This window comes from Sceloporus occidentalis, unplaced genomic scaffold (assembly GCF_023333645.1).
Source record: "Sceloporus occidentalis isolate IW3139 unplaced genomic scaffold, rSceOcc1.0.p SCAF_2, whole genome shotgun sequence".
NCBI lineage: Eukaryota > Metazoa > Chordata > Lepidosauria > Squamata > Phrynosomatidae > Sceloporus > Sceloporus occidentalis.
The window spans coordinates 92,302,690-92,371,039 of record NW_028316982.1 but is presented as its reverse complement, the minus strand read 5'-3'; the positions used below and the strand labels follow the sequence as shown (position 1 = coordinate 92,371,039).

The window sequence follows — 68,350 nt, the reverse complement described above, 5'->3', positions numbered from 1 at the left end:
CATATATATATATATATATATATATATATATTCAATCCATGGATGGTTGAATCCATGGGTAAGGAATCCATGGATACAGAGAGCTGAGTGTGTTTCATTTATTACAATTTATGGTGAAATAGATAGTCACTTCCCTGCAATCCTCCAGCTCTTTAACAATTTACAGTTCTCTTCTACCATCAGTTTTATATTACAGACCTAGATTGTAGCTGCATAAACATAATTTTTCCTTACACAACAAACAACCTCTCACCAGAGCCACAGTTTCCATCTGTTCCCCTCAAACAGCAGTCCCTGTATGACTCCCTTATCCTCACACCACCTCACTCCAAAAAGCTCCTCCCCGTCTCATTCTCTCAACCAAAGATTGTCCATATGCAAATCTGCACTGTCTGCCAGGCATCCCACACCTGTCAGTCACTGTCAGTCATTCATATCCCTGGCCTTATCTGCCATATGACATCACTGCACTGAGACATGAACTACATTGAAATGGGTGTATCATCACAGCAGGTGCTACAATTGGACAGAGAGCATCAGTTTGCCTCAGGTGGCAGAGCTGAGAGGTGGCAACTTTGGAAGAAAATGTTGCTGCTACATCCCCTGCCTTGCCCTCACTAACCAAGCCTGTTGGTTCCTTGGATACAATAAAGAATTTTGTGGTATCCCTCCACTAATGCTGAACAAAACTCTTAATGTTAGTGCAGTCGGCTTTCATACATGGGAATGTACAATGGGAAGGGGTAAAATCTTATTTAAGGTAGCCAAATGGCTTGTGCTGGCCCTGTTTTTCTTGTGTGCTTCTAGATCAAGGTGGAGAAAGTGTGTTCCATGGGCCACATGCAACCCATGGATCCCCACTTCATGCCCCTCCCAAATCCCAAGAACAACTCTTAAAAATGGGTTTTTGTTTCACCTCTAAAAAATCAAAAATGGTGGGAAACCTCCACAAACATGGTCATTCCCCCACCTTACAACCCCTCTGAGATCCTCATATACCATAATATCCCCAGTGAGGAAAAAATTGGCTAACAGTGGGTAAAAATGGAACCAGATGTGATTCGATTTCACTTCCAGTCACATAGCTTATGCTGCTTCCACCCCTAGGAACTGTGGGGATGAAAATGCCCCTATCCCTGCTTAGACCTGTTCTAAGTCCTGCTTTCTGGCTTGTCCTTTTTCTTGCAGGTCAGATGAATACCCATGTCTCGGCTCTGAGAATAGAAGAGCTCTCAAGCCTTTTGCTCATGCCACTGTAAACTAGAATATAGATGTGGGCACTGCCACTGACTACACTCACTCCAGCAGGAGAAAGAACAAGTTCTGTAGGATAAATATCCACAGACAAGTCCCTGGTAGGTGTATGTAATGTGTGATCTTATCCTGGTTTGCTAATAGCTTAGGTGACTCACCATCTTTAAAATAAACAAGCTGTGGTCTTCCATTGTTGGGTAGGAGGGTATGAGGAACCAATTAAGGTTAATTTTTGAGGCATGGAAAGTAGGAGTCCTGGTTGCTAACATAATGGAGGAAGCAGAGGAGTGTTGCCTGATGTCTGTCATCATTAACAAAAGAGCTGAGAGGCATCCATCTTTCCCCAGACCAGTTGATTTTAGAGAAAGCAAGTAGCTTCTTGCACAGCTCCATATATGGGCAGTTTTGTCATCAGAGGACCCACTTCCTGATAACCTTAGCAATGCCTACCTCCTGTGCCCTCCCAAAATATGGGGAACTGAAAACACAACTAAATGCGTCTTCCCTCTATTGACCCAAATAGAAAGAGACTTTCCAGATTACCAAGTCATAAAACCTTTCCCTTGGGGAACTGAAAGGAGAAGTAAATAGTGGTATTCATTAATACAAGCAAGGAACAATTATGCGCTAGCTAGACTGTGCCTTTCCTGCATTACTATAAGGATGAAATGAAAACAAGTCCTCTATAACTTAAATAGCAAAAATGATAGCTATACTATACTTTGTCTTGCAGTGGGAAGAGAAGAATCTGCAGTAGCCAGTAGCTTCACTAGTAATCAGTGAGGTTGCCATGTGCATCTTGTAACTAGCCCCACTCACCAGTCTTGACTGTTGGATTAGCTGAACCCTATTTCTTTCAACTGACTCCAGACGTTCTCTCTTCTTCTTCTTTCTGGGTGGATCTGAACCTCACAGTTATATTAGTTTCATACCAGTGTAATTGCCATGGTTTTGTCTTACAAAGTCTTAAGACTTAATTGGTTTTGGTTGCTTCAGGGCTGTTCAAACAGCCCTGAAGGGGTGGCTTTCAGCTGCCCCTTCTTCAGCCAGATAGGGGGTGTGGCAACTGCACGCCGCAGCCCCGATCCGGTCTTTCCAGGGCATGAAAAGGAGCCTCAAAAAGTGGGGCTCCTCAGACTGGCCATTAAGACTGGCCTGGGGGTGGAGTCAGGGTGAGTGCCATCATCGTGCTCTTCCGGCACTGCGTTCCATATGACGCAGCACTGAAAAGCACCATATAGCTGTGGTGCTGCAGATATTACGCCCATTCCAGGGTGCAAAAAGGAACTGCTTTTTTAGGTTCCTTTTCATGCCCTGGAAAGGCTGGATCAGGGCTGCGGCGTGGAGTTGCCGCGATCTGGCTGAAGAAGCTCTGGAGGCTGCCCCTTTGTGGCTGTTTGAACAGTCTCAGTGGCTCCTTTTTGTGCTCTGGAAAGGGCATGATAGCCGCAGCAGCACGACTTGAAGGTACTCCTTTGGTACTGTGTTCTACAAATGCAGCACTGGAGGAGCACCATGATGTGCACCGTGTGGAGTGGTGCATGGCATCACGGTGCCCTGGGGCGATGTTTTTGAAGGCGCTCCTTTGGTGCTGTGTTCTGCAAACGCAGCGCCGGAGGAGCACTGTAACGCACACTGTGTGGAGTGGTGCATGGCATCACAGTGCCCTGGGGTGGTGTTGGGGTGTGCATCATGTGGACGTGATGCCCCAAGTCTGCCCCCAGGCCAGCCTTAATGGTCAGTCTGAAGAGCCCCTTCATTGACTACTAGTGAAGCTACTGACTCGTCCTCCTTCTAACTACTGACTATTCCACCTTCCTCTCCTCCCAATTCAACACAAAGGTGCATCGGCCCTTTTAGCTAGTTACATTACAGACACGTTATTTTCAACTCACTGTTGTTGTGATGTGCCTTCAAGTCATTTCCAATTTATGGTGGCCCTAACAGGAATCTGTCACAGGGTTTTCTGAGGTTGAGAGTTTGTTACTTGCCCAAGATCACCCAGTGGGTTTCCATGGCTGAGCAAGAAATTGAATCCTGATCTTTAGAGTCATAGTACAATGCTCAAACCACTACACCATGCTGTCTCTCATATTTTCACCTCATCATTATGGAAATGAAGGAAAGAAACAGTTCACGCCTAGCTGAAAAGTGCTTGTTTGTGTTTACCTATCCTTTTCCTAGCTGTATTCTACAGGAAAGGTTTGGTGACTTGTGGAAGTCTGGGGAGTCTAAATTCCAGTTGTAAGGGGTTGTTTGGAACAACAGAGGAAAGATAAATTCAGCTGTGTTTTCAGTTTCTCATTGGTTGCTAGGGCAGGGGATGTAGACATTGCTAAGGTCAACAGGAAGGTTGTAATTTGGCAAGAGTCTTAAAATTCTCTGCTGAAAGGCACTAGAACTATCTAGTGGAAAATCCTAAATAACAACCTATAAATCCTAGAATTCCATTTGATTGAACCATGACAGTTTAAGTGGCACAAAACTGATATTACTCTGAAGCACACCTATACTCTTTAAAGTCTACCACCATTAATAGAGTACAAGGTCTGCTGCTTATGATAAGGTCATATCTGGGACAGCAAGAGAGATGAAAAAGCAGGAGGGAATAGGGTCAAGTATGGAAAACAGAAAAGGGACAGAAGCACAGAATGGAACTGTGCTCTTGGATTGTCCTGAGCAGCTGGTCATCCACCCAGGCTGTATCTTCTTGTGTCACATGAAACTGGATTCCAGATTCATATCTGATAACACAGAAATACAAAACCAGTGTTCTTTCAGTATCAAAAGCCTAGACAGAAGAGAGGGAAAAACCAAGAACAAGCTATTTCCCCATGGCTATTACTAATCTCTAGGCTACATTCCCCAAGGAAATCAAGATGAATCCTGTCCTCACTATTTTCAGCTTCTGCTTTTAAAATGTACAATATCTGCCAAGCAATTAATACATAGCTGTCTGATTGGCAATTTCCACAGTGCTAGCTATATGACTAAGGCAGAATCAGAACGAGAAACTGGCTGCTCAGCTACCTTGAAATTGGAAAACTGGCCAGAGCCTATTTATGCTCTTTTAATCTGCACAGAGTACCCAGATATACAAACATGTCAGAGGCAGTGTAGCTTGGGCAAAGAAACAAAAAAAAATTTCATGTTGATGATGACACTGATGATTCTGTATTCTAACCATTATCTGCAGTGAAGACTGGTGGCTTCTGCATCCATGAGACAGTCGATTTGCTTCAGGTTTTAATTCATACGAGGTGCTATCCAGGATGCTGAACTGTACCTTTACAATAGACTGCAATGTGAAGTAGATTCAGTAGTGGAAACAACAGTCGTCCCTCCACATTCACAGGGATTAGGGGTGAAGGACCTCCATGAATGTGGAAAATCCACAAATTAAAAATATTATTCTTTTTACCTGAGAGAACACCTCCCTAGGAATCTACAGGTCCTCTAGTGCAACTCTGTGGTCACCATCTGCCAGAAATTGATCACAGAATCATTCTGGAGGACCTACAAATAACTAGAGAAGTGTTTTCTCTAGGAACCTCTGGGTCAGTGATGGCGAACCTTTTACAAACTGGGTGCCCAAACCCAAAGATGTTCCCACACTAGATGTCATCCAGTGCCGGGGAGGGAGGGACTTATGGGGGAGGGACTTTCCCAGAGACAGCTGAAGGCTGAGGGGGGGGGAGGAAGAACAGGTGAGTGCCTGTTCCTCCTCTTCCCCTGCCCTCCCTAGCCTTCAATTGTCTCTCTGGAAACAGTCAGATGTGCACCAGTTTCTCCTCTTTCCCACCCTCCGTATGCCCTCAAAAATGGCTTTGAATGCCATCTCTGACACACATGCCATAGGTTCACCACCACAGTTCTAGGTTGTCCAGCACAACTCTATCGTCAACTTCCAGCAGAATTGCATTGGAGAACCTAGAGATTCCTAGAGAGAACATAGTCATCAAAACTGCAAATAATCAAATCCGCAAAAAGTCAAAGCAAATGTGGAGGCCAACTATACATGGAAACTACCAGCCACCACTCATTTTCTCACTAGCAGAAAGTATTGTTCTAAACTATGTTTAGAATGTGGCAGTCATGCAGACATTTAAAATACTTTGGGTCAAACCTGTGGAGTATGGCTCTACCCATCATAAACAACTTGATTTTACCAGCACTGAATTTGGGTTTAGTAACACCCCTTACCAAGCCCATCACTGACTTCAGGGATTCTTCTTCCTCAGTGAAATTTGAGGGGAAGATATAACTGAGTGTCCAGTGACCCTGTGTTCTACTCATTAGAAAGTAGTTATCTATTTGAAAGATTGGCTAAAGAGGGCCCTCCATTTGACCCTGTTTGAAGGTGACCTCTGTTTGAAAGACTATCCAGTCTTTGTCCATTTTAAAATTATAGATATTTTGTTATATCAAGATATGTATCTCTATGTATATGTATATCTGTATCGATGGTTTCAAAGAAAGGGAAAGAGGTTCATCACACCCTCTTTATGCACCTTCTTTCTTATGCCTTCTCTAAATTGAACAGTGTCATGGATAGTAGATTTTAGGGATAAATTGTATTTATCCCTTTGTCATATCCATATTATCATAATTTATCTCACGCTGTTATACCTGCTACAAGGTGCAGTAATAAGAATTTCAGTGACTCCAAAGAAGCTGAGCAATTTGAATTAAGATCCTGGATTAGGATTAGAAATCAGGTCTCCCACACCCATATTGGATTATCCCATGAAGATGGGTAGCAGAGAAAAAAGACATGAATGAGTATGTTTGTACTGAAGAAAAAGGAACAATTTTATACCATGCTTCTGAAGTGTCATAAGAAAAGTTTTCTTTGCTGAAAATCATTCTCAATCATGATCAAGTTGTCTGCTCTTCCCAAAGGCAAAGACACCATCTGGGTTGATTTGTGGTTTGTTTTGCTTTGTTTGCAAGACAAGTATTGCAGCAAGTCAGAAATGAAGAAAGATCTTGCTGCTTCTTTCCCCTAGGGATACAGACAGTGTGGCTACAGGTCATAAGAAATGTTTAGCAAGATTCTTATAAACTAGGATCAGGTTTAGAAGGGGAAAAGGTCGCCTGATGACAGATAATTCCAGTAAAGTAGGCACAACATCACAGTCTTAATTTTGACAAGGAAGCAATGAAGCAGTCATTGTTTTATTGTGGCATTTGGTGACTGCCAGGAGACAAAAGACTGAAGCATAACATGGGCTTTGGTTCTTGTGCTTGTGTCAGATCCAATATTCCTGCACAAGAGAACGGATTCCTCTGCTTTTAAAGTGCCTTATCCCTGACAAAACAAACAGCTTCATTTATATACTACTTCATACTGAACTAACAGTGTCTAAGTGGTTTACAACTGTAACCTAATTCCCCCAACAATCTGGGCACTCATTTTAGCAACCTCAGAGGGATGCAAGCCTGAGTCAAGTTTGAGCCCTTTTGCTGGTATTGAACTCGCAACCTTGTGGTTTTGAATGAGTGGCTGCAATACAGGCATTTAACCACTGTGCCACAGGAAAAAAGCACATTTAATTAGAAAACTGGGTGTTATCGCACTTGCTGGTTGTCTGGCGAATGCAACCCATGTGTAGCCCAGATCCCAGACACATGTATTTTTTGAAAAACTGTTGGATAAGCGTGGCTGGGATACAGGCTGCATATAGGTTGCATTTTTCCGGCCTTCGGCGCGTGTGGTAACACCTGGTTTTAAAATTAAATGCGCCTTTATACCTTTGAGGATAAGGTGCTTTAAAAGCAATGCGATAATCTCCTAATTGGAATTCTTGGTCTACAGGTTTCCTTTTGTTTCTTTCATGGCAATGAGATTTTTAATGTATGCTTTGTGGTTGACACTTTAAGCAAGCTTGTCATTAATTAACTTCAGGTAGAGCACAAAGTGCTGGGCATCCAGAAGGATTGGGAATCACTTGCTTTTTATACTGGCTGCCACAATGACATGTTAGACAGCTATACCACACTGTGAAGATGTATATATATAAAACACACAAACACATATAAGTATACATACACACACACACACACACACACACACACATATGATGGGTGAGTATACACACACACGTGTGTATATATATACACACATACATATAAAGGATGGATGTCCATACATATAAAGGGCAATGAGTGGGTGTGTATGTGTGGGTGTATATGGACAATATGTGAGTGTGTGTGTATGCACACATATATATGTATACACAAGCACACACATATATAAAAGGTTGTTTGTGTGCGGTGTGTGTGTGTGCGTGTGCATATATATACAGTATGTATGTATATGTGTATATATAGAGAGAGCGTGTGTGTATGTATGCATATATATATAGTGTATGTATATATCTATATCTATTTATATATATAGTGTGTGCGTATATACAGTATGTGTGTGTGTGTGTGTGTGTGTGTGTGTGTATATATATATATATATATATATATACACACATACATACAGTATACACAGAGTGTGTGTGTTATATACATATCCACTGCCACTGGCCCCCCTTCCTTCCCTCCCTCCCTCCCAGCCAGGATGGCAGCAGAGAGAGAGATGCCGGCGGCGCTGGGCCTCAGGTAGAACAAAGCCACTGGCGGCGCAGGAGGGGGCGGGGCTGGCGGAAGGAAAACCACAGTTCCCAGCATGCACCGGTGGCGGGGACGTTGTCCTCCTTCTGGTCCGGCTTCCCACGTGGTTCCAACATGGCTGCCTTCGTAGATCTGAACATCCCTCACTTACCGGAGAAGGAGTCGCTGCAGAAGTTGGTGGAGACCGCAGCCCACCGTGAGTCCAGAGGGGGAAGGAGGGCGGGTGGGGCTGGGTTTCTGCCCCCCTTTTGGCCCCGCCATCTTAACCTAAGGAGCCCGAGGACCCGCGTGGTGGAAGGGTTTGAGCGTTGTATGAGGCAACTGGAGACCAGGGAGCAAGGCACACTCTCTCAGCCTCAGAGGAGGGCCATGGCATCTGAAGAAACTTGCCGAGAAAACCCCATCATAATAGGGTCGCCATAAGTCGGAAATGACTGGGAGGCACACTGTTATAGATTATTGATGATCTTAAACCCTAGGATATATCAGGGACACCAAGGAGTCGACTGGAAGGGAAACATAGTTTATTTAGCTTCAGCGTTGTTCCCAGAGGAAATTCATATTCCAAATTCTGGGACCTCGGGTTCAAAGTGAACAAAGATTTTTTTTAGCATTCTGAACAAAGTGAACTACAAATCTCATTTTCATTGGTTACACTGAATTGAACATTCACATCCCTGTATATTCATTGGATATCCTAGCCTACGTCTCCATCCCCCGTCAATCAATTTTTTATCTGTACGTTTTGTTTCACTGTTCTTAAACAGTCCATACAGTACTTCCTTATATTTGGGTTAAAATTTTAAGCTAGGAGCCATTTCCAAATTGTTTACATTCCAAAACAGAACATTTGACATGACCTGAATAACAATTTTTGTTCTCATTTTAGCACTATAACTTTAACTTCTCAGCAAGTAAAATTCTGAATTTTAACCATTCTACCACAACACAACGACAACAACAAACTTTCACTAAAGGACCCTTGGCTCCTTAATATAGATAACAATAAATAGCCTTCCCCCAGAACTTCTCCCTTCTTTTTCCTGTGTGCTTTTCAGATAAGCGCCTTAAGGGACAGAGCTGAATTTTTGCTGTGCTGCTGTAATGCAAGAAGCCGCCTTTTAGGCTGCATCTGTATTGCAGAGTTAACGCAGTTTGAGCCCATTTTAACTGCCATCACCAAGGTGACCATTCAAGGGCAGCTGTGTTGGCCATTTAACAAATACAAAACAAAAATCCATCAGTGATACCTTTATTGGCCAACCGATATGTGCAATATACTTGTTGCAAGCTTTCAGATGTCCTCACCACAAAGGAGGACAAGGCACCGCAGAATGTAGGGAATTCAAGAAAAACGTAGGATGTGACCAAATAAAAAGCTCACGCATATAAATATTCAGTTCATGTTGCTTAGTCAGGCTCAAAGTGGAGAGCGTTTTGGAGTTCCTCCTGGATACAAGGATGAAATGGAGGACATGTCCTGGAAAAGGAAGGTGCATGGTCATTGTGCTGCCATGGCTCCATCCCATGGAATCCTGGGATTAGTAGTTTGTTATGGTGCCATAGCTCTTTGACAGAGAAGGCTAAAAGTGGATTGTTTTAATATATCTATATCTTAATTGTCCTTTTGAATGGATGTGTATTTTAAATGATATATTTTAACTTTTGTTGTTTGTTAATTGTTGTTGTTCCCCACCTCGATCCAGGGGAGAGGTGGGTAATTAATAATAATAATAATAATAATAATAATAATAATATATCACAAAAGGACAAATCCTTGGATCCTGTAGGATGGAGCCATGACAGTTAAAGCAGTGTCAAACTTTGTTATTTGTACAGTGCAGATGCAGCCTAAGAGTGCCTCTGCACTGTAGAAATAATGCAGTTTGACATGGCTTTAACAGCCATGGCTCCATCCTACAAGATCCTGTACCTGTAGTTTGTTTTTTAGAGGCACCAGTATTCCTTGGCAGAGAAGGCTAAAGACATTGTAAAACTACAAATCCCAGGATTCAATAGGATGGTGCTATAGCACTTAAAGTGGTGTCAAACAGCAATATTTCTACAGTACAGATGCATCTTTATACTGAGTCAGACCTTTGGCCCATCTCATCCATACCCTTTAACATTTCACAGATGAAAAGCATGGCCAATGCTTTGGCATATGTGAACCTTTTAGAGGCCGAGTGCCCAAACTACAACCCAAAACCTACTTATTTATTGCAAAGTGCCGTGTCTCTGACTTTCTAGTAACAAACTCTGGCAAACTCTGTGCTGGGGCGATGGCACATGTGTCCACAGAGAGGGCTCTGAGTGCCACCTCTGGCACGCGTACCATATGTTCGCAATCACTGGCATGTTATTGAAGGGGAAGAACACACAGGAAAAGATGCAGCAGTTTACTTCAGTCTGAGCCTCCCGGGAAGGGCAGAACTCTGCCTTCTCTTCTCCTCTCTCCTCCCACTGAGCGAATTGCGTGGAAACTACTTTTGTACTTTGCACTCAGTTTACTGCAAAGAAGGTAAGCTGAGGACAAATGGGAAAATGGGAGTAGAGAAAGAAACTGGGATATTGTAAAAGTATCACACACACAGTCATCCCTCCATGTTTGCGGCTTTTACATTTGTGGATTTGCTCATTCATGGATTTGAGTAATATGTTTTCTCTAGGAATCTCTTAAGTCCTCCAGTGCAACTCTGCTGGAAGTTGACCATAGAGTTGTGATGGATGGCCTAGAGATTGTAGGTCCTCCCATACAGTTCTGTAGTCAATCTCTAAAATGTTGACCACGGGGTTGTACTGGAGGACCTAGCGATTCCTAGATAGGTGTTCTCTTGGGTAAAAAAAAATACACTTGTCCCTCCATATTTGCTGGGGTTAGGGGCACAGGACCCCCGTGAATGTGGAAGAACCAGTAACAAACACTATGCTTTAACCTGAGAGAACACCTCTCTAGGAATCTCTAGGTCCTCCAGTGCAACTCTGTGGTCAACAACTGCCAGACACTGTCCATAGAATTGCATTGGAGGAGCTACAGATACCTAGTAGAGTGTCTCCTGGAATCTCTACATCCTTAAGTGTGACTTATGGTTAAAGTTGACCATAGAGTTGTGTTGGAGGACCTAGAAGTTCCTAGAGAAAACATATTAATAAAATCCACAAGTAATCAGATCCACAAAAGTCAAAACCGCAAATGTGGAGAGATGGGTGTAGTATTTTTTTAATTTATTTTCCCCCCACTTTCATGTGGGTCCGGATCCCCATACCCCACAAATGTGGAAGGACCACTGTATGTATGTATGTATGTATGGGAGGACAGAGGATTAATTGGTACCATCCCTGCCAAATTGGGACACTTGGAGGATATGTTTGCCCAGGACTGAACTCTGGCAGTAATGAGTTAACAGGGTTTCAGGCAGGATTATTTCCTGGCCCTTTCTGAAGATCTTTAGAATTCTGTGGTTGTGTTTTATCCACATATAAACCAATTTTGCTTAGCCTATGAATACCAGAGATTGGATGTGAATGGTATGGTAGTATTCTGAGAGCCAGTGTGGTGTAGTGGTTAGGATGTTGGACTAGGTCTCTGAAGACCAGGGTTCGAATCACCATTTGGTCATGAAAACACACTGAGTGAGTATGCCAAGTCACATTCTCTCAACTTCAAAGGAAAGTAAATCTTACCAAGAAAACTCTGTGTTTGATTTACCTACAAATTGAAAACAACTTGAAAGCAAACAACAGTAACAACACAGGGGATCAGACAGCTAGGGAGATTTAAATCATTTTGCTATCTGAGGTATAGCAGCAAATGGCTGCTCATTCCTCACTCACCCAAGTCAAAGTTCATAGTATGCAAAGCTACCCACATTATATTGGCATTGTAGGTGGAAAATCCCACAACTGCCCTCTCACAATACCCAAAACATGCTGTCTTATGGCACCCGGTCCAGACTATCTAATGGTACTGCTGGCCTGAGACAGGTTTTATTATTGTGGGGTCCAAGAAACAGATCCCTGGTTTAGAATCACTTCATCTACTATAAACTTACCAACAAGGTCTTAGGTTAGTTGTCTCTCTTTTTGTTTTGGATGCACACATATTCCCATCTGCGATATGGTACTGTAATAATAATTGCAGACTATGTTGTTGTTATGTACCTTCAAGTTGTTTCTGATTTATGGGGACCCTAAGGTGAACCTATCACCAGCAGAATGATATCTTTGTGCGGTCCATAGCTAGGATGATAGACAACCCAGAAATCACATGAGTTACATTTTCTGTAGATTCTGGGAGTTAAGGTTCAAGAAGGTAACTTTTCTTGGCTATCTTTTTTTTTAAAGGTAATAATTGAATTTATGTAATTTCATTTTTAGTTGGCTATTCAACTGTAGCAATCAATTATGTTGTGGACTATGAAGAAAAGAAAAAGGTAAGACTTCCATTGAAACACTGCTATAAGGCAGCCTTCTACAACCTGATGCCGTGCAGAGATGTTGGGTTAATGCTTCCATCATCCCAGCCAGCATGAAATTTTAATAGATCATCTCATTCTGAAGACAGCAGAAGTAATTTCTTGTGTAATGTGCTAGCTCCAGTCCTGCAACCAGTGATGTAGAAGTCTAATGGGTTAGATAATTTTTGCTGGGAGAGTATGGAACCAGTTTACTGCACTTTATTTATAATAAAGGAAATGAGTTCTGTAGCACTAAAGGAAGGGAATACATTGCATATCCTTCAAAGAAAAAGAAATATTGCACCATTAGATTTGTTATAGGGCTGCATCACATATGTTACAAAACTGATAATTGTGCTGAATTAAGAAAACAAATGTTTTGAAACTGTACTGCCATGGAAGGAGAGCCGTGTCTCAGCAGCATTATCCTAAAGTATGTTCCCATTCCCCCATACACATTTTCAAGGCTTGGAAAATTTATTTGGAGCGTGTCCAAAGGAGGGCGACTAAAATGGTGAAGGGTCTGGAAACCATGTCCTATGAGGAACAACTTAGGGAGCTGGGGATGTTTAGCCTGGAGAAAAGAAGGTTAAGAGGTGATATGATAGCCCCGTTTAAATATTTGAAGGGATGTGGTATTGAGGAGGGAGCGAGCTTGTTTTCTGCTGCTATGGAGAACAGGACCTGGAACAATGGATTCAAGCTACAGGAAAAGAGATTCCACCTCAACATTAGGAGAAACTTCCTGACAGTAAGGGCTGTTCGACAGTGGAACACACTCCCTCAGAGTGTGGTGGAGTCTCCTTCTTTGGAGGTCTTTAAGCAGAGGCTGGATGGCCATCTTTTGGGGATGCTTTGATTGAGATTTCCTGCATGGCAGGGGGCTGGATTGGATGGCCCTTGCGGTCTCTTCTAACTCTACAATTCTATGATTCCCTCAGAGTACCACTCCCAGACCTTTCCTGCCACTGGACATGCTGGATGGAGGATTCTGGGACATGTAGTCCAGGAAAGTGATTTCACCAAGCTCGTACAAATGCAGAGGTGGCCACGTTGATAATAAAGCACGTTTCAGTTGACTCAACAGTGATATCTTTGTTAGGCCAAGTTCCTGCATATTTATTTATTTTGTTAGTTCATTTTATGCTCCCTTTCTCCCAGAAAGGGACCCAAGGTAGCTCACAAACAAAAACATCAGAAATTACACTTCAGAGCTTTACAGTCATGGAGTTATGTCACTGACATGATACACAGCTATGTTAGTGAATTGCAGTGATGCTCAATAGAACACTGCATAAGATGTCCCATTGCACAGTGGGGACATGTCATGCACCAGAACCATTGTACAATGGTCATGATTCTGGCCACACTGGTGTGGTGACACTAGTGGTGTAGCTACATCATGTCTCCCCTCTTGACAATATGAACATTGTGAAACAGTGCAATTGAACTTTATGTGATTGTAAGTTGGTTTATGATGACTTAACCTCCCAACAGGATTCTGGCCATGGCTTCTTGATCCGCCAAAGATTTTTTAAAAAAAACATACATGGGGAAATAGGAGTAGGGGAGTGAGATAGGTCAGTCATCCACATTTTGTGTCTACAGTGGTATATGAGGAGAAGTTTGTAAACTATCAGTTTAGGTTGTTCAGTGGCTCTGGGCTGGTGGAAACAAGAAAGAGAATGAAGGTAGAACAATAAAATCTAATTCTTTTTTAAAAAATAGACTTACAGACTTATATATTTATTCAGCTTACTTACTCCTTATATTTATTAAATGTGCTTCATTGATATTTGTTTTGTTTTTGTTTTTAGGAAATTGTCAAGCCAATTTCTCCTGCCGAATTGTTTCCAACCTTGCCTCTTGTGCAGGTATGTCCAGGTGCATTTTGTAACGTCTAACTTAATTTCAAATGCCTTGTTAGAGCTGTGACCCTACATTCACTTACTTACAAATAAATTCCAATGAATTTCTAAGCCCTAAGTCATAGTCTGTGTACACAGCAGATGTGAAATGGGAGAACAGTCAGAAGCATGACAGTAGTCAGAACAAATTTAGACTGCAGGTGGGAGGAGCACTTTCGAAAAATATGCTCCCCTATGTAAAAACAAACAAGCCTCACCAGCCAAAGGCTAGGCTACCTGAGAGCATTGATTCTAGGCCAGTGTGCTTCCTGATATTGTTGTTGCTGTGTGACTTTTTGACTTATGGTGACCCTATAATGAGGTTTTCTGGGGCTGAGAGTGTGTGTCTAACTCAAGGCCATCCAAGGGGTTTCCATGGCCAAGCAAGGAATTGATCCCTGATCGCCACAGTCACAGTCCAGTGCACAAATTACTACACCATGCTGGCTTTCTGATATACTAGCTTTTTATCTGTGTTTTGGGAAGGGCCGTTCTGTTTTAAACATAAATCTGTTCCATCACCTCTGACTGCTGTTGCTTCAATGCTACCTCCTGTGGGGCATTGGTATGTTAGTTAGGTTTTACATTTGGTTTCCCGATAAGCCCTCAGTCCCAGATTAAAGAATATACATAAGTGATGGGGAACCTTTAGCCTCCAGATGTTTGGAGCTACAGATCACTTCAGCTCAGCCCAGAATAGCCTTCCAGCCATAGTTGTTGGCCAAAATATCTCTAATGCTAAAGCCTCTACCCTTGTTCTCATAGCTGCTTGGAATATAGTGAAATACACTTTTCCCTCTCCCTGCTATCCTGCAGTTGTCTACTTAAAAGTCTACCCTATTGAGTCTAAGGGCACTTCAAGGTAAACATAGGCTTGCAATTGCACTAACTCAGCTCCAGAATATCTGTTAAGCCATGGCTGTATTCTTTCAAGCAAAGAGAGAGATAAGGACCTTAAAATGCCCCACTGGCATTGATTAAGTTTTCCCCATGTTAGCTGCACCTTCTCATTCTCATGTACTCCCTAAGACTTGAATTAGCCATACTCTAGGCTGCATAAAAAACTAAAATTCTACTGTTTTCCCTGTATGTTAGAATATATTGTCTATCTGTGTTGGCCAATTTGTGTGTAGTGTTGGCACGTCAGAAGCTTAAACATATTACAAGTCTTGTTGGCATACTGTTTAATTTAAGATGTGGCTTTCAGTCATATTTTTGTTGTGTTCCTCAGAATCCTACCAACAATCTTGTCTCATGCCAGTTCCATACTGAATTATGATATTCTTCTTTCCTTTCTCCACTGTAGTTTATTAGTATATTTTTTTCTGAAGGGGCACATTTTTGGCAAGCATTTGCATTGCATAAATATTTTGGCAGACATTTTTTTAGTGTACACATTTTGTACAACTTTGACTAAAACATTTTACGTACATTATTTAAAAAATGTGTGTGTAGATTTATTTTCAAATGTATACTTTTTATGCATTTTTTTTCTTTTTCTAAGGGACTTCATCTTGTTACTACTAGCATAGGCAAAATAGATATTTTTATATGGCAGTGCAAACCCATTTTACATTAATGAGGTAGCACACATGTTTAAATGCTTTTAAATGTGCCCAGACATACATGATTAAGGCTTTGTATGGAGCATGTGTAATTCAGATCTCATCCAAAGCTAATGTGAGTGAGTATCTGTCATACAAATTTAAGAAGCTGCCTTATAATGAGTCAGATTCTTGGTCCACCTAACCCAGTATTGTCTTCTTTGACTAGCAGCAGCTTTCAGGGTTTCATGCAAGAGTCTTTCCTAGAGCTTTCTGGAGAGTCCAATATTTTCTCTACATCTGCCATCCAAGTAGACCTGATTCTGCTTAGCTTCTGATATAAAATAAGACCACGTGTGTTTTGGGATGGTAGGTCATGCTGTGCACAGAAAAAATACTTCCCAAGTCTTTGCTGCTGCTAATGTGGGTATTGCTGGGACTAAATTGCCCTGTGTGTATGAACTGAGGGCTAACATTTCATATCTTTTGTGGTTAATTTACCATAGGGCCCTCTTAAAAAGTTATTATTCACTAGAATAAGAACAGCAAACTTAAACTTGCCTATATAACCCCAAAAGGTGTTTCTCCATAACAGTGAGACCTGTAAAGATCTTAGAAATCTGGAACACAGGTCAAATCTGGAAGTATGTAGGAAAAGAAGGTCAGAGGTTAGAAAAGTAACTTATGACAGCAACTCCCTGAATTACCCAGCCAGCTTGGGCAGTAAATTTTGACTATAATTTCCAGAATCCTACAGCCATTGTTTATAAGCAGTGAGAAAAAATAAGGTAAGCAGCAGAATCATTCAACTACTTCCTTTCAAGCCGTTAATTTGCAAGTTAGGGGTCAGAGAAGTCTCCAGAAGTGGGCCCTGCCTGCAGGAAACAAGTAGAGTGCTTCACTGTACCAGTGAAAACTAATTGACTTTCCAGAGCATGAAATAAAAAGCCCTTGAACTGGCAGGGGCTGTTGCATAAGGGCTGTTACTTGACTAGGAACAGTATGGTTCTAACTCTTTTGTCTGGCTGAAAATAGACCTCAATTTCCAACACCTCTTATGAATTAAAGAAAGGCCAAAGATACATTTTGCTGCTGTGGTGACAAGAGATTAGTGTAGGCACCAATTTTGAACACAGTATCCGCTCTCAATTTTTATACTAATGATGAGTAGGAGGCCTGTTGCCTAGGTTTCAGCTTCACTCCTTTTCTCATACTCTCTGTTTTGCAGGGGAAATCCAAGCCAATTAAGATTTTATCAAGGCTGACGCTTGTTGCTTCTGATCCATCGCACTGCAACATTCTGGTAAGTTTGTTCACAGAGGGCTTTACATCATCATAATTGCCACTGTCATCTGGTGGTTTGGAAACTGCTGTGCTACACAGTGCTAGATTGTTTCCTCAACCCCCAGAAATACAGTAGTCCCTCCTTATCCACAGGGTGTGTTCCAGGATCCCTAGTAGATGCCTAAAATGGAAGATAGTACCATGCTCTATGCATGCGAAGTTTTCAGATTGAACATGGGTAACTGAAACTACAGAGCGGAAAACCACAGATAAGGGGGAACTACGTTATATATTTTGACTGGGTAACTGAAACTGCAGAAAGTGAAACCACGGATAAGGGTGGACTACTGTGCATTGCTAATTTGGAGAACTCTCTTTCACCAGATATTAGAAAGGGCTCCCAGGTTTTATTATTATTATTATTATTATTATTATTATTATTATTAAAAACGAATCAAAATGTTCATAGATAAACATGCCCAGGACCAGCCCAAGAAAGTTTCTTGCTCCCTCACCCTAGTGTCGGAGTGTGTAATGCCAATAATAAAAGAAGTAGTTACTAACAATATACATCCTTTTCATGAGACCATGAGTGGTAACCTGAGCTGCTACCACCATCCTGCCTAATAGTAGGGCTGAGCCTGAAAATACTGGTGGATCTCTGTTATACTCAAACATTCCAGCTGATTAGTGAATAACGGTTACTCTTCCACTCTTCCAAATGTCCACAAAAATAGAGTTCTGGTCTACAATGAAGGCTAATACACCTGCCAATCATCTGTGGAACAAATTGCATACTTGCAGTCTAGGGCGAAAATAATAAAAGCCTTAGTACCTGACTATTTAGAGGTATTTATGTGTCCCAGACAAATGATTACTTCCAGGTTGACCCTGTTCTGTATTAAACTCCTTAAAGCATTTGCATCTAGCTATTAATAGAAGCACTGTAATGGATGTATTAATCAATAATCTGATTTTGTGTGTTAGGGGAGACACTTGTTTGGAATCTTTTATTTGTCCCATTGCTTCTTAGAAAAGGAGTGTATACTTAGGTCTTTACATTACACTGAGTGAAGATGGCTTCCATAGAGTTCTTCAGCAAAAAGAATCCCCATTTTAAATCTTCAATTAAAGCCATTTTTAAAGAAAGAATTTGATATAACTGGTTCTAGAGAAGTTTGCAAAAATACCATTCTTGATTTTAGTAGTAAGCATTGGAAGATCTGTGGAGAATAAGGAATGGTATTTCTGGATGTTTCTGTAAGAGTAGATACTAATTACTTTTGGCAGTTATTCTCTCTTGTTTATTGTTACCATTTGTGCAACTTCTTAGATGAAGCTTGTATTTCCCCTGTCTAAATTCATGCCACTGAACTATTCACCAGGCTGAAAATGAGCAAGAATTCTTTTATCGATAACTTGGAATACTGACCATCACTAGTTTCTCTCAGAACTATTAGATGAGCTTTCAGTCATAGGATGTTAAAAGTCCTACTCTGGTATTTTTTCATTAATACATAATTGACACATAATTATTCTGTCTTTAATGTTATTTTGAATGGGCTAGATACTAGGGGAGCTTGAAAACATTACTTGTTTGACCTACAGCTGCAGCTTTGTCAGACTTTTGGATTACAACTTCTGCGTTGTTCTAGGAGTTGTAGTCCAAAATACTAACTTTTCCAAGTTCTGGGTGTTTGTTTTCTATGAATTTTGACAAATTTGACAATTAAAATGAGGAATTAATTGACTCTTTTCCACATAGAAATATTTGAAATATTGAATTTAGTTTTTCCACAGCTTCAGTGCTGGATGGAAAAAGTTACAAATACTGCTCATGGGACTGTGTAAATTACTGATGAGCCTGGCATGTTGAGCTTTACAATTGGATGCAGAATCATTATTTTGTGTTAATCTGGATATTCTAATCAAAGTTTCCTATATTCTCTTTTGTTTATTCCTTCACCTAGAGATCAACATCTCCAAACATAAAGTTTTATGACATCTTTGCTGCATTTCCTAAGAATGGGAAACTCTTCCATGTAAGTTTAAGAAACATCTGAACCAGACGATGAAAGGTGGACTATGTTCCTGCAGTAACATAGAAGGAACCCATGCTCAGATCTAACATGGTTTAATACCCAGGGATTCAAACCCAGATTTCTAAGAGTTCAACCCAGTCAAAGCCCTGGGCTTAGAAATTCTGTCAGTATCAGTTCTCCTATATTTGAATTCTTTTAAAATCTTGAATTTTTTCCTATCCCAAATATTTTTTTAAAAAACCCTGAATTCTGTCAAACCAAATTGAAACTAACTTCATACTTTGGGATGGTAACTAACTGGGTACTTTTGATTTTAGTTCTTGGAGTAGTCCCTGTAGTATGACTAAAATCCTATTTCCACTAGGTGGCGGAATTGCCTATTTTATGGGAAGCAAATGTAAAGTTGGGCATGATTTCCTACTCATGAGGATTCTGTTTTCCTCTGTGAATGTGTAGCATTTTGATTCCTGCAAGAACATGGTGTTTTTACAGAAAGTGTTTTTCTGATATAATTATCTTGCAAACTTGTAGGGTTATTATTTTTATAGTTCGGATATAATTATCTTGCTAGTCTTGTAGGGTTAGGGTTATTTTTGCATTTCTGAGGATGAGAAGGAAGGGTTGGACAGCTATGAAAGGCCAGCAGGCTGCATCCACCCCATTTTCTGCCAGCCCCCACGCCTCCATGAACTGTACCCCCCCCCCCCCAAACAGAAGTGACTAGAAAGGCTTTTAAAATGTGAAGATGACCCAAAATAACCCTAACATGGAGAATTGTGCCTCCTGGAGATTTCTGGGCGGCGAGGGGGAGTTTCTCCATTTTGGAACTTCTTCCTAAATTTGTGTTGTTGTGGCCTTTGGGGGCTGGACAGGGGCCTTGTAAGAAGACCATTAAGAAGGCCTGCCTTCTTTGTGCTGTTGATTTTATCCCTTGGTTGAGGCCTCCTCTCCCTTTTGATGTTACAAAGAATGATGTAGCAGAGATTTGAAGAATGGAATTAGTCATACTTTCTTTCTGGCTGTAGAATGGAGTGAGAGTCACACAGCTCTCCAGTTTTAATTAAAATTCATCCTCCAGCATTCCTCACCATTAGCTATGCTGGTTAGGACTTCTGGGAGTTATAATTCAACCACATTTGAAGGGCTGTACAATTCCCACTCCTGGTGTAGAACCTGGTGAGCAACCTGAACCTGCCATGGGGCAAGGATTAGAAATGTTGCTCATTCCTTTCTCTGTCTCTCATCTGTGCCTTGCAGATAGTACTATTTTACTGCTTAAGCTTTTTGTAAGATTGAAAGTATTATGTGAAGCTCGGGGAGAGGTAGCACTGCATAAATAATTGACTTTGAATGTTTTGTCAGGGAGGTCAGAATTCCCAGTTTCTCTGGAACACAACCTGCTTAAGGTAATCTGGTAGAGCTGACCTGCATCAGCTATAACAGACCTACTGAAGCAATTGCTGATTGGTAAATAATCATTTTTTGTAAATTCCAGTGATACACTGAACTCTAATTGGCACTAGCAGTGGATGTAGGCTTCTGTCTACACTTATAACCCAATTGGTTATAAGACTTTCCACTCATATTTGTGGTTTTCATTTATAGGTTTGGAGGGACAATGGCATTAGGGTACCTTTGGGACTAACTGAAAGAAAGAAGCTGCTAGCATGAGCTTTCATAGACTTGAGCCTACTTCTTCAAATGCATGAGCTGGAAGAAGTAGCCTTAAATCTACAAAAGGTTATGCTAACAGCTTCTTTCTTTCAGTTAGTGTCAGAGGTGCTACAAAACACTCTAGGGCTTCTACAGTAAGGGCTGTTCGACAGTGGAACACATTCCCTCAGAGTGTAGTGGAGTCTCCTTCCTTGGAGGTCTTTAAGCAGAGGCTAGATGGTCATCTATTGGGGATGCTTTGATTGGATTTCCTGCATGGCAGGGGGTTGGACTGGATGGCCCGTGCGGTCTCTTCCAACTCTATGATTCTATGATTCTAGGATAGCTTAGCATACTGATTTTCCTGACTAACATAGCTGAATTCTAATTACATTAGAGATTGACTATTCCTAACCCTCCAACAGCAAGCACCATTTGGCTCCTTAAACCTGGAAGCTGGAGACTGTGACAATTTTGCTCAAAGATTTAGTCTTCCTTTTGCCTGGTTTGAGAGCAGCAGACTTTGGATGTTGGGCTGATTAAGAACTTTGTATTTTGACAACCCCCTTTCCTGTGTGCATACATGTGTATTGGCATCCTGTTAGTGGCATACACAAGCAGAAATTGTGCTATTCACATGGAATATTATTTGTGTCGGGGCACTATGTGCAATGGTCACATCCAGCTGATAGCAGCATCAATGGATTTGTGCCTGTGAGACTGTAGTGCATTAAAGTACACAAAGTAACTTGTGAATGCTCATTCCTTTGCACATTGTAGTTTCACAATGGGTTGTCAGCCATGTGCATTGATCATTGATGTGCTATGTTGGTATTCAGTATGGGGGTTTCGTATCTAAGTCTGCTGGCTAATATTAATGCTATGCTGAAAATGGCCATATCAGCCATCGTAGGAAAGCACATTACTGTATTTTGTAATACCAGAGGAATTTCCAAGATTTGCAGTTTGGTCTCCAACAGACCACACTTTTTATAGTAGACCTCAGTGCCCCTATTGAGTGAGTATTTATGCCTCACTCCACAGCTTGAAAATTCTCAGAGCAACTTGTATTTCAGTAAAAGAAGAAGAAGAAGAAGAAGAAGAAGAAGAAGAAGAAGAAGAAGAAAGTCCCAATTCTCACACTTACAATCTGAAAAAAGTGAAACAAAAAGAAAAGAGGTTATGGAGGGAAAAGAAAAGGAATGCTTTCCTCTGGGTGATTTTCTTTAGGGCTCTGCAGTGCTAGTGCTTGCAGGAGAACATCTAACATTATGAGAGAATGTCTTTTGCAGGTCTAATACTTCTTTTGAAATGATTGTCTGGTTTCTAATGCAGGTGGCTTGTACAACTTTAGATGTAGACCTTGTGTGTATTGATGTAACAGAAAAGCTGCCCTTCTACATCAAGAGACCATCTATTAATGTGGTAAGATAGCTTGAAAATTTATTGTATGCCTTCCAGGTTATATTTATTTGTGTTTTTATTTGGATTTCTTCTTTTGTCTTTTTCTTGCATGCTGATGTCTACTTAGCTACTTTGGAAGAATGTGTTGGCTTTGTGTCAGCCTTTCTGATCCTGGCGCACTCTAAATGTGCTAGACTACAAACCCCATGGCCCTTACTGGCTGGAGATACAGTGGTACCCCGGGATACGAATTGCTCGCGTTACGAAATTTCCGGGGTACGAAAAAGTTAGATAGGAAAAAACTGTTCCGGGTTACGAAGATTTTTTCGGGTTACGAAATTTTTTTCGGCGCGAAATTCAAATCTGAAAGCGCGGCTAGCGGGCGGCTAGCGGCTTTCCAGCGCCTTTTCGGGTTGCGAAATTTATCGGGTTACGAACGGCGCCGCGGAACGAATTAATTTCGTAACCCGAGGTAGCACTGTAATAGCATTTGTTGTCAAGCACATCTGGAGGCCTCTGGGTTGGGATGAACTAATGTTGTACCTAATTGGGGGGGAATCTAGTTTTTACATGAAAATCTGGCATCCTTTCAAACTACACCGTTATAGACTATTTGTTGAGTCTCCCTTATCTAGAATTCCAAATCTGAACTACTCCAAAAGCCAAACCATTGTTCATGGGTGGCTGAGATAGTGACACTTTTGCTTTCTGATGGTTCAGTGCATACAAATTTTGTTTCATGCAAAATTCTTAGATTTGACAAGAACCAATTGGGGATATGGCCCTGTGCATGTGGAGGTGTGACTTGGACCACAAGTTGATGTAGCCCTCTTCCATGGGGGTACCTTCTGTGGGAGTACCTTGGTGTGATGGAACACTTATCTAGGCTGGGCCCACAGTTGCAGCCCTTGGGCCCTTGTCACACTCACCTTGTCCCTTTCCCTTCAAGATCTCTCCAGTACTCTGGTCTCATGAAGACTGCTTTTCTGGTTAAGTGGCTATGTTAATTAATGGGTTCAGTGTGACAGAGCATGACCAATTCTCCCTTTATTTCTTAAACAAAAAGAGTCAGACACAGTTGAAGAAAATAAAACCGTAACGATGTTTTGTATAACAATTAAGATACACATGAACTTGCTAAACTCTTTCCACATTATCAATTCCCAAAATCCTATTCAGATCTTATCAATTTCTCTCTTCCCAACTGGTCTTCACGCTTTCTCTGACTGACCTAACTAAGAGGCTTGACAGAACGGCACTTTGCGCATCACCAAAAGAGCATCATAAAGCTGCACCGCCACAGCTATGGCACTGCTTGGAGGGTGCAAAAAGGAGCTGTTATCTGCGGCTCCTTTTTGTGCTCTCCAGAGGCCAGATTGGGGCCGTGGCATGATTCGGGGGGCGCAAAAAGGAGCTGCTTTCTACGGCTCCTTTTTGTGCTCTCCAGAGGTCAGACTGGGCCCTTTGGGGCGGTCTGTATAATCCCAAATTCTTCATAGAGAAGTCTCTAGGTCAGTGGTTCCCAATCGTTGGTCCTCTAGATGATTTGGATATCACTTCCCAGAATTCCTGACTGTTGGCCAAGTTGGTTGGGGCTTCTGGGAGCTGAGGTCAAAAACAAAGGCAGACCAAAGGTTGGGAACCACTGCTCTAGGTTATATCCTCCAAAGCCCCTCCACAGCATTCTGAAGGCTGTGATCGCTTGCCCTAACCAGGCTTGTCCAGCTTCTCAATTCACATTTGGCCTGTACACTGAGTTATGCAGTGTTGTCTCTGTTTCGGGCAGAGCACTTAGCCACATCCAATAGTGCCTTTAAACCTGGGATCAGGAGCTTCAGTGAATTCACTGATTTTGGAGCCACCGCTGCCATACATGAAGTTTTCAGATCACATGTAAACAAAGGTGGGCAAGAGAAGCCTCAACGCTCTCTTGGGCTACTTATTGTAATGGAATCATAATTCAGTGTTGGGGTTTCTTTCTTTTTTTTAAAGTAATAATAATAATTTAAAAATATAGCTTGCACACATGTGGAATCTGGGATTGCTACAAGGCAACACCCTATGACTTGGAAATCTAAGAGCATGAACAAGGAATATGTTGCCTTTTTATGCTACAAATGCCAGAGTCTCATGTGTGCATGTGTAACTGTTTTTTCAGGAGATGTTCAATCCACTGCACCGCCTCTGTTTTATAGGGGAAGTGAGAGAGGAAAACTCATCAATAATAAACAATAGTTGTGTGGTTTGACAGTCTTACTGCCTTCAATTTATGATTATTTTTCTTTCATGTGAAGGCAATTGATCGAGGCATCTACTTTGAACTTCTTTACGTTCCTGCCATCAAAGACTCAACCATGCGAAGGTACACGGTTTCAAATGCACTCAGCCTGATGCAAATCTGCCGTGGAAAGGTGAGATTAGAAACATAAGCGTTGGCCCTGTAATGTCCTCCTCGCCGCTGCCCCCCAAACCACTAGCAGTTGTCTTATTGGTCTTTGGTATCAGCGGCTCAAGCCTTTTTTTCTGCATCAATCATAGTAACCATGTTGGTTGGCAAATACTGTCTGCTTGTGTTGACTAATCTGTTTCTAATGAAGGTGCCAGTATTTTCTGACCCACTTTCTCAGTTTATTCCTGAAAAACAGCATAAATCCTGGAGGAGATCTCATTATTGATTGATTTGGTTGCACCTTGGTGGAAAGGAATGCAAGTGGGAGGGGGTACCACTCCTTATCTGCTGTTTCCTTGCACTTGACTGAGGAACGTGTTTCTCTCCAGATGTTTCTGGACTACAACTCACATCAGCCTGTTTATTTATATTTATTTTTTTAATTTATATACTTTCTATTCTCAGCACAGGATTCAGGGCAGATTATGAGAAGTTAAAACAAAGTACAGTTAAAAGAACTATTAGTACAAATGTTTTAAAAAATAAATAAACAGCAATTGTTTTCAAATGCAAAATTAAAACTGTTTAAAACACATCTATAACATAATAAAAAATACAAGCACAACTCACCCAATGAAAACCTGCTGCTGCTGTCACAAGTTAGAAATTATTTGGCACAGCCAATAATGAGAACTGATGGAATTGCAGTCCAACAACACCTGGAGGTTCCTTAACTGTGCCATAAAAGGAATGTTCCAATTCTGAGTTCCAGATTCCCTGAATCAGGATTTTTGTAATACCATTTGCCTCTCCCGAGGCGAGGTTTCAGGAAGTGGAACAGGAAGCATTTCTGCCTTCTTCCCCACTCACATGCTGTGCTGAAAGGAATGGTCCTGAAAGCTGCCATATCCAGAAGAATGGGCATGACTCCCATGATATTGCATAGTGCTGTACAACTTCAGCTGTATGGAGCAATCTTAACACTCTCTTCCAGGGTTAGTGAGAGACTTTTTTTGCAGTTGGTGGACAACTTTGGAGGATCTGGGGCCCAGTTTTCCACACCCCACATCCATTATGGGCTACTTCACCTTCTCCCACCCAAACCAGAAGTGTCTGGGAGTCTGTTTCCTTATTTTCCAACTTTTAAAATAGAAACAAGACACATGGGGACATTCACTTTGGCTTTTCATGTTTTAACAAAAAAAAAAAATAGTGAGTGTGTGTGTGGCTCTGGGGTTTCTGGGGATGCAATAAAGCAAGGATGGGTAACATGTTGTCACCCAAAAGGCCAACATGTTACCCATCATTGCTTTATTTAACTTGAAGAAGTGGCACCTGGGTGGTCCTTTTTTATCTTCCATCCTCATCCCCATTATCTTTTGTGTCATTTCTTTTAGACAGTAAGCTTGAGGGCAGGGACTCCCTAAAATTAGTTTTATCTGTCTGTAAACTGGTTTGGTGGAGGCCATAAGGGCTAAAGAGCAAGGTAAAAATACTTTACATTAAGAATATAGCTGTGAAAGAACTAGGTAGGATTCTTAATTATACAGATATAATTGAATACCAAAGCCAGGATCATTCATGATATAATATTTCTGATTTCTGTGTATGCCTGGGAAAGCTGGAGAGTGAAGAAAGCTGACAGAAAGAAAATCAATTGATTTGAAGGGTTACTATGTTCTGTGGTTACCATGAAATCCTAAAAAGCCAAGTGAATGGGTCCTAGATCAAATCACCTGAATTCTTCTCCAGATGGAAGATAACTAAATGGATATTATATTTTGGCATATCATTATGGCATGACTCATTGGAAAATACAGTAATGCTTGGTAAAGTGGAAGGCAGTAGGACAAGAAGAAGGCTGCATTATAAATAGATAGACTTGATCAAGAAAGCCTCAGCCCTGACTTTGCAAGACCTGAGCAGGGTTATTGGTGAATGTTGGAGCTCTCTCAGTCATCAAGTCACTATAAGGTGAAGTTGATTTGGTGGCAAATAACAACCATATAGGAATGAGGGGAAAGCTGTGGAGAGTGCGAAAGGCTCTTATTTTCATTCTTCTCTCCTGAAAGTTCCCTTGTCTAATTCAGGGAGGAGTGTTTGTACCTATAGCCTTTTGCTTCAGACTGCCCCCATCCCACCCTAGTCCTTGCCTTGAGGATGCTACGTCCTGCTAAGGGCTCAAATAGACCACTACCCTTCCTACTTTGCTGCCCTGATTTATCCTTTAATGGATATCCTGAACAGCCTACCAAAAAAACTCTTGATCAGACTCTCTTGTGCTTTTCCTCTTCCTTTTATGTGACAACCCAGTGCCTGGGGAGTCTCAGTAAGATGCATGCTTGGTCTTAATATATCCCTGATTCACTTCACAATTGATAAGTACCAGACCACTTACATGCTGTGCTGAAAGGAATGGTCTTGAAAGCTGCCATATCCTGAAGAATGGGTGTGACTCCTATAATGTTGCATAGTTCTGTACAACCTCAAGCTGTATGGAGGATATAGAAGTAAATTGCCATTTCCTTTTATTCTTGTCCTTATGGCCAGGAATGCTGCCAGCTTTCTGCTTGCATCCAGCTTTCTAAGCCCCCTCCAATGCTCTTAAGATGAATAGTGATTAATTTCCCTTTCTGCCAGGGTTTTTTTGCAAATGGGCACTACCTGTGCTAACTGAGGGATTCTGGGAATTGTATTTGAAATAAACAACTTTCCCAGGCTCTAGGCATAGCATGTCTCTACTGTTCTTGTAAAACTCCTTCTTGTTATTAAGAGCCTCCTCCCATCATCATTTTTTTGAAATACAGCAAGAAACATGAGAGTTGGAAAAAGTCTCAGGAGCAGAATTCAGTTCCTGGCTTTTTGATATGCAAATGGTGCCTCAAGCAGCTGTTTCCATCTTAAGCTTCATCAGATCTCTGTGCGTCTGGGGTTCACAAGAATAGAGAGGTGGGGGGTGCCCCATGAAGAATTCAATTTCTTTCTTTTTTTATGTTCTTGTTATTTAATGATTAAAAATATGCATTTTAAGATTGTTGAACTTTTTAATTAATTAATTCCAAGCTCTGATGTCAACCACTGCTTGCATGAAGCTGCACTCAGAAACCAGCACCATAAAACTAGAGGGAGCTCCACATGAACAGCCCATTGGGTTTTTAAGCCAGGCCACATAGCTTGGACTGGACATGTAGATCCAGTTTTGCCATGCGTGTTTCCATGGTTGGGCTACAATTGCATTTGGATAAAGGCTTGTAGTTGTCTGTATTCTATCATAAATGTTCCAAAGGTGATTGCAATGGCACATAAAAAATCATTCCCGAAGAATTCAGTTTCTGAAGCAACTGAGCTTCCTTGTTGAAACAATGTTTTCTAGCTTTTCTAAATGCAAGGGTAAGATCTCAGGACTGAATGGGGGAATTGGGTGTACATTCAAATGTAAAATCCTTTCTGTTTCCATAATTTAGATTACAGAAATTTCTTAGCATGGAATTTCACAGAATTAGAAACTAGGGCTATAGTTCCCAGTATCCCCTCTTCCTGCTGGATTCTTGAATCAGCCCTGTGAAGTACAGTTCAGAGAGCAAGAATGACTGGTTCAAGACTGAGCTTCATGACTGAGCAAAGATGAACCCTGTTCTTCCAAGCTGAATTCCAGATGTTTTAGACTACAAGAAATTGCCCGTATGTTTTAAACTACAAGGCCCATAATCCATTGCTATTGGTGATAGTGAGACTGATAGGAGCTGGAGGACACACCACTAGGATGGCAGTAACTCTTTTCCATCCTTTTCCAACCCAACACTCCAGATGTTTCAGACCACAGCTCCCATCAACTTTGACCATGCTGGTTGGGACAGATGAGAAAGGTGACCCAAAACATATTTATGGCAACAACCTGGGGAAGGTTTCATACTGCTCTTGGCTTACCATGGCTCCATCCCAACATCCTGAATATTTTTTCTCTACATGCCACAAAACAGTTTTGCCATTTAATTACATTTAATTTCAATGTAATTAAAATCTTGCTTTCCACACTTATCCTGATAGGTTCTCAGAGCTCCTTTCACCCCCAAGTGATTGCAAGGATTCCTTCCATTTGCTTGTGTGACAAATATACATGATGTTCTGCACAAGGAGATGTGCACAGATTCACTCCAGTATGAATGTTCACTCCAGTATGAGAAATAGAAGGCTGCTCAGATCACATGTTGGTTGCCTTTTTTGTGAGAGCATATAGATTTCTACATTGGAGGCACTAGTCTTGGCAGAAGAAAGAGAATGTATTCAGCACTGTCACATGGACTAGTATTCTGTGTCATCTAAAATGAATAATTTTTCATTATTTTTCTAGAATATCATTCTATCCAGTGGAGCAGAAAGGGTAAGTGAATATGGCTGTGTGTCATTCTATAACACTTGCTGGGCATCTGACATTCACAATCCATTTTAAGTTTTCCCTTTATGTTCATCCTTTTGTTAACAAGACAGCATTTTCACATTGTCATTCTGCATACTCCATTCTGGTAGCATGCACATGGGCCTTGCATAGCACTTACAGACCATCAGTGTATCATTTCCCCCCACAGGTTCCTGAGTCAACTTGCTGCTTCAGCCAATGAGAAAAAAGTCCTTCCTTTCTTGTATAGGCAGTGTACCTTCCAGCTTTCCAAACAGCTGCTCAAAGGGTGCATGGAAAGTCACTTTCCTGTACATCTTTACTTTGTAAATCTCATTCCTCCCAACCCATCTGACACTCATCGGACTGTAGACAACAATCCATCACTCCTTGCTGAGGAAGATGGGATAGCAAAACTGTCCCACATTCATGCAAACTCAAGGTTCCTTTAACTATAGTCAGACCTGTTGTTGGGTTTTGTAGGAACTCCCAAACAGGGCTATGTTGATGCTGAATGACACAAATAACTGTAAGATGTAACCTGTTTCCATTTAAATAAAAGAAGTGTTTAACTGACTATTCTGGGAAGCACTCTAAGGCATAAATACATTTGTTAGTCTCAACTAGAATAGATTATCATCATCACCATCATCATAATTCCATCACTTTTCCCCCAGTTCAGGACTCAGTTCAGCTAGCAGGGTTTTTTTTTAAGTTAAAAATTCACAAAATACAAAAATTAAGAAGTGATTAAACTATCAAAAAAATTAAAACCAGTTAAAAATATGAACCACAAAATAGACCCATTGGGTCAGTGGAAGTTTGGTATGTTAGCACCTGTATAAGTTCCATTGACTGAATGGGTTTGCCTTAGTTGGTCCAACAAGTTTGATTTAGACTCTAGTCTCCCAGGTTTGACTAGACAGCAATACAATTATACATGTGTACAATTGTGTATTTATGGTCTAACATCTGTATAAATTGTGGTTTTGTTTTCTTTTGTAGCCTCTACAACTACGTGGTCCATATGATGTGGCAAATTTGTATCCTTTACAAGTGTGTTAGTTAGAAAATGGAAAACCTTACTTGCTTGGTAGTACAATAAATGTAGCTTTGTTCTGGCCTCTCCTGCTGAGAAGTAAACCCAAAGCAGTAGAATGCTGACAAATAGCAGTGGTTCTGTGAGTGTGGTGAAAGGGTGCTTTGGGGAGGAAACCACATACTACATCTAGAGGCAGGAGTATCAGTGTTTGTCAGTGGCCAGATGTGGGATGGTATACTGAATCAGAACTTTAGAAAATTACTTTTTTGGAACCCCACCTGCAAGAATGACAATGTTGGCTTGGGCATTCTGGGAGATGTAGTACAAAAATAACTTTCCCATACAGTAATAATACTATGGACGCTCAAAACAGCCCAAAAGGAACAGAAGAGGTAAAGTTACCAGCAATTGGAAAAGATAACAAGTTGTGAAGGGGTGGAGAATGTGTGCCTCTTCAGTTGTTGGACTGTAATTTTTATCATCCCTTCAAATAAGCTATGCCAGCTAGGGCTGATAGGAAATGAAGTCCAGGAACATGTGAATGGCAACATGTCCCCACCCTGAAGTGGAGGAAGTACTGAATTGGATATGGGAGAGGCAAAGTCTGGGGAGAGGAAAACAGATCATCCTGGGAATGTCTGGGGCTATAGGGCAGAGGAGAGCTGGAGGTTTATAGACCCTGGATCCTAAGGGTACAGCAAAATGAAATAGGTAGTGTGAAATTGAGAATAACAGGTTACAGAAAATATATATGTATATGATCTATACATAAACAGAACAGTGGGAAAACCATGCCCTAATGCATAATGGCAATGTATGGGGCACCTAGCTATGATGTTGTAGCTATACTGTATTGTCTTGTCTGACCACAGAAAAGCCACCAGAAAACCTGACATCTGTCCTGAGTGAAGGAGGTCTGAGACACTGAAGGATGACATGACCAGTCCCTTTTGCCAACAAGCAGCTGCATGAAAAGCAAAAGCAGAGGCCCCTGTGGGGTCTTGTCACAGCTCCTTGTCACACTGCAGCTCACTACCAGGAGTAAGCTGGATGTGTCGTCCTTCAGTGCTACAAACTCCAACACTGCTGAACTCCTTCACTCGGTACAGCTGCCTGGCTTTTAAGGTATGTTTTAAGGACATCTGTGTTTGTGACAATGGTACCATAACCATACATGTGAATATGAAAACAATTACAAGGTTTCAACTCTAATTTACACCATAGTAATTGTGTAATGACAGCAGTTGTGACATAGTTTGAGTGTTGGACTATGACTGGAGACCAAGGGCAAGTCACATGCTGTCAGCTCAGGGGAAGGCAAAGGCAAACCTCTGAACAAATCTTGTCAAGAAAACCCCATGATAAGTTTGCCTTAAGGTCTTCATAAATTGGAAACAACTTGAAGGCACACAGCACACACAATTGCCCAACAGTTTTCTAGCCAGCATTTCTATAACAATTGAAAAGGACTTTCAGTTAGCCTATAGCATTTCAATGAGCTTTGTAACTTTTCCATCATTCTAGGCTATTATTGATGATGCCATGCTCCTTGACAAAAGCAGATAGTACCTGCCGATTTGCTAAAACTATGAAGCCCTAAAACTTAGTCTACCTTTTCCTTAATTTAGCGATTTAAAAAAATGTTTATGCATTTCCAATATTTTGCATATAATGTCTTAAACTTCTACAGATATGTGGAACCACAAGTTTCTCAACTGTAGATGTGTTGATGCTGATTCAGTTCTGATGTTAAGGCTGTGTGTGTAAAGGTACGAAATGGATAAAAAGATAATGAACGTCTTCTGAATGTCGGAAATGAAGCCATATCAGATGCCTGTTCCCAGAGAATAAGTGGATTGGCTCCATGAATTGTGTTGATTTCAATGCTGTGCCTACTAAAACCAAAATAATAATAATAATCATCATCATCATCATCATCTAATCAATCGATTTATCAGGCAGGCTTTTCTGATTTGTCTCCTACCTCTTGTCTGGAGGAACTGAAGCTAAAATACAGGTCCATTGCAGAGTCAAGATGCCTCTTGGACTTGCTCTAATTTTGGGTTCAGTTCCCTGATCTCTCTATCACCCATCTATCCCATACCTTTAAAAGCCTCCTCTTATTGACTGATAAACAAGTGTGTTTCTTTTTCCTTCACGTTGACTAATAAATAAAACATGCAGAGGCCCATCTACACTACAGAATTATAATGTTCTTTTTCCATGTTAACTTCCATAGTTCCATCCCATGAAATACTGGGATTAGCAGTTCGGCCAGAGTTTTCTAATGGCTCACCAAATTGCAAGCCCTAGGATTTCATGGGATGGAACCATGGCAGTTAAAAGTGGAATAATAGCACTATAATTCTGTAGTATGACTTGGCCCTAAGACCTCACCACAAAGAGACAGGATATGAGTATTGCTGTGAAAGAGCTCCTGTATTATTGTAACTGATCCTTGAAGAATGAACCCTTGTTTGAAGTGCATGGGGCAATAAAAGTTTTCCTCCCTTAGCATCTTGAGTTCTCTCCCATGCCCTGCAATAAAGAAATGGGTCTTAGCCATGCTCCAGTCTTCTACATGAAATTCCTTAATGAAAAATGTCAGAGGGTGGCTGTTGGGACTCTCAGAAGGTAATGCCAAGGCAGCCGTTTCAACAAATTGCCGTGCAGTTCTGCTTCATGGAGGTGAGCTGAGTTCAACTTGATTTGATTTTAGCCCTTCAAGTTAAATTTACTTTGGCATGTGTTATAGCAAAAGTGTCAGTGATATGGCCAAGAGGAAAGGGAAGCATCTCCTGTGGGGCAAATAGCTTACAATTTCATTCCCCTTCCTTCAGTTGCTGGATATATATGGCTACTTGAGAGAAACCTGTTCGTAGCACCTTAAGTGTCATGGTTCCATTTTAGGGAATTCTGAGAGTTGTAGTTTAGATACATACATGGAAGGCTGTCCTAGAGAGCTCTACTGCATGTGTGCACACACACATGCACACACTTACACTCAGACACATAAATATAGGAAAATGTCTTTCTCATGTTTCCATGCATCTGAGGAAGTATACTAAGCCTGAATCTGCACTACTGACATAATCCAATTTGACACTACTTTAACTGCCATGGTTTAATTATATGGAATTCTGGGAACTGTCGTTTGTTGTGGCACCAGAGCTCTCTGACAGAGAAGGGTAAATATCTCACAAAACTATCATTTCCAGAATTCCATAGCATTGAGCCAAGGCAGTTAAAATGGTGTCAGACTGGATAATTTCTGCACTGCAAATGCAGCCCAACTCTACGAAAGCTTAATGCTGCAACATATTTAGCCCACTTAGTCTCAAAGGTGCTACAAAATCTGTTTGCATCCTTAAATATAGCATTAGAGCTATAAATCTTAAGATCTGTTAGGGCAGAGCCTTGCTGGTTAAAGTAGTATCAAGCTGTTTTAATTGTGTAGTGTGAATACACTCAAAAGCATTTTGCATAGGAACTGTCACTGAACAATAAAACAAATATAAAATAAGGCGAGTCAGTGTGCTCTCTCAAAACTCAGCTATGTCAAAAGCTCAGCTGTGTCGAAATGAGAGCAAGCATTTAGACTGGGGAGGCTAAAACTGAAATCTAGTGTGGGGTTTGCTCCTTCACCCCAGATTTTCACTCACTCATTCCCAGTGCTGCTTCTATAAGATTTTTGCACAGTACAAACCCATTGCACAATAGAAACTCGTATCCTTCATTTTAAGAAGATTTTTTATTTGGAATGCAGATGTTCCAAGCATTACTGGAGTCATTGAAAGTGGCTGAAGTATAGTAGCAGTTGTTACAAGCAAGAATAAGCTGGCAGCCTATTCTGAAAGAGCATTCAAATGTTATTTGTGAGATAGTGAAATGTGAATGAAAAGAAATGTGATTGAAAGTAAAACCTAATGCAAGTTGTCTGAAGCAGTGGCATATAATTTGAAGAAATTTTGGTTCAGAAAATAGTTGAACCTTAAACAAACTGTTTCATGATTTAAGTCCACATACAGTACTGTGGTCAAAATAGGCTGAGATTGAACCAGTGTGGTAGTATTTAAATCAGTATTTGAACACTCACAAATTTTTGTACATAGTGAATGAAAAAATGGCTGCGTTTATATCAATAAAGTGTTTAGAGTATACCTTTTGTACATAGTTTAGTATATAAAGTGTCAGTCAAGCTTTGTATCCATATGCATTTTATTCTAACATGATTGTGAAATGCCAGTACTGCAGGTTTTTATTTTTTTATGCTATATTTACTATAAGGTAGATGTAGGAACCAAAGTGGTGTAGTGGTTTGGGTGCTGGACTGTAACCCTGAAGACCAGGGTTCAACTCCCCACTCAGCCATAAAAACCCACTGGGTAACCTTGGTCAAATCACACTCTCTCAGCCTTAGAGAAAGGCAAAAGCACCCCCCACCCCCCACCTCCAGTAAAAGAACCCTGTGATGGGTTCACTTTAGGGTCACCATAAGTCTGAAACTTCATGGCACACAAGAACAATAGATATGTGATAACCTCTGGTTCTTCAGATGATGTAGTACAACTCCCATTTCCACCAGCCATGATAGATGTTGTAGCTCAGACTTTGGCCTGTACACCTTATATCACCCAAATCAAGTTTTCTGAATAAGAAGTTAAATTAATCATATGCTTAGGCACTTTGATCGTCTAGTTAAGAGATGCTCAATCTTTGGTCCTCTGCTAGTTTTGGATTTCAGCTCCCTGAATCCCTGACTATAGACAGTGTTCCTTAAGGCTTTTGGATGTTGGGGTCCAAAACCTCTATAAGACCAATGATAGACATAGCTAGAAAGCGTATTGGAATGATTTGCACTGGCCTAATTTGTAAGACATCCCACTTGAGCAGCTTGGTCAGGTCTGTCTTGCCACTCAGCCTATTAAAGAGATCCAGGAATACACTGATGCCATCTGCTTGGGTGGGAAATAGCTGACTAATGTATGGTCCCCTAGATTTATGAAAACCTGTCATGATTCAGGTTTTTATCTACTTCATTGCCTTTGTCACCACAGTGCTGAATCTGGTTACTCTGGTTACAGCCAGTGTGACCTCTGGTTGACATTTCCAAGCTGTGGACAGGACACATCTCATTCTAGGCAGCATTTGGAAGCACACAAAGATTTTAATGGAGCATGCACAAAATGCCACCTCAGCACCTCTGTCCCAACAGCCCTCTAAACGTTTAATTGTCTAGAAATTGTAGATCACACCCTTCCCTAAGCCTCTGATGGTGCAGTTTGCTTTTTTATTTTAAAGTTGGTCCTCCTGGACCTCTTTTAGGTCTTTAGGAGCTCTTTTCAGACATTGAAATTGGCTGACCATTTTTTCATGGGGGTAAGAGTATTGTGGGGAAGGTCCAGCACTCCAAGATACAAGGGAGAGCAGAAATGGACCCTATGGCCTCAGGTGTCTATTCCTGTTCCAGATATTCTCTGTTTCATTTTAGAAACCCGAAAGACTGCCTTTGGAGTGGTGTATACAAAGAAGAAACCTCGGAGCCCAGAGGAAGATGAGTCCACACCTGTCAGTAAAAAAGCCAAGACAACTTTGTGACCAGCAGGTTCTCCTCTGCGGTTTCCACCAACCTGTCTGAACTTCCGTGTTGCCATACTTGAATGGCTCAATGGAGTCATTTCAGTTTATTAATTAATATTTTTGCTTAAAAGGAGATACAAATATTCTTTGTAGTAGAGCCTCAGTTGGATTATGTGGGACAGTTTTGACTGTGGACACTGAAGAGCATAAATCGTGTCAGTTTATTTTTTGAAGGAGGTATTTCTGCTCAGATGCCTGATGGAAGTGGAAGTTTAAAGTTTAGAGAAACAGGAGGTCACATGTATAGTGATGCTCCCTTTTATAACAACTTTCCCCCCCTCAAAGACTTGTTTTAAATGTGATTACCACCTCCAATATTCAACATATTACTAGGAATGGAAATTCCTCAGTGACCTTGATATCCTAGCCTGCGCCATCATCCTGATATCTGTTCATCAGCTTATGTATTCATGTTCAAAATAATTACCAAAATGTTCTGAGTTTAATGTTTGCAAATTTGAGTTGTTTCAGGAACCAAAGCAATAAGTGTATTATATTGATTGTGCTCATTTGACAACAATGCACCCTCAGCAGATGGGAATCCAGTTTGCTGTTTAAGTTGATAGCAGTTCCTCACTATAGCTACAAGATAACCACCTGGACTTTAAGTTTGTTTAATGCCCACTAGGAGTAGCATGCAGCAGCAACTATAACTTTGCTATAAAGTATTCAAAGGGATTTTGTATCACCTTTGAGTCTAACTGCAAGAGAAGTTGTAGCATAAGCTTTCATGGACTTGATTTACTTCCTCAGATGCCTGAGACCAACCACATTATTGCACTCTTCTCTTACAATGCTACTGTTCCACTTTTACTGTCCTGCTGCCTCCTGTTGTATTCTGAGACTTGTGCCTCAGTGAGACCCAAGAGCTCTCTGGCTGAGAATTCTAAATGCCCCTTCTTAAACTGCAGAGCGCAGGATGCAACAGGAGGCAGCCAGATCAGTTAAAGTGGAATAGCAGTGCTATAAGAGTGTAGTGCAGTAATCTTCCCTCCTCATACACGGAGATCCGTTCCGGACCCCACCCCCACGTATGGGGAAAAGAGTGTATGCTCAAGCCCCATAGGAAAAACGAATCACAAATCTAGTTTCCAAGACTGGAGGGAAATGATCCCAGGAGAACAGTGGGTAGAGCAGGCAATCTTTGTATGGTGGAATAGGAGAGTTCACATCTTTCTTTATTTAGTATATTCAACCCCCTGCTTTGTACATTTTCAGCATAGCACAGGTTGTAGAAAATGGATAATTTTGCTAGACAACAACCTAGAAAAGATCCAGAAAGATTTTGTGTGGTGGCCGTGCTATGTCCCCAGGGTCTGCTGATTTGTGGTAATTTATAGGAAATTCTGTTTGTAATCTATACCCCTGAAACCATCAAGCTATCAATAGAAATACTAATTTTATTCAGATTGCTTGTGACTTAAAGTGGCTTTGGGTTTGTAGTTACATCTTCAAAAATATTTCAGATCTACTTTGCAGTTTATGTACATAGCCAGAAACTTTGCCTTAGAACTGCTGCAGCTTATCTTTGATTTTTTTAAAATAAGCTAAACATCTTTAAAAGATGTTTATTTTGCAGAACCTCTATTTTTTTCCCCAAAGACTGAAGCTAAGCAGACATCATATCCCTGAGGCAGTCTTCATTCACTTCAAGCAGTTGAGAATATGAACTTTAAAAAAAACTGTAAGAATTCTTCTTAGCCAGAAGGTTCATAACCTTCAAAGCACTTCCTAAGAAAGAAGTTGGAAACTAATTTATTTTACGTTAATTAAAAACTTATCCAGCTTCGCCATCTCATGAGGTGTCTTCAGATAAATGACAAACTGATTTGTGAAGATTGAAAAGAGACATTCTAGTGTTCTAAATCTTAAATAAGATTTAATACAAAATGTACATAAAAGGCCATACAAATATACATCACCTTTCTTCTATTATTGAGCTTCAAAAATAGCAGTCTTTTCTTTCTTGTTCATCATTTTATATTATTGTCCTCTTAATCTACAGAACTTTAAATTTTCAGATTCTGTAGTTCAAACGTGTTCCACCATGTTCAGTTCAGGATTCAGCCACTACTTCCAGTGAGGTTCAGTAGAACCATTCCCTTTTTAATTCCACTTTACATCTCCCTTCCATACCACCATTCTGCCTTTTTGCTTTTAACGGCTTGCTCTTGACAGTGACAATTCAGCAGAAACTGGCTATGGTTGACAAATAGCTCTCTATTGAATAAAAGCCTGGCAGGAAGCTGCTAATATTTTCTGAAACGCTGTTGTCTTGTATAAAAAGCAGCTTTAATGCACTCCTCTCATTCTCATTTTCATATCTGTAACTTGTGTTCTCTATAGAACAGCAGTACCAACATGACTTATTGAAAGATCAGCAAAGTATAATAGCCAAAGGAACACCATCTGAGAAAGAAGGAAATATGGAATACAAAATATAAATAGGAATAAATAAAGCAACTTAAAATCACTGGAATTCTAACATTCAAACTGTGCCTTTGAAATATTTCATCCCTGCTCTTGTCCTATATGACTTTAACAAAGGCAGGAAAAGGAAACACTTCTTATGTTTAGTGAAGATGGGATCGTTTTGGTACTGCTCTTCACATTGATTATGGCATGTTTCGCAAGACAACTATCAGTCCGGTGACACTTGTTTTTCAGAATGTGTCAATGGGGGAGCTCTTGTAGGAGTTTTCCTTCAGGCTGTTGAATATTTCTTTGGTGCCATTTTGCCATTGCATAACGAGATCCATTGGAGTTTTCCCTTCCTGAGCAGAAAAGTTAAGAGAGATTAGTTTAATTTTCTTGAAACTTCACCTTCCTTCTATATTTTGCTTATCTTGTGGCAGTGGTGGTGGTAAAATCCCATTGTAAAGTGTCTGGTCATACCTAATGGAAAGGCCCAGATTTGTTTAGCTGGCAGGTTTTTCCCCACTTCTAGACTTCGTGACAGCTTTAAGGGCAGTCCATTGGTCACAAGACACACAACATGTTCCACCCTCGCAGGGTGGTCTTGTCCCATTCAAATGTGGGTCACGGGTTTCCGAAGGTTACTTTTCTGGGTCTGAGATCCCCCTTTCGAGAAGAATGCATCTTTCTAATTCTTTCTGTTTCTCTCTCTCTTTCTCCATCCTTCCCCCTCAAATTTTTTAAATTCAATTTCCATTCCTGGAAACCTCCAGGCCCAGTGATTCTGCAGCCATTCACTCAAAACCACAAGGTTGCGAGTTCAAGACCAGCAAAAGGGCCCAAGCTCAACTCAGGCTTGCATCCTTCCGAGGTCGCTAAAATGAGTACCCAGACTGTTGGGGGCAAATTAGCTTACTTGCTAATTAGCTTACTTGATGTTCACTGCTATGATCTTTGGAATAGCGGTATATAAATAAAACAAATTATTATTATTATTATTATTATTATTATTATTATTATTATTATTATTATTACAAGATGCAGGGCCACAACCACTGTCCAGACAAAATAGATATCAATTTTGGGTTTTAATCTTACACCACCTCAGTGTTAGAGACCTTTATATACCCTGTCCTGCCTTTCCTGCAGACGTTTAATGAATGAAATAAAGTATATATCCATTTTTCGTCCCAAAAAATGGTACATGAGGCAGTTAACCAAAATAAAATGCAAGTAAAAACAAATACAGTGAATATATAAGCATGTGAAAACACAAGTAAGAACAGTTCAATTAAAGGAAAGAATGGTGTCTTTCCATTAAAACCCAACTTGGCAGGGCTGAGAGGTTTTGAAAAAATGTCTAAAATCTTTTCAGTTACATATTTAGTCATGTTTCAGCAGGTGGTATGAATGAGTGTAATGCAGCCTTTTAATGTTTTCTGTGCTTCTCTATACATTCATCCCTCTGTATCCGTGGACTGGCTTACTTTTTCATTACTCGCGAATGACAAGCCCACAGCTCCCTGCCTCCCTCCCTTACCTTATGGCTGACATGGCTTTCTTCCCCACTGGTGCGGCCTTGCTCCGGCCAAGACAACACCACTCCAGCTGGTAGAAGGCCAACCCAGCCGAGGCATGGCCATTTTCCTGGCCGGCACAGCCTTCCTCTGGCCAAGGCAAGGCTGCACTGGCTGGAAGAAGGCTGCCCTGGCCGAGGCAAGGCATTCTTCCAGCCAGTGCAGCCTTTCCTTGGCTGGCGTGGCCTTGCAGCAGCCGGCTCCACCATTTTCTCAACCGCTCAGCCTTTCTGGGAAGAAGAAGGTAAGGAGGGAGGTAAGGGTGTGAGGGCACTGCCATTCGAGACAATGGGACTTGAATATTTGTGAAATTTTATATTTCCAGGTGGTGGTGTTCCGAAATGGATCTCCTGCAAATCCAGAGGGACAACTGTAGTTGTTTCTGAAATATGATGGGATATTTCGGCGAAAAATCTTTTGAGCAGAGTGACAGACTACTTACCGCATTCTTTATATTTAGATTGGCACCATACAGAATCAGGAGTCGAATCATTTTATAGCGATTCAGCCTCACTGCGTCATGCATGGGAGTATCACCCTCCTAAGGCAAGGAGAACAAAGGAACATGTTGGGCTCATCTAACATAAAACAGAAAAAACTTAACAGACTCTGCCAATATCATCCAGCCAAGCTCAGTAATAAAATCTGAGTACCATCATGGTGCTGAAGAGGAATATTAATGGCTATGAATGATGACTATTTCCTTTCAAAGAGCTTCAGTTCCTAAAGGTTCTGTACCCTTATTTGTTCTGTTTCATGGGCTTAGATGATGTGCAGAAATCTAGGGCAACCTTCTAGTAGCTATTCTCCCTTGGCAAGTAATCAAGATGACAAGCAGGAGATCTTTTATCAAATGGGCAAGAGCTGATTTGCAATTTTTCTTTTTAAGTTTGCTGGCAAGCTCAAATGATTCTGTAATGGGGGCTCATAAAAAGAGTTTGTGGACTAATAATTTTTGTGGACATGTTTATAAGGCAATGTGAAAGGCTTTACTGATGTTTGACTTACTGTAGGAGAGAAGCCTAGACTGCAAAGATATGTCAGGCAGGACGAATGCAAGTGCTTCTACTCGTAACGTTTCCTAACATTCCCAAACCTCTAATATGTTACTGGAAAATTGCCACCTTGACCCCAGGGTGCTGAGTAGAAGGAGGTGCTTGCACTAGTTGACAGGTACCTCTGCTTGTGCTGCCACTTCCAGCAGCATATTCCCTCTTTAATATCTACATTTTGAAGGCTCTTCTCTGAGCTATGTCCATCTTGCAGGCTGTACATGCAACTTTTATTTTTAAAGAATGTGTTTCCAAACAGCAGTATTATTTGATAATAGGGAGCCCTGGTGGTGCAGTGGTCAAATTTCGGTACTGCAGCCACAACATTGTGAGTTCGATCCCAGAGGGCTCCAGGTTCACTCAGCCTTTCATCATTGCATAGGTTGATAAAATGAGTACCTAGCTTGTTGGGGGAAATTGGCTTGTAGATTGTAAACTGCTTAGAGAATGCTGAGTTCACTGATAAGTGGTATAAACATGTAAATGCTATTGCTATTACTATTTGATATGGCTTGTAGGCAGCGGTGTTTCCTAGACTGGGTGGATGACTCCTCTGCCCAGAGCATGATCCATCTATCCCTCTAGATGTGCTTGCAGTGGAAAAATAACAAGAAAATACCATACAATCTCTTCAGAAAGGCCCTTTAGTATATCCAGGCTTGGTGAATCTATGGCTTTTGAGATGATGTTGGACTGCCTGTCTCCTGCCATGTTGGGCTGGGGTGCATGGGAGCTGTAATCCAACAACACCTGTAGGGCAACATGTTCCCACCCCTGATGTGGGTGAATTGTCTAGAAGGGGTTATCAATACACTTACTCTGTCTTTAGCATTGAGGTCTGCTTCACAAGCGATGAGGTGTTCCCCACATTCGTATTGACCTGTCCTTACTGCCACATGCAAAGGTGTGCTGAGCAACTAATAGAAAGAGATATATATACATAATTAATAGGTGCATGACAATACATACTAATAAAAGAAATCTGGAGTATCCTCTTCTACAATCAATCCTAAATCCAGTAGGCCCCTTTATTCAATTGTTGAATAACAACACTGATGTAAATCCATTGATTCAATACATGTTCTTTTGTTTGGACTAGCAAATGGATTTAGACCAGTGGTAGTCAAATTTTTACGCTTGGGACCCCCCTTTACAGCTACATGCTGACATCAACACCACCTACTTGACATAGTATATGGATAAAAATATTTTGTTTATTTAATGTGCATAATTTCATTTGCACATTCACGTATATTCATATTTTAACATTTTATAAGGAAATAACATTCAAATTAGGGCAGTTTTATTTAAGTAAATTCAACATTCAACTCAACACATGTAAATTTTACACATGAAAAAGTTTGAGAAGAGGAGGAGGGATCAGGGCCTCCAAATCTTGCACATGTGCACCCCTGGAGGGTCCTGTCCCACTGTTGGAGAACCACTGATTTAGACCATAGCCTCCAACTACCTCCTTAATCCACCATCCTTCCTCAAACATGTAGGCAGTAATAGTAAAATACCTTGTCTCTTGCATTCCTATTTATTCCTTTGTTTAGCAGGTACTTCAGGACTTCCACATTGCCACCACGACATGTCCAATGAATAGCTGTTGATTCAAGCTACACCAGAGGAAAAGGAATAAAATACTGGAGATGAAAAACAAAATCCCAAGTGATAAATAAACAGTGTGTGTGTGTGTGTGTGAGAGAGAGAGAGAGAGAGATTATTTATTGAGCTAAAATATTGGCCGGTCTTTCCCAATACTTTACTTTGACAAGAGCTCTTCAGCATCTTGGGAAGACACTGTGGGGTGATGATAACACAGCAGTCCTTGCAAGCTGCCCCAGCAAAATGAATGGGCAATGTATCTGCAAGATTTGTGTGTACAGCTTTTGCTTACCATATCTTGGAATTCAAGTTGTGCTCCAGCTTCTACTAATTTTTCCACAATTGCCAGGTGTCCTTCTGAGCATGCTCTGTGCAAGGCCGTTCGTTTATACTGTCAATGGGAAGAGTGGTACCCATGGTTAATAAGTTTTCACTTTCCCTCTTTACAAATCTGTGGTGTGACTTAAAAACAAGAAGAGAGTGAGCTTTGCTGGGACATGGCTGGCAGGTTAGAACTGCATTGCTGCTCCTGCTTTTTTTCATCAGACAGACAGAGAAAAGGGAGAAGATGAAACAATGTTGGTGTATGCAGGGAACACTTGAAGCTATGTGGAGAAGACATGTCTCTGGGGCAGCAGGAAGACTATGGGGTCAATTCTTGGAAAGAGTGCTTTACCTTGAAGCAACTGAGTATCTGCATAAGCGTCAACTGAGAAGCCTCTTGCCTGGGTCAGCCTTTGTTACAAGACTGGCATAGGCAAGAGGCTTCTGAGGCATTGCTCATGGAGATGCTCAGTTGCTGCTCCCAGAATCACTGGGTGCAAAGGGGGTATCTGCCTAGATCTTTTGTTTTGAGTTTAAAGTATAACTATATCTAAAATCAAGAAATATGCATAAGGAGTGCTAGGGTTGTAGCCAAGAGAAAAGGAGGTGGTTGCTGGAAAAAGTCTTGGAACCATTGCTTTAAGGGATTATAACTCCCAAACCTCCCTCAGACATCATGGCTTCAGATGGATTCTGGGAGTTGTAGCTGCCCGAATCCCCCCAAGCTTGGGTGACACATAGAAGAAGATGGCATTACTTCTTTGGTATTACACCATTTTACGTTGCTGTAGACACAGTCAATGGCTTAATGGATAATGCAGTGGAGACAGAAGATTGGTATGTCAGGAAGAAGGACACTAGCTTACATGCACATTTTCTAGGAGCAATGGTTGAATGATGGTTTATGGGAGAACATTCAGCCATGTGAGTTCACACCTCTTTTGAGAAGCACCTTGTCTGGGAGGACTAAACTAGCCAGAAATTCTTGATGAAATGTGCTTTGTATATTGCCTAAGAGGCATTTAAAGATATAATTTATGATCAAATGATCTTTCTTCTGTATAGAAATACAAATGTGCCAGATGCCAACATCAAGCAGATATTTCTTTGGATATACGTTAGCTTATATAAATGTATATACACAGCTCATTGTTATATCTTTGGAATGTTACTTTTTTCCTCCCCCCACCCTTTTCCCCCCTCACTCCTTCTCCCTCTTGATATTCATAATTAATTTTTTTAGAAAAGAAAAAGCAATTAATGGTATTCTCTTTGAGAGATGAGGATATTTTCAAGTTGTGAAAGGTATCAGTGAATTCTGCTACAAAAGATAAAGTCAAAAAGAGAGAATCAATGTTTTTGGCATTCACACCATGTAAAATTTTCTGAGAAAATGAGCACAAATACACTATAAACAAGCTTGTTTCTCTTCAGGAAAAATGGAAACTAGAAGAATATAAGTGGGAAGCAAGATCTTTAAAAGACAGCTTTCATACCTGGCCAAATTACAAACCTGAAGTTCCTTTGAGGAAATACAATAAATAGATGTGCCTTATAGTAGTTTTAGAATAGAAAATAAATCAACACTGTACCTCATCGCAAACATCTGGATCCCCTTTGTCTGCTAAATATTTTTCAATAACTGGCATCTTGTTCTCCAAGGCAGCCTTGAAAAATGTAGGAACATCCACTGGTTCTGTCTGATGTAAACTAAGAATTAGTATCAGAGCAGTACAGTTTGGTGTAATCCCATTAAAGAATAATAATGAACTTACTATAACTTCTTGCTCAGGCTCCTTTACAGCAGGAACTTTAACTTTCTTGATTTTTTTCCTTTTCTTCAACTGGATTATTTTTTCAAGATCTTCCAAGCTTTCAAGTTTTGGTCTCTCGTCTAGTTTCTTTTTCTTGAGCTGAACAAAAGAAGTAAGTGAGAGGGTGGGTTTGGACAATTTAGCAGACAAAGATAATTCAAAGTCCACTTCAAGGCATAGATTTCAGAGATCCTTAAGATTCCCTTTGAAATCTCTCACAGGAGGTTTGCCTTTGGGTTCTGATCTCTAGGAGAATCATGACAGAAGTGTATAAAATTATTATGCATGATGTAGAGACAATGAGCCTTGCCCTGCTTGTCTAATAATACTAGATCTCAAGATGATCCAATAAAACATGGGGATGAGGAGATTCAGACAGAAGAAAGAATTTTCCTCTTCATACACTGACTGAATGTATCATGACAGAAGAATAAAATTATTATGCATGATGTAGACGGGAAGGAGGGAGAACATAAGGGAAGAGACAGAAATCTACCCAGGATATTTCAAGAATTTGTATACAAAACCATGAATATGCAGTTAAACAAAAAGAAGTGAAGAGTCTTTATACTTCCAGGGACTCGCCCCCCCCCCCCTTCTGTAAGCCCTCAGTGGGGATGTCAAGTTGGATCTCTAAAGTTCTGATACAATACTCAAATCACACCTTTAGAAACTTTATTTTGCTCTGGAATCTACTCAAGTTTAATTAGTTTGCAAACAAAATTGAAGACTCTGGGCAGGTCTACACTGGCCAGAATATTACAGGCTGCTCCCAGAGTATTCTGCTACCAAAGCTTTCCCAAATCCCCCTGTAGCGATGCCACCGCTGGCATGAGTTGATCCCCCTGAGGCCACAAACAAAATGGCCAGCATTGATCACAAGGCTAGCCGCCTCATTCTGATCTCAGAGGAGCCACTCATGCCAGCGGTACTAGTGCCAGGTGGCACAGCAGGATGCTATGTAAACAACCACCCGGCATTACTGCTGAGTTACCCGGATTTTCTGTAAAGATCCAGACAAAAAGTGAAGCTTTTAAATTTGCATTGCATCATATGTGAATGCAGCCGAATACAGCCTTTGACCTTTCCCCATGGGGACAGGAAACATAAGGCGGGGGGGGGGGGGGGACTGCTGAAAATGGCCTAGGTAGACAAGCCCTCCCTCTGTAGAAAGTAAGAGCACACAAGTGCACATAAAACGCACATGCATTTTGGAGCAAGCAACAGAAATAAGCAAAATGAGGAGTGGATGATCTAGATAACTAGAAACTAAGGTTCTCACAATACTCTAGATACCCAGTGTACCACTCCATTGCTAAGAGATCACTTTTTAATTCCTTTCCAACACCACTTTCCACACTTTCAAGGTTCTTTGATCTCCTGCCTGCAAATGCTATAGCCAAAGCAACTAATTTGAGACTGGTCAAGGCAGGAGGGAAGTTTAAGAACTTCTGTGGCTAGGCACCTCTCTTCGCCTACCATTCTTTTTTGCTCTCAAAAGCAGGGAGGAATTCAACTTCAGTACAAGGAGCAGCAGTCTTTGAGTTCCTACTTAAGGGAGGGGGAAATTGAGCAACTAGCACCATCTATAAAGGGAGAGTGATTCCCCCCAAACTCACTGATACCGACACACACCATAGCAATGCTATGTCCAAAACTCAAACCACTATTACACCATGCTGGAAAGAGTTAAATGTTCCTTGGGATTCAGTCTAGTTAGAGCTGTTTCAGAATGTGTGTCAACTTGTATTTAAAACAACAGGCCACATCTTTCAGAGAGTGTAGCAGTCTAGCTGAATATTTTTCACAGAACAAGGTGTTAATGAGTGTGACTGTAAGTGACAGAATCTATCTCCCAAATGCAGAATGTATTGCACTGAAAAATCTGTTTATTGAGGTGACTATTGATCAAGTAGTTTCAAGGTACACCGTTATTACAAATTCAATTTAATAGCACATTGGGGGATGCAGTAAAAGGTTCTTATCCCAAACTCTTTAGAATCTATGTCAGATTTCAATCCATCCTTGAATTCAGCATAGAACTGTAATTCTTCATTTGAATAATCCATCACCAGTGCAATGCTGTAAAATGCTAATTTGCAAGCTCATGATAATCTGTTACTTCAAAGGCAAAAGTCTGCAGATTTCAACATTACTAATATATTTCCTATTTTCATCTACCTTGGCGGGGGGTGGGGGGTGGGTGGGATCTTATATCACTCACTGCCCTAGATTAGTTTTGTTCTCACTGAAGAAAATAGTCAATGTGTTGCCCTGCATGAAATGTTGATGCTAACTCTGTGAGTATTGTACTGAAGAGTTACAAAAAGTTTGCAATAGTGAAAAGTGGTGGAAAATTATGTGACAATACCGAGATATGTATCAATGCTGTATGCATTTTAGACTATCCTTGGTGGGGGCATGTCCATAGGGACTATCACAATGAGTTCCTACTCTTCATAATTCACCATTTCATTTCATTTATTTTATTTTATAAAGCTGGCATGGTGTAGTGGTTTGAGTGTTGGATGACGACTCTGGAGATCAGGGTTCAGTTCCCCACTTGGTCATGGAAACCCACTGCGTGACCTTGCAGCAATATATTAAAAACCAAATGCCTCCCTAAATGAAAAGGTCTTAACTTGCCAGCTGAAAGACAGCAGGGAGGGGAAAACTGGACTTCCTGTGAATGAGAGTTCCACCATTTAGGAGCAACCACCAAGAAGGCTGTATCTTATGTCCTCACCAAATGCCCCTGTGATGGTGATTTGAAGACACATACACACATACAACACTACCTAGCAGAAAAGGAAGATGACTTGTTAAATTGCATAATAAGCTTTCTGTCTGTCTAAATGATCTAGCTTAAATTTTAAACTGCTTTAAAATAATTTGATATATCAGTGGCCCTGGGAACTTATGTGTTGTAAACTTTAGGAACAACACAGTAAGGTACTGTTGTTGTTGCATACCTTCAATTCATTTATGGCTCATGGTTTTCACAGGGTTTTCTTGGCAAGATTTGTTCAGAGGAGTTTGCCTTTGCCAAGTCACACTCTCTCTGAGGCTGAGAGAGTGTGACTTGCCTAAGTGGGCTTGCATTGCCGAGTGGAGATTCAAACCCTGGTCTCCCAGTGTCCTACCTAGCCCAACTCTCCAACCACTACATCACACTAGCTCAGAGAAAAGTCGTATGCTTGGGCACATATCTAACTGGGAATCTTTCCTCTGGTTTCTAGAATATTTTTATAAGAACCTTTTCATTGCTTGTGCCCTAGCTTCCTCCTGATGTTACCTTTTTTAGATGTCAAAAGGAATTCAGAAACGTGCAACAGAAATGCAAGGGAGATACACAAGATATAAATATATACAAAAATGTTGATACATTTACCTCCGCTTGTAGCTGTTTCTCCTCTTTGTAGGTCAGATTACGTCGTGGGAGCAGGGGATCAGTCAATGTCTTCAGATCCTCTTGTTTTTCTAGCCTCACAGCAGCTTCATATACTCCATGTTTGAAGTCCTCTGGGAGAAAATTAGTTGTCTCTCTACCATCGCTCTTTTTGCCAGTCACCTGTCAAAGGAAACATTGCATCAGAGTGCCAACAACATTTTGCTTCCTGACAGATCTAGAAGGGGAATCAAAATGACACAGCATGGATGGTGCAGCCCCTGAGAAGCATGGAGAGGAATTTCTTGGAAAATATAGGTGCAATGAATGCCCCAATGGCAAGCTCATTTGTGATGCCATGGAGTAGTGTTTGACCCAATCTGCACTATAGAAATAATGCAGTTCAACACCACTTTAACGGCCATGGCTCAGTGGGATTCGTAGTTTTGTGAGATATTTAGCCCTCTCTGTCAGAGAGCCCTGGTGCCACAACAAACTACAAATTCCAGGATTCCATAGGATTGAGACAAGGCAGTTAAAGCAGTGTCAGACTGCATTATTTCTGCAGTGCTGTGCAGATACAGTCTTTGTTACATTTCAAATTTTACCTCTTCTCAATCCAGTTAGGGCTGACCATATCATTATGTACTAAGAAGACTGAGGCAGTTGCTTCACTAGTAATTTTTGGTAAGAAGACAGATGTTTATAGGCTGAGATATTGAAGAAATGATACCAGTCCATGCTTATAAGAAAGGGAATCCAGAATTATAGGCAGGCTGAGGTCTGAGTAGGGGACAGAGGAAATAAGAGAGTGGAGTCAAGATATCTGTCATTACCATAGTATGGACATAGTACTGAAAAACTGTTCCAAAGCTATCAAGACACCGGATACGAGGAGGAAATGGGAAAGGTAGTCAGTGGTCTGACAGTATGTAGACAATGGGACCTTGATATCTGCTGAGGTTTGGTTCTGGGACACCTCATGGATACCAAAATCCATGGATGCTCAAGTCCCATTAAATACAATGCCATAATAAAATGGTGTTCCTTCTATAAAATGATAAAATCAAGGTTTGCTTTTTGGAAATTAAATATATTAAAAATATTTTCAAGCCATGCATAGTTGAATTCGGAGGTACAGAATCTGTGGATATAGAGGTCCAGCTGTACTTGAGGATCAAGTGTACATGTGAATGAAGAATGGAATAAAGGTTAATAATAATAATAATAATAACAACAACAACAACAACAACTCCCTTATGGAAAGTAATACTGTGGCAAAACAATACAAATGCAGGCATGCAAACAGAAAGCTCTGTGTGCTCTCTGAAGGAAAAAAAAGTGGGCAAGGTAAGGGAGGTTAGGAAAGGCAGGTACCGTGTACCAAAGATGCACAAAGTTGCTAAGTCTAAAGCTAACATTCTATCAAGTAGTTTTAAAGGGCACATCAATGACCAGGAGGTGTGAGTTCCACTTATTGGTTTGAACTAACCAGACAGTAATTGGATGTAGCCTGGACATAGGGGCCATCTAGATGATATATGGACTCGGCGGGGGGTATCATAAAACAATGGAGAAGGAAGAAAATTTCATCTGGACTTTCCCATGTTGAGAGCAGAGAGAATTTGGATGGAGATTGAGAAAGACATAAATGGAAGCAGCAGGAGGATCCAGGAGCAGGGTCTGGACAGAGTGGGTGGCTCTAGGGAATCTGCCCTGAACTTCAAAGGTTCTGACCTATTCCTCAGATTTTGTCCAACACTTTGAATAGAGGTTTTTAGAGTTCAGACTGAAAGCCGGAATGGAGTCACTGCTCCACTGACATGGAAGTCACTAACCACCACTGGGCAGAGTACCCAATACTGACTAGAAGCAAGTATATCTATGATCACAGGTAACTTACTCTAAATTTTAAAATAAAATCTTTCTATTTACCCTTTGGGCATGTGTTATGTAAAATCAGCCAGTCCAGTCCGTCCATATGGTGAGCCATGCTAAAGTAAGATGTGGCTCAGTCTAATTGAAGTCAATGACATAAGTGAGCTATCAATAATATATGTTTCATTGCTTCCAAAGGATCATAGTCATGACTAACTTTATCTGGACTAGAGGGCAATGACTGGGATTGGCTGCTTTGCGTACACCCAAGAGCTCAGGAGAGCCTAAAGGAATTTTTTTGTATTCACCCTGCTCCCTGTGTAAACTGGCAGACTCCTATGCCATCGCTTTTGGAATTCTCCATGTGACATGGGAACCTGTCGCCCATGCTTAAAGGTCCTTTGGGTGCTCAAATTGAATTGTGTGGTTCCATGTATCTGTTTTTGGTTTGTTCACAACTACTTTATCAAAGACAGAGCTTAGAAAAGTCTTGTAGCACCTTTAAGACTAACTGAAAGAAAGGAGTTGGCAGCATGAGCTTTTGTAGACTTAGGTTTACAAAAGCTCATGCTGCGAACCTCTTTCTTCCAGTTAGTCTCAAAGGTGCTACAAGATCTCTCTACATACTGATTCTACAGACTAACATGACTATTTCTCTGAGATCTTAGAAAAGTTACCCTTTTTTCCTCCTGGAGCCTGATTCCCAAAATGCCCAGCCAGCATGATCAATGACCATTTTGGTTGAGGAATACCAGAAATTGTAATCCAGAAAAGGTAACATCTCCAAGAACTGTTTAAATCTTCAGATATATTTATATGGTAGAAATCAAAGCATTTTTCAATATAAGCCCTTTTTGAACCAGAGTTTTTACAGCACAGTCCCCTCCACTATCCATGCCCACTCAGACGTGCCACTGAATTTCAGGGGATCTTCTTTCAGGTAAATGTATAGACTTGCAGTTGCCATCAATTTATCTTGGTTCACCACTCTAAACAGTAATCCAAGTTTATGTCCAGGACTGTTTAAAATAAATGAATCCTTCTGTTAAACCAGTGAATTCAGTAAAGAGTTTGGGAGACAACTCATGGAAGTTGCTACAATAAGGACAGGAACTGCCCTTTTTGGACCCTTCCAAAGAAGCAACCTTTTCCAAAGGCTCCCATTACATTTGTTTCCTTCACTGCTAACTCCTGCCATTAATAACATGCTCTAAAGACATGAGATAAAATAGGCCAATTAAGCCTAGTCACTCAAACCACCTCTTCTATTATCCTTTGCAGAATTGCTCCTAGTTATTTCTGAGTCAACCTCACATACTTGGCACAGTGAGAACTGGCAATGCATTGGCAGGTTTCCTTCCAGAGATGCTAATCTGCACAGAACAAACCCAGTTGGTTCAGATTCATAGCTGTGACTCCATCCATATTCCCACCACGAATAATATTTACCGTATGTTTTCTTGTGAGCCACTGTGATAAAGAAACATTGTTCTATGTGAAACAGACTTTAAAGGAACAAAACAAAAAGCGTTATCTTTCATTCTGGGATCAAATCCTTTTGTTTTGTCTTCTTGAAGCATTTACAGGGAAAATCAAAGTATCTTTGCACATCAGTATACAGGCACACTTTTACCTGGAGTAGTCTAAAGATAGTCTAAAGTAGTCTAAAGACCATTATCCTCAACAATTTCAGCACTTTTCCAATGTGTGTGAAGCACTTCTCAAACCTTATTTCAGAAATCCTGACAACTTTATGGGATAGACCAGTATGAAGACATAATGTAGCACACATACCTTCATAACATAACATTTTAAATCCACAAAGCAGCAGCTTGCCCAAGACCATTGAAATTTAAATTATGGCTTTTTGACTCTTAGTTTATCTCTTTAAACCATCACACAAATTCACAGATACAATTCACATAACCATATAATCTGCTCATGCGTGGTGTGGGTGACACTTCAGTAAAAAACAAACAAACATACTCATGCTTCTCTTTCTGATGTAATTAACTCATAGCCTATATGGAAACACTTCACAAAAGTATTTAATACCTGCCCACAAAATGCAATCCTTAAAGGTAAAATAACAAACAAAGGGAACTCTGTACTTACCAGTTCTTCCACTCTTAGCATCATCATAGTTGCTGCTGGCTTATCAAAAAATGTTAGCACTGTTTGGTACTCCTTCAAGGGAAGATGCCTCCTCCCACTGCTATCCGAAGCTACTTTGCTGAGATCCGCCAATCTCTCTTAGCTTATATATCTCTACAAGAACTTCTTCTGAGTGAGATAATCTTCCAACCTGGGAATCCAAGTATGCCCTCAGCCCCCCAGCTCTGAGATAGGTGCTCTTGCATTCCAGACATGTTAACTAGCCAGATCTAATGTCAAAGATAGGAATTGTTGGGGGAGGGGGAGAGAAAAAGAAGAGGGTCATCTTGCCATGTGTAACCCTCCTGCCTGTGTGAATCAGTATGAAATACAAGAGCTTCATTCCATTCATGATGACTAAATAGCTTAGCAATGCTAGCCATTCTGTGTGCCCAGTGCCCAGTAGGACAGCTGTCTTGATACCCCACTGTATCGTAACTGACTTTCATATGAGCCAGAGACACCAGGAAAAGGACAAGTGACCCAGACGCCATGCTCAGCGTAGTATCATCTTTGGCTAAGCAAACATGTGATCTATTCTGTTATGGGAAGTAATTCTTTTCGTTATATTCTATTCTTGGATTGTAAACAGTATTGGAGGGAAATGGGTGGTCTTTTTCTCCCTCCCTCCCTCCCTCGTCCCATCATGATGGCACTTGTCTATATTTGTTGGAAGGAATTCTCTGAAGGGATTATGAAGCCAGAATGATGTCTCTAGTGCTAAAAAAGCTCAATGACACAGTAAGTTACCATCAGTGTAAGAACGTGAAACCCAACAGCTTTGCATTTTCCCTGGAATCTGTAACTGTTTATAAGCAGAATTCAAAACTGGGGGATGGGTGGGTAATCTCTTGGACAACAAATCCTAGTCCCCCAGCATAGGGGATTGTGGACGTTATAGTCCTAAAAAGTTAGGACTTCCACTGAAAATGGATTAGTCAGAGAAATCACCATAATCTTACAAGATTATCTAAAGAGCATTTTTTTCCAAAGGATAGACATGTTAAATCTCCTTCAGTGTAACAAATAAGAGTTTGGTGACACCTTTAAGACTAACAGATTTAAGAACTATTCTGGATCTTAACTCACTTCCTCCGTTGTATGGAGCGTAATATTGAAGCCACAGGTAGACAAAATCTGTATACCTAGAGATTTGTTGTTCTTGTTGTTAACTGTCCTCAAGTCAACTTTGATTCATGATGACCTCATGAGTGAGAAACTCCAAGACCCCCTGTCCTCAACCATAGAATCATAGAATCATAAAATCATCGAACCATAGAGTTGGAAGAGACCTCAAGGGCCATTTAGTTCAACCCCCTGCCATACAAGAACTCACAATCAAAGCATCCCTGACAGATGGCCACCCAGCCTCTGTTTAAAAACCTCCAAAGAAAGAGACTCCATCACTTTCCGAGGGACTGTGTTCCACTGTCAAACAGTAGCACACACCATTAATTGTATCTAACAGAAGGGGGGTCCGGACCCCACAGTCCCCCCCCCCGGCTACATCCCTGATGGGGGGCTCCCGTCCATACGGGGGCTGCCATGATAATGCAAGTGTGGCACAGTGTCTGCACATCGCGGTGGCACTCTTGTGTCATCGATGTGTGACAGTGTGCCAATGGCACACTCATGGTGCCCGCCGTGTGCAGCAAAAAGAACCCACTTTCAGGAGGCCATGCAGTTTGGCTGCTGCAGCCTCCCTCAGGAGGGAAAACAGGCACCTCCAGGCTGCCCTTTTGGGGTGGTCTGTCAAGTCCCTTAGCTTCCAGTGAGAGTTCAGACTTGATCTGTTCTAGGATCCATTTTCTGTCTTTTTGGCTGTCCAAGGTATTCTCAGCACTCTTCTCCAATATCATATCTCAAGTTGATTCTCCTTCTGTTGGCCTCTTCACTGTCCAGCTCTCACATCTGCACATGTTGAAAGGGAATACAATGGCTTCAACTATCCTAACTTTAGTGTTCAGTTTAATGTCTTTGCACTTTAGAATCTTGACTAATTCCTTCATAGCTAGTCCTCTTATGATTTCTTGACTGCAATCTCTGTTCTGATCAAAGTATGGGAACTCTTTTACTATTTCTATTTCTTCACCATCTATATTGAATTTATGTACATTTTTCATTGTCATTCCTTTCGTTTTCCAAATGTTCAACATTAAGCCTGCCTTAGCACTTTCTTCTTTGATTTCCATCTATATATCAGGGGTGGGCAAAGTATGACCTGCAGGCCACATGGAGCATGCCGGGGTGAAAGGATTCCCCCCCCCAATTGTTTTTCAATAATCCCCCAGATGTGACCAGGAATTGACTTCCTACTGAGAAATAAAGGCCTCTCCTGGGCCTAAAATGGCCCACAGGAGACAAAAATGACAAAATGCCCCACACTCCCTTGGTGTGTGTGTGTTGAATTTGCTCCTTTTTTGGCAGGGAATGCAATGGGGGCGAATCTTTCAAAGGTGTCCTGGGGAGCTAATGTAGCTCCTTAGCCTTCCATAGTTGTCAAACCCTGATCTATGTAGACACATAGTATATACTGAGTGTAGTGGTGGTGGAGAGCAATGGATCATAGATATGACTCGCCATCAGAGCTGATGGTAAATCTGCTTTGGGTTTCAGCCTGAATTTTAAGGGAGCTTCCCAAAGTGCTGTGCCTATTTGGGAAGATAGTGTCTAGTATCTTGAACGGGAAAGATTGAACTCTAACCTGGAATATATTTAATCCAGAAATATGGAGGGAGGAGGTGGTGTACTATATAAACTCCTGGTCTGGGCGATGCTTCTGGGGTGTAGATGGTGTATGCTGGGTCTATCGGCCCTAAGGAAACTACTAGATCCACAGCAAGTGTAAATCAGCTTTAGTGGATGGCATCATGTGCTCTGCAGAACATTCTGATCTGTCCTCAGTAGAACTCCTTTCACATCTTCTGTCTGTGCCACCTCAGATTTATTCATTCATTCACTTCCTCATTTATGGTGTTCATAAATCATTCTGCCCAGAGTGGCTGAGGTGATGTGTAAACCTTAAGAACAAAATACATACTCTAAAACAATCAATTATAAAATATAGATCTATTAAACTATATCGTTGGCCCTTGGTATCCTCCAGGGTTTGGTTCCAGGACCCCTCTGGTTACCAAAATAAATGAATGCTCAAGTCCCATTATATACAATGGGGTAGTAACTCGGTGCCCCTTGTATAAAATGGCAAAATCAAAGTTTTCTGTGTGTGTGTGGGGGGGGGGGGGGGGTTGGATTGTGTGGCAATGTTCTGCAAGAATTTATTCCTGACGTTTCACCTACAACAGTGACTGGCATCTTCAGAGGGTAAAAATGCCAGCCACAGTTGCTCTGAAGATGCCAGCCACAGCTGCAGGCGAAACGTCAGGAATAAATTCTTCCAGAAACCAGCCACACAGCCTGAAAAACCCACAGAAAACTATGGATGCCAGCCATGAAAGCCTTTGGCTTCACAAAATAAAGGTTTGCTTTATGGAATTGTTTTAAAAATATTTTCAAGCCATGGATGGTTGAATCTGTGGATGCAGAATCCCTGGATATGGAGAGCCAACTGCAGTTAAGCATGCCACATCCTGTGAGCTAATCTGCAATGCAGAATTAATGCAGTTTGACAGCCATGACTCATCTCTGGTGCCACAACAAACTACAAATCCCAGTGCTATGGAATTCTGGGATTTGTAGTTTGGTGTGGCACCAGAGATTTCTAAGTGAAAAGACTACATATCTTACAAAACTTCAAATCCCATAATTCCATACCATTGAGTCATGGCTGTCAAACTGCATTAATTCTGCATTGCAGATTAGCTCATAGGAGGAACTGACCCCTGTTTTGCCTTGTACTGTATCTTCAATTATTAAAGTGATGTCAACTTGGATTATTTCTGCAATTTCTGTGATGAAGCAATGTAGTGAGTTTGGATGGAATCATTGATAGCATCATGGCCAAATGTTAGCAGATATGTGGTTTAGAAAGTGTTTTTTGTCTTTTTTTAATATACTTTTCATTTTTACAATAGCATGGTAGTTTGAACCTGGGAAAAGATATGAAGGATGGGAATAGACCAGGGGTGGGGAATGCATTTTCCTGTTACTATCCTGTTTCCACACTTCTCATAGCTATTAGAGGCAATAGATGGGTCATACTTGGGTGCATTGATTTTCTTTGTTTGCGTCTGCAAATTTAACCCTTGGCTATCCATCATCCATCCGTCTTGCCCAGAAATGGGGGGTAAGCCCCCAATTTAGGGACCCTCAATTTAGCCAACCAGAGATAATTGGGGAAAATTAGTTGTTTAGAGGACCAGTTCTACAACTGGTTGTGAGGGGATGCTGGGCCACATCAGTAAAAGGCTGGAATGCTTCTCTACTATATACTATTTATTGCATTGTTTACCACCAGTAGCACTTCTCTAATGGCAATAACTTGTGTCAGTGTTCAGTACTGAATGAAGTCTTGAGGAAGCCTGGAACTATGGCCAGTTCCAGCATAGAACAAGCTGCAACTACAGTAACATTTGCTTTGGAATCTGTACTTCAGATCCACCTGAATTTTCCTCTTATCATGGCAAAAGCTTTTTAAAATCAGCAGGTATGAATAAGCTGGTAGAAACAGAACAGTAAGTTTGACTAGCAGTCTGGTTGGTCTCATCTGTGGAGCTGATTATTCTTGATCCCCTTTGTTTCTCCTTAAAGTCTCACCCAGAACAAAATACTTAAGAGCTCTTTAAGCCCAGAACTCTGCAAATTCAGTTGACCACACATACCAGCATTTCAAATCAAGATTGAGTAAATGATGTGGATACACTATACCCAAAATGTTTGCAACACATGCACAGTAATATCCCAGATTTTTTTTTCTGTCTGTCAAATGATGCATAGCCCCGTAATGTTGTTTCAGTTGTCACATGCTTCTATTTTTGCCATCATTGCCATTTTCTTTGTTACTTGTTCCCTTTGCAAATGAGACGGATCCTTGTAATCCATCTGTTGTTGTGATTTAAATGAAAGGGCGATTGAAAATGAAAACAACAACAACAACAACAATAACCTCTCCAAGTGGTGAGTGGGAAAAAGGACTAAGGATCTCAGGAAAGTAAATATAGGGAACTTTGCCTTTTTGGAGGAAGAGACCAAAATGTTTAAATAATAATAATAATAATAATAATAATAATAATAATAATAATGTTTATTTATATTTCTCGCCTCTCCCGCAGATCAAGGTGGGATTACATCATTAAAATTATACATAATACAAGATACAATCAATAAAACACTAATACTGAATTAACCAACATTCCTATTAGTTCTCTAAAATAGCAATTCATCAATTAGCCAACAATCTTAGTCAAAAGTGGAGCAATTGTCATAACCTTTTATATGGAGTCCAGTGGATAAGCCTGTCAGAAGAGATCCATTTTGAGTTCCTTCATAAAGACCTTTAAGGTAGTGATAAGATGGATCTCTTCCGGTAGGCTATTCCATAATTTTGGGACCACGGTAGTAAACGCCCTATGGGAGGTTGTCATTAACCTGGTATTATGATGTTCTAATAAAAACGTCCCAGCTAATTGGCAGCCAGTGAAGAGATTTCAATACTGTTGTTATATGGTCAAACCTAGGTTTCCTGGTGACCAATCTGGCTGCCACATTTTGAACCAATTGAAGCTTCTGTATTTGGTACAAGGGTACCCCCAAGTAGAGCGCATTACAGAAATCTAAACGAGAGATTACCACTGCTTCAAGGTCCTTTCTGTCCAGGTAGGGATGCAGTTGGTGTATCAAGTGAAGCTGATCCCAAGCTCTCCTGGCTGTCGCATCTATCTGAGATGACAACTGCAGAGACGGATCAAGGAGTACTCCCAGACTGCAGATCCTGTCCTTTAGGGGAAATGTGACCCTGTCCAGGACTGGTTGGCAAATCTCTATCCCTGAACTTGGGGTACCTATCGCAAGTACCTCCGTTTTCTCTGGATTCAACCTGAGTTTCTTTTCCCTCATCCAGCCCATTATCGACCCAAGACAGGCATCCAGAAGAATGACATCCGTAGTCATTGCAGTAGTCAGAGACATAGAGAAATAAATTTGGGTGTCATCAGCATACTGATGACACTGTGCCCCAAGTCTCTGGATGATCTCTCCCAGCGGCTTCAGATAATGTTGAAGAGCATGGGGGACAGAATGGTGCCCTGAGAGATGCCAGATGTCGGCTCTCTCTTGGCAGAGGGCCAAAATAGAAAGGATACAAAAATACATTCCTGTGCAAACAAAGAAGGGATTGAAAATGGTGTTTTGCCAGGAACAGAGGAAAGAGTTTACAAGTCGGTGGGTGGGGAAGAAATCAAATGAGATAGAATGCACCGCCCCTCTACAGAAATGCCCTCCCTCTCTATGTAATACCTGGCGATGGTGAACCATCCACAGTGGTTATTCCCACAGCCAATAATGTGAATCCTTCAGGAAAACTCTGCCCTGTTCCTAAAAAAAACCCAAGATCGATTATCCCAGGTTTTGAGAGGGTTTTGCCAGCCCCCACAAAAAAACTTACTTGGGTGCATTCTAAGTTCATGTGAACACAGATTCTACCAACATTCTACTGGGATTATTTTTACCATCTAGGTAAGCCCTTACAGAACATTTAGCTGTGGGACCAAGACTCAGACCTTAGATGTTCTGTGTAACTGATAGATTGCTTGCACACTGACTTTATAGGGGTAGATTGTCAGAAATTACAGTGTACAGCAAGACTAGAAAACATGTGGACTACAACTCCCATGAACCATCTCCACTGGCTAACATAAACCATGAGGGCCCTTCAGGAAGCAAATTCTGTTTTGCTTCCTGCCTCTTTGTCATTGTTGTTGTTGTGTGCCTTCAAGTTGTTTATGACTATCACAGGGGTTTCTTGGCTAGATTTTTTCAGAAAGGGGCTGCCGTTGCCGTTGCCGTTGCCTTTGCCTTCCTCTGAGGCTGAAAGAGTGTGACTTGCCCAAGGTCACTCACTCAGTGGGTTTCCATGGCTGAGCAGGAACAAACCCTGGTTTCCAGAGTTGTAGTCCAACACTCAAACTGCTACACCACCATAGCTGTCTCCTTCCTCTTACCTCCATCCTTGTCATTTAAAAGACACGGTCTCTTTGCCAGAGCAAAGGCAGCACCCATGACTTCTCCCTTGAGATGTAAAACTAGCATAAAGTGCTAATACTGGTGAAAACACACATGGGATGTTTCTCAGTGGAGCAGGGCCTGGATTCTCAGCTGCTGCAAACTGACTGGGCTCTGTGCCTGAAAAGACTTACTATTCTGCTTCTTGGCAGTCTCCTGGAAAGAGACAGACAGTCATCCCACCAGCACAGTATAAGGAACCTTAAAGTTGCAGACGGTGGAGTCTGAAAACGATGATTCAGCTCAATGCTATTGGTGAGGTAAACGTCCACCAATCCTGGAACCGTGTTTGTGCCCACAAACATCACAAACACGACAAGAACCAAAGGGTGGGAGAGTGGTGAACATAGGAGCCTTGCCGTTACTGTAAGCATTTTGTTTCAAGTTACTGACTTTGAATAAGATGCTTTGTAAGCAGGTAGGTTTCCAGACTTCAGAGGCAGAAGGATGACTTTCAGATTATATATCTACCCCAACGTCATTTGGTTAGAATCTGGTCTGCATTTATTTCTTTGCTTTTGTGGTTAATTTATGATCAGAGATACTCAGCTCAGTTTCACAGACACCGTGTGGTGCTGTGGTTGAAAGAGAAGAAGAAAACCAGAGAGAGCTTTTGGGGGCTCTACCTATCTGATTTTTCTCCCCCTCAGACATCCATGGACTGCATCAGCCCCTTTTTTCAAAACCTGTCACAACAAATGGTGCAGAAGGCAAGACACTCTTAAAATAAAGTTACTCTGTTAGCTCTTAAGGGTCTAATTCCTCATTTTAGGCAAAACAATATTTCTGTAATGGTATGGACTCGGGGGGCTTTGAAGATACTGGTACAAGGGCTGACTAATGGCCTTGGTGGGCCACACACAGCACCCTGAACTGGGACTTGAGAGATCCTGTTTCAAGTACAAACTGAACTAAGAAACACACTGAGTAATACTGGCTCAAGCACAGTCTCTCAGCCCAACCCACTTCACAAAGTTGTTGTGAAGTTAATTTGGGGAAAAGAAAAATGCCAAAACCTATCTTGAAGTAACTGGAAGAAAAGTGGGATATACATATAAATCCATCAATAAATACATTTAGAGACAGAATTTTTTTATAGCAGTGTTTTTTTAAAAATTATCCTCGGTTCATGTCTAGGGTGCTAAGCTTAACATAGGCTTCTCTCTTTCCCCTGCCGCTGCTTGCCGCGCCAACCTGGGAGCAGCCACCCATGTCCTCACCAAACATTCTTGTGAGTGTGGTAAGCCAATGGAAAGCTCTCCCATGAACATCTTTAAGCTTGGGCAGATTCATATCATGAGAAACAGTTTTATAGATTTGATTTCTAGATTATGCAGCCTCGCATGGATGGCTACCAGGTCCAGCTCTGCCTGCTAACCACTATGGCAGGTGCAGTAGGTGTGTGCCTAGGCTCCATCCAACTGCCATTATATAGCTAGGGAATAGGTAGCAGCCTTGGTCCCATGAACAAGGGTGAAATCTGTTCTTTGGCCTGTTACAGACAGCCAAAATAAAGCTGCTTCGAGTCACAGTGGAGGTATGGTGTTTCAATGATGCATGCGTCCTAAGAATCCAGAAGCCACACCAAAGCCACACGCCAGTCCTTAGGGCTGGAGTGTGGCTTTGGTGCAACTTCTGGACTTTTAGGACGCATGCATCATTGAAACACCATATCTCCACTGTGACTCGAAGCAGCTTTATTTTGGCTGTCTGTAACAGGCCTTTGTTTCGCAAATGGAAAGTGGCAGTAAGACAGTGCTCAGGCCCAGTCATAGCACCCAGAAGCCACCTGACTGGCTAAAAAATTGAGCAAAGGTGTTATGCAAGGAGGTGCTGAATGCCTTTTGTGCTACACCCTCCAAAAATTATTCAGGCCTATATTTCCCAAGTATGATTACAATGGTTGGAAAGGGTAAAATAGTTCGGATCCCAACTGCCTAGGGATGCCATATCCCGGCTGCGCCCAGGATTGTAACGGTTTTGGGGGTATTGGCCCGGTCCCGGTCCGGTTCACTCTAAATCCCGGGTTTGGGCCCAGCAGCCATTGCCACGGCTGCTAAAGTGCATGACCGGCCGCACCGCCCATCTTCTCATCATCCTCCCCCTCCACCGCTGTCTCCTGGGTGCGGCCGCACCACCCTCCACCTCCTCCTCTGTATTCTCCGCACGGCCATGCCACCCACCTCCTCCTCCGACGCCTGCTCTGCGCCGTGCACGGCCCACAGAAGTTGCCGGGGCAGGGGCCGGGGCCAGCGGCAGTGCCTCCTTGTGGGTGCGTGCGTGCACGCATGCACCTAAAGGGAACATTCGTCCCCTTGAGGCTGGCTGGCCAATGGCAGAGCAGCTGGGGCGGGGCTGTTTCCAGCCCCACTCTGCCATTGGCCAGCCTCAAGGAGGAGATGGAGCCTTGGAGGAGGAGGAGGAGGACTCTGGGCGAGAGGGAGGGGAAAGGGCCCTTTCCTCATGCCACATGGCACCAAAGAGGAGGAGGAGGAGGTGGTGGTGGTGGTGGTGAGTGGCCAGAGGCCTCTGGCAACAAGTTTTTTTTTTTTTAAAAAAAATTATTTTTGGTATTTGGTATCTCTGTATTTTTTGGTGCTTTTAATGGTAAGAAGCCTGCCTTCTTTTGACAATGATAGCGATGATGATGATGATGGTGATCTTGATATCAATCAGCTTCTGAGGCATGCGCTCACTGTTTCTGAAGGCATGTCAAATGCCCAAACATGCTGTCATGTGTGTTTTGGAAGGGGGGAGTGTTTGGCCAGAAAGGGAAGTACATTTCTGCCATCAGTCTAGGAATAATGCCAAAATGTCTTCCATTTTGAGCATGCCTAAGAAACATGTGTTTATATCAATACTTTTTTATATTATCAATTTTTTCTCATGTCCTCCATTTTAAAAATATGTCCTACATTTGGGGAGTAAATTTTGTCCTACATTGTCCTACATTTTTTTACATTTGTCCTGGTTTGGAGGTTGGCAGTTATGGCAACCCTACAACTGCCTGACTTTGGATTTGAGGGGAAATTACTTAGTTAATTCTAGTCACACACTCTCAGCTTTGGAGGATGGAAATGGCAAACCCCCTTTGAGGAAACTTGCCAAGACAATCCTGCGATATGGCCTTAGGGTCTCCATAAGTCAAAAACAACTTGAAGGCTCACAAAAATGATGTGTAATGAGAGACGGTTTGAGTGTTAGATGATGATTCTGAGAGACCAGGGTTCAAATCGATGCTTGGCCATGGAAAGGCCAAGGGAGTCCTGGTGGTACAGTGGTTAAATGATGGTACTGCAGCCACAGTGTTGTAAGTTTGATCCTACAGGAGAGCTCCAAGGTCCACTCAGCCTTCCATCCTTTCATAGGTTGGTAAAATGAGAACCCAGCTTGTTGGGGGCAATTTGCTTACACACTGTTAACTGCTTAGGGACTGGTTTCTCCCTGTAGAGATTTCCAATGTGAAGTCAAAGGCTTTCATGGCCGGCCCGAAAAACCCACAAAAAACTATACTTAGGAAGTGCTAGTTCACTGATAAGTAGTATAGAAATGTACAGTACTTCTATTGCTATTGCTATTGCTATTGCTACTTATTGGGTGACCATGGGCAAGTAACAAACAGGCTCAGAGGAAGCCAGTGGTAAGCCCCTTCTGAAGAAATCTTACTTTAAAAAAATTCCATTATAGATTTACTTTCCATAAGGTGGAAGCAATGGTAAGGCACACAACAACAATGATGTGTCATGGATAGCTTGCCCATGAGTCTTCTGTCTATACAGATTTCCCAGATGAGTTAGGCAGACAATTTCCTTCCAAATGAATCCAATTCCCTTCCGCTTACCAACATGGTCCATGACGATGTTCCCAGATATCCAGGCTGCTGAAGCAAATAGCTTAGAACAAAAGGAAAAAGAAATTCTTATAACCTGGCACATGTCTGCTCTGAACAATCACAGCCTTCTTACATCAGAATCTCAAAATAGAAATGAATCACTTCTAGTTGCATCATTTACTATAGCAGTTTAAAAACAGCTCTTCAGAGATTTCAAAGATGACTCCTTTTTACCATAATAGTAAGTAACTTTCTATTTTGCCTTCAAATGTTACAGTGTGGTGACTGCATTCCTTTTAACAGCTGCCTGACGCAGGGGTTCCCGGACCTTATCTTCATGCCAGAAAAAAAATGTGCCCTATTAAATCTCTGTGTGAATGCAGACCACTGCTGAAAATACAGAAACAGACAATCACGACACATACTTTTGTAGAGGAGAGGAGGAAGAGTCAGCCATGGTGCCACAGAGGTGCCCACCTCAGGCTGCATATTTGGGGATTTCCTTGGATGCCAAGTGATTAGTTATTTAATTTAGTATTACATTCTTACTGATCTTTTTGCCATATATGCCTAGGTAACTTGGCTTGCTTTTGGTTCTGGTCTTGCATCTGTTCTCCACTTCAGGCAGCATCTTGGGCCATTCTTCCAGGCAGAAGTAATTCAGCAATAATGTTGCTGGTGCCACTCATTAGGAAAGTTATAAATGAGAAGGATGAGACGTGAACACAAATATTGCTAGAAGGAAAGCCTAGAAGTTCACATTAGAGAAATAGTGCACAGTGTGATTGTTGCAGTGCTAGATCTGGGAGACCCAGGGTCAAGTTTCCACTCAGCCACAAGGTGGGAAAAATTCTCTGGTTTCTTATCTCTGCATACAACACAAACAAAATTACATATTTTGCATTGCCAGAGGGACAGAGCATGGCTTGCCTTTGCAATCCATACATTTGTAAAGTTTGCAATGTGGTTTTTTTTTTGGGGGGGGGGTGTGCACAGAATCATGTATATATTTTATGCATAGCTCCAGCACTTAATAGAACAGTTTTATAGAATAGAATCATAGAATCATAGAATCATAGAGTTGGAAGAGACCACTAGGGCCATCCAGTCCAACCCCCTGCCATGCAGGAAATCCAATTCAAAGCATCCCTGACAGATGGCCATCCAGCCTCTGTTTAAAGACCTCCAAGGAAGGAGACTCTATCACCCTCCGAGGGAGTGCATTCCACTGTCGAACAGCCCTTACTGTCAGGAAGTTCCTCCTAATGTTCAGGTGGAATCTCTTTTCCTGTAGCTTGCATCCATTGTTCCGGGTCCTGTTCTCTGGAGCAGCAGAGAACAAGCTTGCTCCCTCTTCAATATGACATCCTTTCAAATATTTAAACAGGGCTATCATATCACCTCTTAACCTTCTTTTCTCCAGGCTAAACATCCCCAGCTCCCTAAGTTGTTCCTCATAGGGCATGGTTTCCAGACCCTTCACCATTTTTGTCGCCCTCCTTTGGACACGCTCCAGTTTCTCAATGTCCTTTCTGAATTGTGGTGCCCAGAACTGGACACAATATTCTAGGTGGGGCCTGACCAGAGCAGAATACAGTGGCACTATTACTTCTCTTGATCTAGACACTATACTTCTATTGATGCAGCCTAAAATAGCATTGGCCTTTTTAGCTGCCGCATCACACTGTTCACTCATGTTCAACTTGTGGTCTACTTGGACTCCTAGATCCCTTTCACACGTAGTTTCATTCAGCCAGGTGTCACCCATCCTATATCTGTGCATTTTATTTTTCCGCCCTAAGTGCAATACCTTACATTTCTCTGTGTTGAATTTCATTTTGTTAGCTTTGGCCCAGCTTTCTAGTCTATTCAGGTCATTTTGAATCTTGATCCTGTCCTCTGGGGTATTAGCTATTCCTCCTAATTTGGTGTCATCTGCAAATTTGATAAGTATGCTCCCAATTCTGTCATCCAGGTCATTGATAAAGATGTTGAATAGCACTGGGCCCAGGACAGAGCCCTGTGGGACCCCACTGGTCACTTCTCTCCAGGATGAAAAGGAGCCATTGTTGAGCACCCTTTGGGTTCGGCCGGTCAACCAATTACAGATCCATTTAACAGTTCCTTTGTCTAGCCCACATTTTACAAGCTTGTTTGCAAGAATGTCATGGGAAACCTTGTCAAAGGCCTTACTGAAATCAAGATATACTATATCCACAGCATTCCCTTCATCTACCAAGCTGGTAATTTTATCAAAGAAAGAGATTAGGTTTGTCTGGCATGACTTGTTTCTCTGAAACCCATGTTGACTTTTTGTGATTATGGCATTGCCTTCTAGATGTTCACAGACTCTCTGTTTAATGATCTGCTCCAGAATCTTTCCTGGTATTGATGTCAGACTAACTGGACGATAATTGTTGGGATCCTCTTTTTTCCCCTTTTTGAAGATGGGGACAACGTTTGCCCTCCTCCAGTCAGCTGGGATCTCTCCTGTTCTCCAGGAGTTTTCAAAGATTATTGCCAATGGCTCCGATATTACATTTGCCAGTTCTTTTAATACCCTTGGATGGAGTTCATCTGGTCCCGGAGACTTAAATTCATTTAGATTAATAAGGTGTTCCTCTACTATCTCTTTACTTATTCTGTGCTGAAATTCCCCTATTCTGTCCTCTGCTCCATTATCCTCAGGTTGAGCACCCTTTGCTTTTTCTGAGAAGACTGAGGCAAAGAAGGTGTTGAGTAATTCTGCCTTTTCTCTGTCTTCTGTTAGCATTTTGCCATCTTCTCCACGCAGTGACCCTACCGTTTCCTTCTTCTTCCTTTTGCTGCGGACATATCCAAAAAAGCCCTTTTTATTGTTCTTAACCTCTCTAGCAAGCCTGAGTTCATTCTGCGCTTTAGCTTTTCTGACTTTACCCCTACACATGCCTGCTATTTCTTTGAATTCCTTTTTTGTGATTTCCCCCTTTTTCCATTTCTTATACATGTTCCGTTTCAAACTTAGCTCAGTTGAAAGTTCCTTAGTCATCCATCCTGGTTTCTTGAGACACCTCCCGTTTTTCTTTCTCACTGGAACTGTTTGAAATTGTGCCTTCAGTATCTCTCTTTTGAGAATTTCCCATCCATCCTGAACTCCTTTATCTTTTAGTATTTCTGACCATGGAATCGCCCTCAATACTTCTCTAAGTTTACTGAAATTCGCTCTCCTAAAGTCTAGGATGCGTGTCTGACTATGCCTGGCTTCTCCTTTCCACTGTATTACAAACTCCAGGAGAACATGGTCACTTCCACCTAATGATCCCACCACTTGCACCCCCATTAACCAAGTCATCCTTGTTGGTTAGGATCAGATCTAAAATAGCTGACCCCCTTGTTGCCTCTTCCACCTTTTGGACCATGAAATTGTCTTCCAGGCAAGTGAGGAATTTGCTAGACCTTGAGGATTTTGCTGAGTTTGACTTCCAGCAAATATCAGGGTAGTTGAAGTCGCCCATCACTACTACATCTCTCCTTTCTGAGTGTGTGGTCATCTGTTCTAGAAAGGCATCATCCAATTCCTCAGTCTGACTTGGGGGTCTGTAGTAGAGTCCCACTGTAACATCCTTGTTGTTTCCCTCCCCTTTGATTCTTATCCAGATGCTCTCCACCTGGCTTCCATGATTGATGTCCAGGATCTCTTCACTGGTGTAAATATCTCTGACATATAGTGCTATTCCTCCTCCTTTCTTGTTTGGCCTATTTCTCTTAAAAAGGTTATACCCCTCTATTTCCACATTCCAATCATGAGACTCATCCCACCAGGTTTCAGTGATGCCTATTATATCATATTTGCTTTGTTGTACTAGGAGTTCGAGTTCATCCTGCTTATTTCCCATGCTCTGTGCATTAGTGTAGAGACATCGCAGACCATGGTTCCCTTTTACTTGCTGCCTGTGCAAGTTTTTTTGCCTCCCACTGTTGGGTCCTTGCACTGTTTGCCTTGTTTCCTCTGTGTCAGTTTGACTATTTTCGCCATCCCTTTCGCCTTCCTTAATATTGTCTCCCTTCTCCTCGGAACTCAGTTTAAAGCTCTCCTGATCAAGTTCTTGAGACTGTTGGCAAAAACATTTCTTCCAACTGGCGTGAGATGCAACCCGTCTGTTGCAAGAAGTCCCTCCTCATGGAACCGCAGCCCATGATCGAAGAATCCAAATCCTTCTCGGCGGCACCATCTGCGAAGCCAGTTGTTCACATCTGCTATTTTCCTCTCCCTTCCTGGACCATGCCCTTCAACTGGCAGAAGAGACGAGATGACAACCTGTACATCCATTCCTTTCAGCTTCCTACCAAGCGCCTCGTAATCCCTTTTGATGTTCTGAATGCTGTGTCTTGCAGTATCATTAGTTCCCACATGGACCAAAAGGAAGGGGTATTGGTCAGTAGGCTTGACCAGTCTTGTCAGCCTCTCTGTCACATCACGGATCTTTGCACCTGGAAGACAACACACCTCTCGAGACATCTTGTCAGGCCTACAAATCACTGCTTCTGTACCCCTCAGCAAGGAGTCCCCCACTACGACCACACGCCTCCTCCGAGGCTTAGCAGCGACTGTTCCCTCGGGAGGGACAGGGCAAAGGTTTTGTCAGTACATTACAAAACTGTTGACAGCCAAGGCATAATGGCAAGAAGGGGAGGGAAATGATTAATGAAATCCCCTACTTCATGAAGGAAGCCCACCCTTGCTTGGTTCAGTGAAACAACTCTAAAATTGTATCAATGGCTAGAATTCTGTAGCAGAAACTTAGAGGTGAAACAGACAGGCTAAATGAAGTGGCTTCCGACCACTTTGGAGGCATGCTGATCAAACAACATATGCCTCCAAAGCGGCCAGAAGCTGCACTGAAGTCACTGTCCGGTTCTTAGGAGCCGTGATAGTCCAACTCCTGGCAGTCCTGGGTGGCCCCTGCTTCCACAGCCCACCTTGGGAGCAGGCATGCAGACACCAGGGTTATGATGTGTTTCTGGCCAGAGTGGACTCGAACCACTCTTTTTTGCCTGTCTCTTCCAGGCATAGTTAAGTATACTTAGCTCCTACAAAAATAGCTACTTAGGGGCTGTGCTGACCGGCCATCAAGACCAGCCTGGGAATGGAGTTGGGATGGGCCGTCCACATGATGCACGCCCCAACTTTGCCCTCAGGATGGTATGATGGCGTGTGCCACTCCACATGCTGCATGGCTTCATGGCACTCCTCTGGCACTGCATCCACATGACGCAGCACTAAAGGAGTGCCTTAATGTTGTGGCGCCGGCGGCTATCACACCCTTTCCAGGACACAAAGGGGCTGTGCAGATTGCCCTTGAAGGGACAGCCTACAACTGCCTCCATCTTCTCCAGCATGCCGCAGCCCTGATATGGCCTTTCCAGGGTGCCATAGTCACCGGCGCAGCAACTTTACAGCACTGCTGCATCATGTGGATGTGTAGTGCAGCACGCACTGTCATGCACCAT

General features: G+C 41.7%; 2 protein-coding genes across 5 annotated transcripts; one reads left to right on the top strand and one right to left on the bottom strand.

Annotated features, from left to right (window-relative positions):
* The first annotated feature begins 7,977 nt into the window (after positions 1–7,977).
* LOC149318696 (ribonuclease P protein subunit p30-like) lies at positions 7,978–37,482 on the top strand. Its single transcript, XM_089510298.1, has 11 exons — positions 7,978–8,074; positions 12,256–12,311; positions 14,153–14,209; positions 17,015–17,089; positions 19,041–19,112; positions 22,101–22,190; positions 24,464–24,580; positions 28,910–28,939; positions 29,960–29,997; positions 32,605–32,684; positions 35,488–37,482. The coding sequence occupies exons 1-11, from the start codon at positions 7,993–7,995 to the stop codon at positions 35,592–35,594; spliced, it is 804 nt and encodes a 267-aa protein (XP_089366424.1). The 5' UTR covers positions 7,978–7,992; the 3' UTR covers positions 35,595–37,482.
* LOC149318695 (ankyrin repeat domain-containing protein 1-like) lies at positions 36,793–51,914 on the bottom strand. 4 transcript variants are annotated; one of them, XM_089510294.1, is made up of 9 exons: positions 51,811–51,914; positions 47,821–48,000; positions 44,391–44,528; positions 44,208–44,315; positions 42,584–42,682; positions 42,204–42,302; positions 41,499–41,597; positions 40,071–40,169; positions 36,794–38,410 (listed from the first exon to the last, which is right to left on the bottom strand). In XM_089510294.1, the coding sequence occupies exons 1-9, from the start codon at positions 51,835–51,837 to the stop codon at positions 38,300–38,302; spliced, it is 960 nt and encodes a 319-aa protein (XP_089366420.1). In that variant the 5' UTR covers positions 51,838–51,914; the 3' UTR covers positions 36,794–38,299. The 4 variants fall into 4 exon arrangements, with proteins under 4 accessions (XP_089366421.1, XP_089366422.1, XP_089366423.1 ...); XM_089510295.1 differs by lacking the exon at positions 40,071–40,169 and having other exon boundaries at positions 36,793–38,410; XM_089510296.1 differs by lacking the exon at positions 42,584–42,682 and having other exon boundaries at positions 36,793–38,410.
* Between the last annotated feature and the right edge of the window lie 16,436 nt (positions 51,915–68,350).

Excerpts from the sequence above, each read along its gene's own strand:
- LOC149318696 (XM_089510298.1), top strand. The coding sequence starts at position 7,993 with ATGGCTGCCTTCGTAGATCTGAACATCCCTCACTTACCGGAGAAGGAG. Across the intron at positions 14,210-17,014 it reads CAACCTTGCCTCTTGTGCAG|GGGAAATCCAAGCCAATTAA; the intron begins GTATGTCCAGGT and ends TCTGTTTTGCAG. Across the intron at positions 28,940-29,959 it reads TATCCAGTGGAGCAGAAAGG|CCTCTACAACTACGTGGTCC; the intron begins GTAAGTGAATAT and ends TTTCTTTTGTAG.
- LOC149318695 (XM_089510294.1), bottom strand. The coding sequence starts at position 51,837 with ATGATGATGCTAAGAGTGGAAGAACTG. Across the intron at positions 42,683-44,207 it reads ATCCAGATGTTTGCGATGAG|TATAAACGAACGGCCTTGCA; the intron begins GTACAGTGTTGA and ends TCCCATTGACAG. Across the intron at positions 41,598-42,203 it reads ATAGGAATGCAAGAGACAAG|TTGCTCAGCACACCTTTGCA; the intron begins GTATTTTACTAT and ends TCTTTCTATTAG.